The 71,698-nt window shown below is 49.2% G+C and overlaps 1 long non-coding RNA gene across 1 annotated transcript; it reads left to right on the top strand.

Moving 5' to 3' along the window:
* Nucleotides 1-254: 254 nt before the first annotated feature.
* Nucleotides 255-51,199, top strand: LOC149992291 (uncharacterized). The gene is made up of 4 exons (XR_016508302.1): nucleotides 255-422; nucleotides 31,289-31,434; nucleotides 50,380-50,751; nucleotides 51,077-51,199. It is a non-coding gene; the product is annotated as an uncharacterized LOC149992291 (long non-coding RNA).
* The last annotated feature ends 20,499 nt before the right edge of the window (nucleotides 51,200-71,698 follow it).

Consider the following 71,698-nt stretch of genomic DNA (forward strand, 5'->3'; position numbering starts at 1 on the left):
ACTTCAGTCCCTTTCTTAACTAAGTCTGTCACTGAAAACCCCTCCAGCCATCCGTCCACACAGAAAGGACAAATCAGCCCAAGGGGAGGCCCTGCATGGTTTCAGTTTTAACTCCGCACCAATGGGGGAGAAGGCAGGATGCCTGAGCTGGGTGCCGGGGCCAATGGGGTGGCTGTGTGTCTCCCACATGACTGTCTGCCCCTGCCTTTCACATGGGCTGTAATTTAGTTCAATTCAGAACTGCAGATAGTACAGCCCTCACCGGAGCAGCGTGCCCTCGCACCAGGGCTGCGTCCCGGGGACTTGGCCGAGCAGGGCTGTCCCCACCTCCCTCCCGCCCAGCACGGGATCCGCACCTGCGGCGGGGCCGGTCTGGCTGCAGCCCCTGCTCTGCCTCCGGGGACAAGGACCATTTTGAAATGGTGAGTCTACATTGCTTCCCGTCCACTGGGCTGATTCAAATAGTTTGATGTCATCCACTCCAAGTCTTTGAAGATTTCGAGGGCACCCCTTTCTAGGTGTGCTCGGCAGGGGGTCCCGGGGGCCGGGAGACATTTCGGGCACAATTGTTGCATGCTCAGCCGTGTGGGCGGTGGGGCACGAAGGACAAAGTCGGGCATGGCACAGCGTGGCTGCAGGAGCCTGTCTCCCGGAGCGCAGCCCGGCGCTGCTTTGTTCGCAAGGAAGAGCGAAGGCAGACACACATGCCCTCGGCTCCCTCCTTTCCCCTCCTTCCGCCCAGACCGACCGACCTGTCCCCTAGAAAAATAAAAGACAAACTTTGCTGACGCCACCACCGCCCAGAAACCCCTCGAGCTCCCGGCCATCTGACAGTTATTATAATTAGCGAGGACTCGGGGCAAGGAGCTCTTAAATTCTGAACAATGGCTTCAAGCCAGGGCTGGCTTCTTATTTATTTTCGAGGCACCTCTGCCCTGCGCCATCGCGGTGGAGACGGAGCTGGTCGCCGTGTTTCTGCCCCCGAAATGTGAAATCGGGTCCTGAGCAGTGAAGGGCAGGAGCCCGGCGGCCGGCGTGGAGACAGGGAGGAGGCAGCCTTTGCCCAGGCTCCAGCCTTCCATGTAGAAAGATTTTTTTTTTAAAATTCCTAATAGGGTGGAGTGAGGATGTGGGGGTGGGGAGGGAGCATGCGGAAGCTCCTTTCTAGAAGAATGCTTGGAGGATAAAATAATTGGGGATCTCTTCTCACGAGCAGGCAAAAGGTTAGCCTCCAAGTTACATTCACAGTCAGATTTTTTGATGGGGTTTCAAAACAGAAGTGACCTAGAGTGTGGTTTTTTTTTTTTAATTTATAAAATATTTGGAAACAAATGAAGGCGGGGGACTCCTCCCCACTGCTTCTTTTTTACGTCCAGCTAGCGTAATCTAGCAATGCTTATGCCTTTACTTCTGGGGTCGGCCAAAGCCTTCGAAAGTTACCAGCTAAGTCTGGTAAGAAATTAAAAGGCAAATCAGATGGATGCGATTCTGCCTGATGAAGATTTTGAACAACAAAGCTCTGGGAGAAAGAGAGTTGGGCAGGCATTGGTGACCTCCTCGTGTTAAAAAGGAGAATATGAACTCCATCAGTTATTGAAAGGAATTATTCAGAGACTCCAGACATAACTAATTATGGCTTCGGAGGTCTGCCCAGAGCAGAGCTTGTGTGTGCTAATTATAAAAGTCCGAGACGTTTGGGTTCTTTTTTTTCCCCCCAAAGAGGACCCGGACACACATTTGCCCCTAACCTTTGTGAAATACACCATTTTTTTTCTTTGTCTGCTCTCACGGCATCTCAACCCCCCCCCCCCCCCCCGCCACCTCCGCGCGCGGAGACACCTGAAGGCTGGACGGGCTGATCCCCGGAGCTCCGCCGGCGTGGCCTGCAGCCAGGGCCCCCGCCCGCGGTGGCAGCCCCTACCCGGCTCGGCTCTGTGCGGAGGGGATGGGAGTCCAGCGCAGACGGCTGCGGAAAGATGAAAGACAACAATATCCCCTTTCTCCTACCCCAGACAGCCTGGGCTTTTAACCCTTTCACGGCCTTGGAAAGCGAGGCTCCTCCTCCGCTCTCTGGAGGGCAGGTCTCGGGGGGCCCCCCGCACCGCGTGAGACGCACACGCCTCGCTGGGCAGAGGGGTCTCCGCTGCGCAGCCCCGTCCCGGACACTTTCGGGTGGCAGGGTGCCCGCTGAAGAAGCCCCATTCGCTGGTGCGGGGAAGTGCATTCCTGGTGAACTTGGGCTGTCTGAAATCTGCAAAAAGTCCAAGATCCGTGGAAAGGCTTTTGCAAACCTTGCAGAAGGTTGTGCCGTCTCTGGTGGTGCAATTCTTTCAGCACCCCCCTTACACACACACACACACACACACACACCCCCAAGAGGCACACTCAGCCAGGCAATCCTCTCACGGCATCACAGAGAAACCGGGTTTGTGGGTGATGTCATCAGATCCAGCATTTTGCCTTTGTGGGCGCCATGTGCGGTTCTGTCCTCGCCAGGGTCTGCTGGGGCGGCTGCCCGAGGAAGTTCTCGCGTGCGCGGGGTCGCCCGGCTCCCACAGGAAGGGACGGTTTTGTGTGTGGCGACCTCTCTCGAAGGTGTGCTTGCAGGGCAGTCTGGGCACGTGTTTCCCGACGCGGCGCGCCAGGCAGAGTTGGTGGCTCTGGGAGCCTCGTTAACGCGCAGGCGGGCGCGGCCGCGGGCAGGGTGCGCGTCCTGAAATCTCCTGGGGAACAGCAGCTGGGGGACCGATGCCCCGTGTGATGGCTGGTGGTTCCGACGTGTCATTTCAGTGTCTGCAGCCATGAAATCATTTTAACTGCTAACCTGCCGCTTGAGGGGAGGTTCTATACCAATGATTTAAAAGTAACTAACGTTGGTTCCATGGACTCTGTGTTAGGTGAGGGTCGGGCTAAAATGTTATGCGCCGGGACAGTGTTTGTATTTATTTTCAAGTTTGTTTTATGCGTCTTACACTGAACAGTTCTCTGCAAAACAGCTTTCAGGTTTTAATAATATGTACATTTAAGTACATCTCTTTGGTTTTACTTAAATAGAAAAAGTTTAAAATTTTTACCAGAACATATTGCTATATCTGAGATATAAATATCACACACCTGTGTATACCTAACGTCTCCTTTGCACCCATTTTACTATATAATTAAATTACTCGTCATTAATAAAGGCTCGCTGGCTACACCCACTTGCCAGTGCTTACACACCACGCACCGGATACGTGACTTTCTTCACGCTGCGATTTGCTCCACACGCTTCTCTCTCGCGTACCTGCAAGGGGGGCATTCTGAAGGGGTTTAGCAGGCAGATGTGTGGGGACAGCCCTGTCTGTACTTCAGGGCACTGGGCCGTGAGGTCGGTGTTGCCGTCGGGCTGTGCAGCTGTTCTAGCCCAAGTGAAAAGTGCATTGTTCTTTCCTCGCTGACGTGCTCCTATTGTTGAGAAGAGTGGCGAGCTTAAAGCAGGGACACATTTCGTACTTGGGAAAAACAAGCTTCACGAGCTCTGGGACGTTCTGTGGGGCAAGGCCACACTGGGAGCGAAGAAATAACTTCGAGAAATTCTTGGGCCTGATGCAGTTTGTCCATAAACAGCGCTCCCAACGTGCAGTGGCGTTCTTGCCCGGGGATGAAGCAAGTAATTGTTTTATCAAAGGGGAAAAATGAGTGAATAGACTTGAATTTCACCTACTTTCTGAAAACAAAACACGGCCTTGCGCCCACGCTGCTAAAAAGACGCCTTGCCCAGAAAAGGGATAACGGACGTGAGTGAAGTAGCTGAGCTGCGGACGTAGCTCCAGGACAAACGGGTTTTCAGAGCGTGATGGGGAGGGACAATCTGCTGCAGTCCAGCCGACCCCCCTGCACCATAGTGATGGTTTGTGTGAAAAGGCAGAGCAGACAAAGTAAATGCCCGGCAGCAGCCACGGGTCCCTTCCATCGGGGACAGACTCTCGTTTCAGATGCTAGAATACTCTTAATTCAGTTATTTATTTATCTGAAGACTTTAGTTAAAGCTACACTCTATCTTAGCATGTCACCATGGTCGTGTAGTCCTGCACATGCGTGTAGTACATGCAGTATGTACATATGTATATTTGAATATAGTCATAGGCACGAAACAGTTGTTGGTACTGTATTATGACCAGAGTTTTTTAAACGCTCTGGAGTTAGGAGACGAGCACATTTGAACACAATGAAACTTGGGTGCCATTATCTGCTACCTGCCTGCGTGCCGGCAGAGGGCTACGTCCAGAGAGTCGCGAAATCAGCGTAGGGGGGGTGCAGTTACTGTAAATGCCTCGAATCAGAAAAAATCAAGTCACAGCAAAAGACCCGACTCCAAGTTGGCAGAGTATAGAATGTTATTTTAGTTAAAATCTCTCTTTCTTACCAGTATGGAGCTGATTTCTCAAAGCACACCCACACTCACCTTTTCCCTTTATGGAAAGAGAGATTAGGGTTTTTCAGAACTTAGCCTGTGAGCACAGGGCCTGAAATTATCATCTGAGGAGATGCTTCCACCCTGAGCAGGGAGTGGAGGCACCTCCCGTCTCCAAGGGAAAAGAAGGCGAGCTGGTTTGGTTGCTTCCTGCCTCTAATGGATGTCTGTCTCCCAAACCACGCATGGCTGTGAAAACTATCAACATGGTTCCCACCGTCTTCCAAAGACCACGCTCCTGGAGGAACCGGGTTTGAGGAGTTGCCCAGCTGCCTCAAAGTCAGACCAGCTCCTGGGTCCCAGGCTGGGAACGGACTGTGTCTGGCATCGCTGGAGGTTAAAAATGAAACATTGGGGCTATTTTACCGTCAACAGACCTGGGGCTGATTCTGGGCACATCTTTTCAACATCAAGCCTGCAGTTCAGCTGAAGTAACTTCCATGTACAGCTCCTACCAGGTGGCCGCGTGCTCCTTTCTTATTTAGATGAGGCTTTTTCCTTTCAATAACATCTTTCTTCTTGACCTGCTTAAAAATTCCAGCGAATGAAATCAGCACAGGATTTTCAATTCTAATGGGCCCTGTGCAGAGGCGGGGCCGGGGGGAATCAGTGGGGGTGTAGTGAGGCTTGCTGCCTCAGTTCTGCCTTTGTGTCCCCCGCACCCCCATGGGCCAGGCTCCACTCGGGGGGAGCCGTTCATTAGTGTTCATCTCAATAGAGCTGCAAGCGGGGCCCCCAATGCAAATCATCTGAGTTGGCTGTTCCTGCCATATATAATCACAAGTAATTAAAATAAAAAGTTGGGCACTTCCACAGCCTCGCCACCAGATAGTAAGCTATTCATTGGTTAAAAATACATTAGCCCGTTGGCATCATGGTTGAATCGGGATGAAAGGGAGCTGATGCTAACTTTGTTTTCCTGGTCACTTGAATAAATGATCGCGATCGGACTATTTTTATCCTTTTATATAACCCGTGAAAGTATCCTCTACCTGAAATTCTTGGTTCATTATTTGTATAGTCATTATATAAACAAAAATGTTTTTTAATGGATATTTTATTTGGACTGGGATTAGTGAGAAAATATTAAGCATTTAAGACGATGAACATATTTAAATTGGGCATGAAGTGTTTAGATTTTTTTCTATTTTTGACAAGTTCTTGACTCAGATAATTTCCTCCATTGTTTATTACCCTTAGAAAGACGGTCTCTTTTACAAAGTTAACTTAAGAAAGGTGAAAGTGTTAGCTGAAAACAAGTTATCCTTTGGATATCGACATTATTTTTACTAATAAAGATAGAAACATGTACCAAAGCTATTTTAAAAATATATAATAGAGATAAGAAAGAACTTTGAATTATGTTTCAGTGGCGCTGAAACACTGGCCTCACAGCAGCACTGCCTCTGATTTGGAATTCTTCACTCCTTCTTGAGTGAACTTTCAATCTCAATAAAATCCACCGGTTGTCAAAAATAGGATATGCCTCATCAGAGGCCAGGCTGGGGCTGATGTTTGAAAAACGCGTCTCAGGACTAGGCTCCATCGGAATTTCTTTGCACCAAAACTACACAAAAAGTAAAATGTGATTGCCCGTGGCATCCACAACTGTGAGGGCATGTTCTAAGTCACCAACATAGGGTGACATGAAGTCAGTTCTTTATGAACCTTGCAAAATTTAAGTTCCTGATACTGTCATATATGCACATGCATATGTGTATGTACAGGTACACACATGTATATGTCAATTTGTGTCATCAAAATATGAGAGTTCCGATCATGCCATTACGAATGCATTGATGAATTCATTTCATATTTGATGGTGTTCCCACTGAGTTATGAATGATAAAAATCCACTGAAGAACAGGTAGGTGGCGGTGATTCAGTCAATTCTTGTTCTACTGCCCTCACTGAGCAAAACATATTCCTCAAAGAAATCAAAATATAAACAGAGAAGCTAAGCATCCTACCAAGCCTAAGGTCTTCGATTATACATATCTTTAGCTTAGTTTTACTCTTGTAACAGCAGACATCGGCTGGCAGAGTTGAGCGCCGTGTGGAGCTGACAGATCATGGGATCTTGGGGAAAATTGTAAAATGGGATCGGCCTCGTCACGTCAGGCGGTTGCAGCTGAGAAGTTCATAAATAAATAAGGGCGAGGACTGAGCTTCTCCGGCGCCCCTCCCAGGCCTTGGTCCTGCAGGAGCCTAGAGCGTCGCAGATCCGGAGGGAGCTGGATATCTCCATCCGTCCTGGGTCCCGGTGGGGCCCTGCTGCATCTTCCTGTTTGTCACGGTTCCCTCGGTGGCCAGCGCTGGTTGGGGGCGGGGGCGCCTCCCATCCGTGCCCAGTGTCTGCTCCTCCCGGGCCCCTTTCCTGTCCCGTGGGACTGCGGTCGTCAGTTGGAGACTGAGGTCCTTGTCGCCTGCAGGCCCCCTTCACGGCTCTCCGTGCTCCAGCTCCTTCTGAGGGACCCTTACCCCCAACCGAGCCCGCACCTGCTCCTAGAGGCCTCCCGCCCTGTGCTGGGTCCCCGGCCCTTTCTGCTCCGGGGAGGCCTCACCTCGCCCTTAATTACGCAGCTACGGTTCACAGTCGGGAGGTCTTTTTTTTTAATTTTGCATTTTTAAACTGCGAAGGAGGCGGTGCTAACGGGGCCCTGGGGCCCAAGTGGAGGGGCAGGTGGCCTCCTGCAAGCTGCTGACAGGGCAGTGAGGTCATGCTGAACCGGACTAGGCTGGCCAGCCCTCCCTCCGGCCGCAGGACAGAGCCCACCTCGGGGTGGGGCCGACTCTCAGGAGCCACGGAGGGAGGCGGCCTGCCCGCTGCCCGCAGGGAAATTGCTGCTTTAACTGGAAGGGCCTAAGCGCGAGAAGTCAGCTTCTCTGTGGGCAGCCGTGGGCCCAGGGACACAGAACCCGAGTGCCAAGGGAGACGGCGCCCGCGGGGAGACGAGCGTGCGAACCGCATCCAACAGGCCAGGAGGAGGCGGGCGTGTCCCGGGGCTGGTCACAGGCGCTTCCCACATACATGTGCGTGACCTAGAAACCTGTCCGTCCGTGTGCCTTCCGTGTGAGGGGACCCAGACCAAGACAGCAATCCCGTTCGAGGTCTTTGGTTCTCAAGTGCGTGGCTTAGACACTTGCACAGAAGGGACTGAGCTCGCCGACTGGGACAGCAGCCCTGACGCCTGTCACCGTCGGACATCTGTCAGGACATTGTTCAGTGTGTCCCGGGGAAGAAAGAAGCACTCAGCCCCCTTCCCAAGTGCCTCTTGTCCTGCAAGGACTGAAAGACTTAAGCTGACAACAGGGACAGAAAGGGTTAATTTTCAAATCTCTGTCAAGAGGGGTGGGCTCGGCTTGGGGGGAGAAGAGAAAAACCAAAGCCAAGACTCCAAGACTCCACTGCTTTATGGATCTTCCACACCTTGAAAAGGAGACCTCTCAGAGCAGGATGGTGACCAGCAGGGGTCCCGGGGACCCCCCTCTGGTTTTCCAGGTCACTGTGAAAGGACAGAGGGCGCTGAGCTGAAAGTCCAGCGGTTCCGTATGAGGCCCACCTTAGAAAGAAGTTAGGATCTGGAAACGTCCGTCCATTTCCTTTCCTAACTCTAAGTAGGGACGAGAGCGCAGGTATCGCTGCGGCGACTCAAGTGCACGTGACGTGCCGACCAGCTGGGGACAGGGGCTGTTGGGGGCTTTCTGCAGGAGTGGTGGCAATAGTGGCTTCTGTCCGAACAAAGTCTCTTTGACATCGGTTTGGAAAAGCGTGTGTAATGATTTATTCGGAATGGACACACGGGCACTCCTAGTAAGACCCACGATGTCCTCATGTTCTAGCTTTAAAAACTGATTTCACTCTAAAAAAATCACCCTGAAAAGAAAATGCAAAATGCCCTCGTATTTTACCCTGAAATATAGTAAAACTTTGATTTTTTTCGCCCTGCCTTATGTTTTGTTTAGTAATTGTTTAAATTACATACATTTGCTCATTTTAAATATATATTTTTTGAACTCTGAAGAAAATGAAATCTCTAACTTAGGAGGGAAACTAGGGTTTTAAAATTTCACTAAAAGAGGCATCTATAAAGATGTCCTTTTAGCTACAAAGTAGAAAAATTTTATTTGTAGTTTTCAAATATTTCAAACTGCACCAAAAAAGATGCATTGTCCTGCTCCGGGTAGCTCTCTTGGTGGCGGAAATTGAGAAAACAGGCCCCCTCTTATTCAAATCCTTCAGAACTCTTTTAACTGTTACGCATGCTCACACCACGTGGGTAACACGCTTACGTGGTTCTGCTTCGCCATCATGTCCACGGCTCTCCTGTTGTTCGTCCCATCAAAGAGCGTGGGTTCCAGGCAGCTCCCTGCCTGCGCATCAGGGTTCCGATTTTACCCCGTGGCTGCGCCTCGTAAGGATGTTTGTCTCAAAATGTCCTAAGGGGCCAGAAGCGTCCCCTGCGTTTTGAGTGGCCGAGAACGTACCAGCACCAGCGTAGTTAAAGCAACGCGCCCTCACAGTAGGGTTGTTTCTGGCCTCTTCCCGGGGAATCAGATTTCTTTTAAAAGGGAGCAAATGCATGTCTGAAAAGGTATTGAAACCCAGAGCCTGTGTGAGTGCGGTGTTGCTGCGGATTTGCATACACGGTGTGGTCACGCGTGGCAGCCGCAGAGACTGCCCCGCTCCCTGAGGGCAGCAGAGAAGAAACCCGTCCGGGCTCCTCACTGCCATGTGGTACCTTAAACGTAACCTGCAGGGAGAAGACGAGCTTTTCCCCGTGACCCCCTTGCCTGTGATTTGGGCAGCAATATAAAAAGAGCTGCTAACCGTCAATTTAAAACCAAGGCGTCGATGCCTCTCTAAAGGGAACAGATGCAACCAGGTACCTAACTCTGGTGCTGGGGTGGCTGCCCCCTGAACTCTTCCCTACCCACGTTCTGTGGACTGCAGGTTATTTCAAGAGCGGACAGGAGGCGACCACTGGTGAGTATCTGCTCCGGGCAGTATTTAGGGGAACGAAGTCTAAAGATGAAGGTAGACAAGTGTGCAGGAGTCCATCTTTTTTTAGGTTCACACCAGAGTAGAGTGTGCCCTCAATAAACATGACTTCTAGTCTTTTACGTTAGGTACAAATAAAGATGATGCAACAATTCTGAACGCACCATCTCTTAAAGGAATATTTAGGATACAATGTATTTAAATGTGGTTTCTTCTGTACGTGTTGTGTACCAAATCGTTTATCCAAAGACCTCACATTTTCACTCCAAAAACGAACTGATGAGTGTGGAAAGCTGGCCTCTAAGGGCTCTCCTCAAAATAAGGACAGAAGGTCTACAGCCTCAGTCCCTAAATGCTCACGGGCCTCCTTTCTTTCTTTCAGCGGCCCATCTTCATTACGCTCTAAGCCACCAAATTCTTTCCCTCCAGGTCATCACTCCCTGGGGTCATTTCTATTTTTGTTTCTTCAACACTCTTATTAATTCGGTAACTTCCTTTTCAGTATTCTTGTGTCCTATTCCCATCACCGTCCCTCAGCAATTAAAGATTGCACGGGGGAAGGAGTGAGCTGTAGGTGTTACTTAATACCTGGGTGACATTTTTGGACCTCAGGTCCTCTGTCAGCAGGGGAGGGAGTTAGGGCTGGTGGACCTGCAAGGTCCTGGGACCTACCTCTTCAGGGTTCACTGGAATTGAGAGCCGTGGGTCGACATATCCTGAGGTCTCAGGATAGTCCCTGCATTACACATGGTTCCTCCTGGTAGCTCATGGCCACACTGATAAGGATTCCAGACTGTTCCTTTGCAATAGTCAATTTTCCCTTTTTAAATTCCTTTGTATATAAGCCTTGATTCTGTATGTGCCCCCGCCCCTGAGAATATTTCTTACATGAATCTGATTTCCTGCCAAAGTATCTTATGTAAATAATTGTGCAGCTGAAGGAGCTCTTAGATCAGTCTGAGGGTTTGTGTTACTGATGAGCCAAGGAAGGTCAGGAAAAACATGGCCACTCTGGTGAAGGTCCTTTCTGACTCGGATGTTCTGGGCCAACCCTGCAACACTCTGGGGCCATCCCACTGCCAGGAGAAAGGGGATCCACTGCAGGACAGACCAGAACTGTCATTGCTACTGTCACGTGATGAACACGAGGGGTTAGACCCGGGGGTTTCCCAAATGCTGATTTAGAAATTAATTCTAAGAGTTACGAAACAGACAGCCTCGAGATATAACCAGAGTTGCTGTATTTCGAGTTAACACTGGCACTGTTTTTATTATAAGGAAGTAGATCATTGAGAGACTGTTGAGGAATCTTGCCAACATTTTTACCCTGAATTTTAGCAACACAACGTTAGTCAGATTTCTTGTTCATGGACAACCTAGATAAGTCATAAATTCTCTTGTTAATTTGGGCTGTGCCTTCGGCTTACACTGTCGTGTGTGGACTGAGCAACTCACGGGGGTGAGCATGTGACTAGAACTCACAGTTTCCCATGTCAGAAGCAGAGATCATATTAAAAATCCAGAAATCAAGAGTGCAGCTTGAGTAATGGGAGTCCAGGGAGGAAAATGTCATGTCAAGTGAGTTAAATAACAAATATAAAATGAATTATAAAAACACACTTGCTATATGAAGTTATAACTATATTGAGATTTTTTTGCTGCTGAAGTCTACACAAAATATTTAATTTATTCTTTTAAGAAATTGTCAGAAAGTATTCAGGTCATGTCAAGAAGTAGATAATTAGAAACGAGTTTCTTAAACTTATTTGTCTACCAAAATGATCTCTGCCTTTAGAATATAGTGTAAGCACAGAGTAGAACCACACTGGACTGTCCTTGTAGATGCCCACAGCAAACAAAAACAGCCGTGATGTGAAACTGAAGAAATGTCCGTCATTTTCTCCATCCTTCTTTAAAAAATATATCATTTTGTTCAAACAGTCATATAAGCCTAACCCACGAGATGGGGGAAATGAAGAAGAAAAATAAAAGATTTAATAGCAGATCATATTAAATCTAGGAAGTAGTTTCTTCAGTGAAAATGGGAAATCATTTAATGAAAATCATGTAGGCTTTCAGAAATATTTACTTACTTCAGATTTGGATATTGTCTGTCCTTGTGTGAAGCTGTGATACATTATCCCATAGACACACATTAAGCCCGGGGTATTATTCACAATGACACCTGGCCTTCGGAGAAAGAACTTTAATTCCATAAATGCTGTCAATGTTAAATTGAATTTATGCACCTGAATTTTCATTATAATTTTTCTCTTAAGTGGGATGACACACTAAGGAAGAACTGAGCTAGCAAATATGAGGGCCTAAATAAAATGAAACATAAATATATAAATAAAAGGTAACATTTTTTATGATCAAAATGTAAATTCCTTTCCTTTACATTTAAGGTATTTATTGATTAGCGTCACACCTCAGATATCAAGAGTCTGATTATCTAGCGAGTGATATCATATTCTTTTCAGCCAGAAAGGGGCCTGAACATTGACCAGCAGACAAAGAAACCGAGGCCTGAGAAGAGAGGCCAGGATTCCAGAAGCCTGGGGTCACTTATCGGGAATGATACGATGGAGTTCCTTCAGTTGCTCTTTACAAATGGCAGATGAAAGCCCGCAGTGCCTCTGGTTAATCACATTAGTTCTGAGGGAAGTCCGGGGAAAGATAAAACAGAGTCCACTTGTAATAAGAAACATCAAACCTCCTAGGGAAGCACTTAACCCCTGTGGCGCTCAGCGCCCTGGTCTGGCAGCCTGCCGGCACACGCCCCGGGCACCTCCCTGTGCCAGGGGTGCTTATCAGGTGCTCCCCACCAGGAAGTCACGGCCCTGTGCACGCCACACCTGCTTCTCGAAGATTACAATTCCTATGACGTAAGTGCCACTGTTACCTCTATTTTTGGAAAGGAGGGAGCCTAGGAACAGGGTGGTTAAGTAATGAATTCAAGATACCCTGATGCCTATGGGCGGGACCAGACTCTTCCTCTGAGCACCGGATGGCCTTTCTTCCATTAGCGTGCTAAAATATGGAATAAAATGGGCAGGGAGACGTGAATGCAATGAAGCGTTTTATGAATGTAAGACAGTGTTAATTTTAGAAAGGATGCTGGCCGTATCTAACATGATCATGGGTCATCATTTCTTGGATGTGCAGATCAATCTCTCTAATGAGTTCCATTAGAATGAAGATTAAGCTACAACCACGGAGAAGCCCATTTATTTTACTTATTTATTAAAATTTCCGTGCACGGAACTCTCTGGAAAGTCACAGTGGTAAGACAAGACCGTGTGGATAAGAGATCTTCCTTTCCACACCGATTACATTTGTTCTTCGAAATCGGTTAGTTCCTGATGGTTATCACTTCCCTCTTTTCAGCTCCTTTGCATAATCAACAGGCTGTATTCTGCTGTTCCATCTGAACTGAAGCAGTGCCTAAGACAGCAGATCAGTAATGGCCGCATATTTCAAAATTAACCTCATGACGTTTTCGTAAATGCACTGAACTTGACGATACAGCAATTGTATGAGTAGCAAAGAAGTCCAGGCTATAATGGCCTCTGTCCTAACGAATGGAGCCACCAATGTCCCTTGAGAAGGGACAAACTTACCTCTAAGGGCGACATGGTACAGGGCAGCCCTTTCCTAACCGATCTGAGCGTTGACTGAAGGTCAGCTCTGGGGAAGACACTGGACATCAACCTACGTGTGTTCTCACAGTTTAAGAACAAGATCTATAGACGATCAGAATCTTGGATCAGGTCTTTCAAGGATTAATACTATGTACTTAGAAATCCTAAAATCTCGCCTCTCTCAGCTTTTTTCCCTGACATTTTCCAAAACTTCTGTACACAAGTAAAAATTGGTTTAGTTGGAGGCTTGGTTGTACTCACAAGGCTTTCTTGTGACTCTTTAAACAACTGGGCATTTCTAGATGTGAAACTCTTAACTGAAATCGACTTCTTTCTCAGAGAAGAAATGTTAAGTCATTGCCAGAAAATTGTCTTGTTGGTTCTCAGTTTTCTAAAAAAAAAAATAGTTCTTGATTTTATGTCAGAGAGTGAAACTCATGACAGCAACTCATATATTTCACAAACAACAGTAGAATTTTTTAAAATACGCTACCCCTGGAGGAATTCCTACTGTAAAAGTGTGTTTTGGTCACTTGAAAATATCTGCACCCACTACTTAAAAACACTCTCTGGTGTGTCTACGTGCGATCTCAGCCTAGATGGTAAATCTTTCATTAAAGGTTAAGAGCAACATACCAGTAAGCTACTGTGGCTGTTTCCTGCCTGCAGGGTCGCTCTAAAATCTAAGAAATTTTACAATAAATGTGAAATTGTCCTCTAAAGCCATGCTGGCATTGGCTGTCCCGAAGAAGGCCCATTATTTGTCCCTGAAAAAATAAGTTCTCTCATCAACTTTCAGATGTTACTGAACAGTTATTGTAGAAGCCATTAAAGAAACTTTTATTAGGAAGTTCCTGTATTTGAACCCTGGCTCATAATTTACACCCAGTTTCCTCTTCACCCTTCAGAGTCATCAGTGATTTTGGAATCATTCAGCAAAACACTCATGTGTTATCATAGGTTTTTTTAAACCACATATAAAGAGTTCAGTTAAACTAACATGATGTCTCTGAGGGGTAGGAAGCAAAAGAGATGCCGACCAAGTTGCATAGATCATGGTCAAGGTTGAATGACAGAGACTGGACCACTATGCTACTTAATTCTATTTCTATTTACTGAGTTCCTGTTTATCCTGAATACCAGGCTACAGAGGAAGGAGGATATCAAAAATGTGAGAAAAACTCATTTATCCTCAAGGTATTCATAATTAAGTTGATTCAAAATAAATTAGAATTGCTCAAAGTAATTAAGTTTTATTCAAAATGTCGGCTGAAGTTAAAAAATAGAACTAACTTTCTACCTGGGTGTAGAGTTTTATCCTAAAAATCTTAAATTGGAGGGTAGCAACCTACTAAGTATGCACAATCCAAAACCAGCAGACATTTCAGGGAATTACATTTTCAAAATTGTCCTTATTCAGTCATTTTCAAAGATGACTGATCTTCTCAACGAAGACCAGAGAAACACAGAGGTGGACACAGTAGGTCTACAGGTGCGAGTACATGAGACACAGAGTTCATTCTTGTATTATCTATCTATTTCTTTATTAAATATTGTGTTATTAATAACCTACTTTTTCCCACCCCTGTAAATATGCTAAAGTCTCAGAATTATAAAAGTAAACACTGGATTATGTTCAGTATAATTTTGGGATAAGTTTTTTTCTTTGATTCTTAAAGTACGTACAAATGGGAATCCAAGGATTAACCAAAGGGATCGGTTCATTTTCAGAAGAAGACATACCTGTCCTCCTGTTTCTTATTTCATGCAACTCAAAGTGTTTTGCACCAGGTGACGGCCGCTGGAGTCATCACTCACCGACCGCAATGATGTTCTCCCGCGTCCCCGAGCACATGCATGTCCGGGAAGGAACAAGTAGCTTCTGCGGCAGGACTAATGTTTCACTAAACCCACAAGCATGTGGAGGAGCTCAGATACCTTTCAGAGGACACCCGGGACCGTGAAATTCATTTATGTCATCCTGTGCCCAGGGCCCGTCTCTCAGGTTGTAGGTGGCACATACCTGGAGCACGTGAGGACACACGCAGGTCATATGGTCTGTGTGGAGCAACTCAGTCTCGCCTGTGTTTGCCTCCAGCACGCTCATGCCTGGCCTGTTCTTGTGACTTCGGTGCGGTACACCATATAATCTTTTCAGCAGCTCCAAGGACCGAAAAAGAGTGGTCTCAAAATTCATTTCTGAGCAGTGAAATTAATGGGGTGCCCTGAAGCCTGAGGGTCCAGACAGATGGAGGCCAAATGCTCCATCAAACTGTAATTTCTGGAATGATCTAGAGTCTCATAGTAATAGTAGCTCATGGGATTCATTTTAGAGCCACTGGTCCAATTGACAGGTGAGTTCTTGCCACTTGTCACCTTGAAACCGGGGCTTATGTTTCTTAGATGCTTTATTTTACTCTTAGTGATCCCATCCCCTCATCAATATCATCATCATTACCTTTCTTTTCCCTTCTTTGCACAGGGAAAGTGGGAGGGGGCGTCTTTGGGCTTCGGCTCACGCACAGTCAGCCTTAAGGGTATTTGACCCAGGTGACAGGATCGCCCCATCCCGCCAGGAGCTTGAGTCCTTCTGGGGCTGGTCATGGAAGGGTCACTGTCAAACAAAACGGCTGCAGAGAATCAAGTGAGACCGTCGCCCGGAGAACATGGATGGAACTATTCCATAAAGAAAGCCAGGTCTCAGGGGGGAGCAAAGGAACCCTCTGTGAGCCCAGTGGAGGCCGGGGGGCGCTCCTGCCCGCGGGCAGGACGGGGCTGGCCACAGCGTGTCTCTCTCCCTGGCCGCACAGACTGGGGTGCGCTGCGCCCCCTCTACAGGCACCGCGGGGTCACCAAAGGCAGGCCCTGGGACTGTGGAAGTGGCACTTCTGTGTAGGTGGGATTCCGCTCCGATGCCACCTGCGTGCTCCCCCGGGACTCACCTCGCTTCCTGCTCACCCCGTCCTTGCCCCCAGGGAGCCTCTGTGTAGGAATATTGCTCTTTCTTAGCCACTTCGGGCGTGCAGGCTGTGAGCTGCGTGTCATCTCAGGTCGCGTCCTTCAGTGCGCTCCTCTGGCCGTGTGCTCCCCCGACCGCTGGTTCCCAGAGTTTTGACTCCATGGCTGTTGGTTTTGTTGGGTAAACGTTCTGAGTCCAGAGGGGTTCCAGGCTTCGATGACTGGGAACGTTGATGAGAGGGGAGGGTCTTATTTCGCTCTTGAGTATCGTGGTTTTTCTCACGGGGACGAGACGTGGCTTCTGAATGAGGAAACCGTAGTGTGGTGCCGGGGCCGACACTGCCCTCTTCCTGGGCTCCTTCTCGGGTGCCTACAAGTCAGGAGGAGTTCAAGGTTAGAAGTGGCTGCGATGTCAGCTCTGCAAAACCCCGTCCTGGTGGCAAAACTTAGAAAAGGGACGTCGTTAAAGCTGCTTGCGCTGTCCAATTCATATTCCCCAGCGGAGAAAAGGAAGGCATCACCATACCGGGGTTTCCCATCGGAACTCCAAATCTGCATTCACTTGATTTATTATCCTAATTTAGCGACAGATTCTCGTTGGAGCTCAGAGAAGACGAGGCATCAGCACAACTGGACGAAGACACGGGTGTCGGTGGTTTAAAGAGGACAACGAGCGGCCTCACACTGGGCCCCACTCCACACGCAGCTCTGAGTCACAATTAACAAAGAAAGTGGCTTATCACAATCAGCGTCTGAAACATAGATAAAGCGCGTTGGTGTTACTTGGTTCTTGTGCAGAGGACAGATATTTGTGCATTAGGTGGGTGGATTCTTGAGGCGTTCGGTAAAGAGCCCCCTTCTTCCCCACTCAAGTTCTGAAATGAAATAAAGAGTCAGGCAGGCGGAGGCAAGACCACCCGTATTACCTTCTGTCGCTGCGGGTCACTTGGAGCGTGTGGCGTATCCCTCCGAGCGCGGGGGCCGGCAGGGCAGCGGGAAGAGGGCGTCGGGGCTGTGCAGGCAAAGCAGTTGTTCGGCGGGAGACGCAGGAGAAGGAGGGACGGGGGCAACGCAGACACGCCCGGAGAGGGCAGGTGCGAGGTGGGCCAGCTCACGGCCCGTCTCTCCCTCCAGGCTTCCCAAGGAGATGCCCGCCTGCGGCAGGATGAGCCAGGCAGCTAAGACAGCGCCACGAGTGGTCACTACACGGAAAAGCCAGGAGTCGAAGGAGCTTCTCCCCGTAACGCTATGCATAAAAGTCAGCAGAATGTAACGTGAATGAAACGGTGAAAGATCACTCTAAAGTAAAAAAATTTTTTTAAAAATCTCTTCTTTGATTCTTTAAGTGAATATTCGTAAAGAGAGCTAACAACGGAGCTATACAGGCGCGGAGGTGCAGAGAGGGCTCTCTGCAGAGGCGCGTCCCGGGCCAAGGCTGGCGCGACGGCCGGGAGTCTCCACGGAGAACCGTGGGGAAGAACTCTCAGAGGTGCACGCCACAGGCACATGCCCGTCGTCCTCCCACGGCCTAGGGGGAGGGCTCCAAACTGTAAAGGGCAGAGGAAGTCATCCTCCCCCGCAGGCAGCCCCAAGATAATAGCCCCTCGACCTTCCTTCCGCCCGCTGCCGGCCACTCAACCCTGGTTTCGCCATCCAATTACGCCTGTCCTTTAGAAGAAAGGATTCCATTCAGCTTGTCTACAAAGGCTCCTTCTGAAAGGGCCCCCCTGTCCTAAATGCTCACTAACATAAATACGTGCCCCATGTCTAGGAAAATGTTTTGTTGTATGAAGACTTCTCTTGCCTGAGATTCCTAATGGATAGAAGTCTCCCACCAACATCGAAATGTCCTTCAGCATCATCGCAAGGGGAAACACCTCCACCCCAGTCGTCCTGCCAGGTGGAATGAACTCACGTTTTTGCAGAGTAGAAGCAGCTTTGCCCAGCAGGTTGAGGAGGGATGTTCCTCCTTCTCCATCCTCCGTTCTCGGCCGTCCTACTGGATTGACCTTGGAACTTCTCGGGCCGGGATCCTCGGCTCGTAGCTGTGGCATCCAGCCAATTGCCATCACAATCGCCACCTTTCAGCAAAGGCAGTCTAGAGATGGCACAGTGACCACGGGGATGGCCCCGTGTGCGGGGATAATGCTGGTCTGGGCTGGGAGGGGGGAGGGGAGGCGGCACACCCGACAGGCTTCTGCTGCCCTTGTCCCGAGGGAAGAGGTGGTGTGTGAGGATTTACCGCCGAGCTATACAGGGGGACACACGTGAAGAGGCCAGCCGGTATTCCCAGAGACGTTTTTAGTTAAATATATTGGGGTGACATTAAGGAGTAAGATGATCTAGATTTCAAATGTACATTCCTAGGATACATGATCTGGACCTTGACAACGGGCCCCCCACCTCTATCAAGTCTTCCGTCGCCACACATTTGCCTCCTTTACTCTTCACGAGCCCCGCCCTTGCCCTCTGGCAGCACCCCCACTATTGTCTGAGTCTATGAGTTTCAGTTTCGTACCCCACGTATGAATGAAATCACGTGGTTCTTAACTTTTCCCGTCTGACTGACTTCGCTTAGCGTGATATTCTCGGATCCATCCATGTTGTCGCCAAGGGTAGTACTTATCTTTTCTGATGACTGAGTAGCATTCCATGGGAATCTGAAGACACTTAGTCTTCCTGTGTCAGTCAGGATTCTCCATGGAAACAAGCAGCGCGCACGCGCGCGCGTGTGTATGTGTGTAGGGCTAGAGAGAAAGACCAAGATTTATTTTTAGGGATTGCCCGTGTGGTTGAGGAGGGGGGTAAGTCCAAAACCTGCAGGCTGCGCCCACCGGCGGGACAGCCCGAGGAAGAGCACAGCTGGAGGGCGAAGGTCGCCAGCTTCGGGTTCCCAAGGACCTCCTGGGTTTGCAGGGGCGTTGGTGCATGTCATTCTCAATGTGAAGCGCAGCACCCCGCCCCGGAGTCCTGTATCTGGTACCCACGTTCCTAAACACGTGGTTCATGCACCCAACCATCCGCAGCCCTCTGAGAATCGCATACAGACGAGAGGCAGGACCGGGTCTGCATTTCCGAAGGGTCCCGCGGTTCCGCTGCGGGAACGCTGTCGCTGCCAGAAACCGAGCGGTGGGGCGCGCACGAGGTGCGACTTGTATTGCCCCGCGCGCGCTACTCTCCGGACACAGGACCCCGAACCAGCAGGCGTTTGTTTGCTCCTTCCCCGTCCTGTTGACACAGCGGGGCGCACGCGGGCATCGGGCCCTTCCAGGTGGGACGTCGTGTGACGGCTGCCGCGCGCGTGCGGAGGAACCCGAGGTCGCGAATCCGCACGAAGACGTCGCACAGCAGGTGCCCCGTCCCCGAGGGGCGGCTCCCTGCGTCACGGCGGCGCGCCGCTCAAAAGCCGCTCTGCACGGGAACCGTGACATTTTTCATTTGCAACGAACCTGCCTGACGTGAAAGACGCTTCCCGATGCGGAGGCGGAGCGATGCCAACGTTCGGAGCGGCGCGTCCCCTCCGTTCGCCGCTGTTGGCTGGGAACGCCCAGACCGAGGACGTTCTAGTGCCGCCGCGAGTGGCACGTGGAGATCAACGTTGATTCTCAGGAGAAAAACAAAACGCAAGCGCTGTTCTACCCCAGCGGGTCTCGGCACGTCTGCCTTGTGTGCACGCACATGAAACCGTGTCCCTGTGTGCAGGGAGGCACGCACCTCGCCATGTAAGCCAGGACCCGATCACGTCAACCCGCGTAAACCGTGACCAGACGTGAGGGGTACGTGTCCTGATGAAACTGACTATGAAGAAGGTTTTAAAATTTATGTAAGTCCCTCCCCCCCCCTTTCTTTCCCTGCAAGGGCTCAAAGCTAGTACCTGTATGTAGTTATCACTGAGCGACTATCCTGATCTGCCTTGATTATGGAGAATTTCTTTTTCTATGTTATACAACTAGAGAAAGAACAGAAAGTTTTTATTTCTTTAAGTGTATATTACCAGGTGCACATACAAGTGCACTGCCAGCGGGGCCATAGGCATGTTAGCGTGCTCTTATACAGGGAAGTCAAGTGGATCAGCAGTGAGAGCCCAAGGTCCCCATTATTACGTGAACCCATTGTTCTGTTTTCCATATACCTCCCGAGTTTGCCTGCGTTATTTCCTCCTATTGAAATGCTTTTCCCCGCTCTTCTTGGAACGTGCAAATGTAGCTCAGCCCCGACGCTGCCTTCTCCCGCACCCCTCCCCCGTCTGCTCCGGCTGGACCTCGTCCCTTCTCCAGTGACCCCGCTCCGTCCCTTGTGTTACTATTGCCTTTCATCCTTGGGAGCCCAATCCATGAGGGCAGATCCCGGTCACTCAGCAGGTAAACTCCGTCCAATAGGAGCAGAGCGAGCACTTGCTGAAAGGCTGAATGGAGGGGCAAGGACTTGGAAAACCCTGCAGAAACCCAAGAGCCAGTTTTAGCACAAAAATACCTGTAGCAATCTTGGGAGTACTAAGGTTTTTTTTTGTCTACACCACCATAATCAAACAGTCCCACTTTTCTTTATTAAAAAAAAAAAAAAAGCCCTAGGAATTGAGGGAGCGCATATAGGAGTTGCTCAATTTTATTATATAAATTGCATTTCCCCTCATTCCCATGACTTCACAAATCTGTGCTCACTAAATGACCCGTGTTGAAGACAATGATTGCTTTTAAAGATCTTAATGTGAAATATGCCCCTAGTATGAATCACTAATAAGTACAGATAAAGAGCTCATCAAAGAATAAAATGTGAGAAATAAATGAGTTACATAAAACAGAAGTGTCGTTATAAGATGAGGTGAAGAGGCCACTATGGAATACAGAAACATGGAACCCTAAGGGAGTTTAGGGCTTCTCCGCCTCAGGGACTGACTGCTGCCCATTCTTTTATCCCATGAATAGGTACTGAGCACCAGTAGTTAAGTCTAGTGCCCTGAGGGGACAAGGTAAACAGAACTTGATCACAGTAAACACATAACCAGGAAGTGGGCAATAAGCAGAGGAGGGCATGTTATATAAAGCTGTCAGGGAGGGCCTCAGGGTAAGTGGTGTGTGAGCGGAGTGAAAGGGCGGCTGGAACAACGTACATATTCAGAAAAGGGCTTTCCAGACCAGGCACAGCACGTGCAAATGGCCTGGGGTGAGGAGGCTTAGGAGACCGTCAGCGTCAAAGCAGAGTGAACAAGGGGTCAGTGGCAGGGGACACAGAGGGGGTGGGGTGGGGACATCATGTAGGGCCTTTGAAGGACACGGTTGAGACTGGGGTCTTATTCCGAGTGAGATGGGCACCTGGGGAAGAGTTTGGGAGACTCGGTGTGATTTGCTGAGACGTCTGCTCTGTGCCCTGGGCAGCTTCGGCTGGGGGTGGGGTGGGGGTGTGAGCAAGGAGTAAGCATGGGGTCCGTTTAGAGATGCAGGTGCCTTGTGTTAGGGGTCCCCGTGGTGCCACCACAGAGGACGAGGTGACAAGCGGCTGGTTTCTGGCGATAGCTTCAGTTAGAACCAAGGTCAAATTATTTTTTAAGGTGTTTACAAAGTCAGAGTCTACCAGATGTAGATTAAAGACAAGTCCCTTTTCCTAGGGGACTCGGTGATACCGTATTTATAGCGGCAGTTATCCTGACTCTTGCTCTGTGGGGACCCCGTTTTCAGAGAGACCCGGGGACTGAAGTCTAGCCAGATCCCAGAGCTCCAAAGCTGCTGTCCCTGCCGTTGGCTGTCACACGTTCCTCCTGCAATTTTTCTTCCCCACGCCCAGGAGGAGCGTCCGTCTACAAGGCCTTACGTGAAGCACTTTGTCAGGAAAACTTCTGAGTATTGCCTGGATGGTTAGGTAGCGTCATAAAAACGCCATTGGCATGCGCTATTCAAAAGACTCATGCGGTGATTTTTAGCAATTCTTCGAATTTTGTGGGCCCCAAGCAATAATGCAACAATTCATCTTTGAGTAATTTCAGGCGGACGAATATGGAGGAATCCTTACATTCCATTAGTGATATGCTCTGTGTTGCCTGCTTTTAATATGTGTGTTTAACATTTAAGTGTTATTAAAAGCATGCCTAACGATACCTTTTGACAATCTTTCTGAAAGTAAAAACGGTTAGTTTATTGCTAGTCCTGACTGTGCATGTATGTACTTATCCTGGAATATTAGCCAATGACCTTTTTCTTTTTTTAATTCTGAGAAATTTCTAAATTGCCTGTGTGTTTACTCGCAAGCACAAACGAGTGGGCCACCAGGTTTCATTGTAACGATACGGTCGTGTTAGACAACTCTTCACTGGGACTGAGGGTTATAAGAAGGGCTTTCCCTTTCTGTTCTTGAATAACAGTTTTAAGCATTCTTAGAGAGTCTTCTGCTGCTATGTTTAGAATGCTAGGTCATGATGCAAATAGCCGTATTTTAATCAGAAAATAGGGACCTTGGCATCGGAAAGTCTTCTCCCTCACGTACCCGTGAGTCATCTCTTCTCCCCGAGAACCTTTCCTGTTAGGCCACACCTGACATACACAAATGCTCGGCCTCTTGAGTCCAGGGTTCATTTCTTCCTCTTCCCCACCCCCTTCCTCTGGAAATTCAGCGAGTCCACGGCATTGCACATTGACACCTTGGCCCAGACATGGGGAGAACACAGAGCTGGCCAGAGCCTCTGCCTTCTGCAGCCTGACTCCCAACCATCAGTTGAGTTCAGTGACCTCAGGAAGTGCATGCCGCTGGCCTTGACAGGCTAGCTGATCGCTTTCTGGTGACTCCCACTGATCGCTTACTCTCCAAGGAGAAAAATGACCATTTTGTCAAGTGTCCAAAGAGGATGTCACCTTTTCTTCCGTCCCCTCACAGATGAGTTCTGTCATGTCGGCGAAGGTCTTTTCCTCTCGGGCCATTTTTTTCATTCTGTTCCTCGGTGCTGTGCCAATCCTCCGTGACAGGAGGACACACAGGGAGAGGAGGGCAGGACCGAGAAACCTCATCTGTCTCCTAGCCAGAGCCATTCACCCCGTGCATGTTGATGAGACAAAGACCCGGATGCAGAGGAAGGAGCAGGCTCTGCCCTAGTGGGTGGCCAGGGTGTCACTTGACCAAGAGCATTCGAGGGCATGCTCTGCTCGTGGGGACAGCGTCACCGGGTAGATGGGCCTGACGTCTCTTCCAACGGAAGCCTTAGGTTCCCACACAGACGGTAAGGGGAGCAAGAGGCTTCTCCTGTGTTAGAGGGTGCTCTCACGGGTGCACGTGGCTCCCCTAGAGGCGGGGTGCAGGAGGGCGCTGTGTCGGAGTTCCTGATGTGCAGCCCCCTCTTTGCGGAAACCGGATTCAGGGAGGGTCAGGCATGCTGAAACCCAGACCGCGTGTTTTGGATGTTTTCAAGATTATCGAAGAGTAGAAGTTGGCGTGTATTGTCCTTTGTGTCTTCTAGTTAGCTCTGCTTGTTCCATTTTTGGCGAATATACTAAATATACTGAATGGTTATTTGGTGCTTTTGTTAGGTTCCTGGGTCCAAAGTTTTCTAATCCCATTAACAAGAAAAGAACACACTGTCCCTTAAAACCACAAATATCTCAAATATTTAAGTTTATGAGACTAATAATCAGCATTAAAAATATTTTCTTAGAGAGCATTAAGACTATAACCAAATAATTCTGCCTGAAGTCATCCATGAAAATATTGTAACATAATACCAAGAAATAAATTCCCTGCTTATAATGTTTCAACAATACATTTTATACTCTGCACAGTTAACTTAGTAAGAGCTAATTATTAGAAAAAAGAATTTGCTGCATTGCAGGTCATTAAAATTGTGTATGATGTTGTAGGAAAAATAAATGTTGAATGGTTTTGCTTTACAACCATTGTTAATGCAAAAGTTTTTATTATATGAAATTGTAATTTAAACTCATAGCAACTTGGCTTGATTACTGCTTATTGACATAGAATTTACAAGAAAAACTGCAAAACATGTTTTAAAAAAAAGAAAATCTGAGGTTTTCCTATTTAGTAAGCTTTTTCCCAGAGATGTTAATGGCGGTTAACTCCATTCCTATCTGTGAGAAGTGGGAGCCAATGAAGACACAGGATCTTATAAAAAATCTTACTAAACGAGTGTGTGCGCCTATGAAAAGGACACACGCCCTGTTTATAGGAGCAGGAGACACTTATCAAGGGGACAAGGAGTCGCCAGAAACAGGCTGAGCCGACTTGTGTGCGGTGTGTGCGCACAACCCGACCTGCCTGTTCCTTACTCTTCAGTAGGAGGGAGCTGCAGCCTCAGCGACAGGGCATCCCATGCGGGATAAAAACGTGGATTCGAGCGGCATCAGTTCCTAAAAGTTGCGTACTCATCATTCTAGTTTCCTTTCAAGGAGAATTCAGGTCCCGTGTTTTTAAAGTTCCAATAAACCTCTTATCTGGAAGCAAGTAAAATTCAACTAAAATCCATGACGTCTATACTCAGCTTTGCTAAGCGGTCCATAAGCAAATGCAGTTTCTTAAAAAGTTGAGAATTCTTTGGAGCAACATCAGTAACATGTGTTATTTAAATTGAAAATGCAACTTATAGTTTAAAAAACTACTTTATCCTTAAATATGTATAGATTTTGTAAAGCAGAACGAAATCGGTTTCTGAATATAGTAGGGATAAAATATACTCTCCCTCTTAGGCCACCAAAACAAACTTACGCTCTTCCTTTCTGAAATTAAAATTTATAAACATAATTTCCCCTCTAGCAAAGCAAGCTGGGTTTCTTCTGAAGGAGGAGCACGTGGAAGTAGTAGGGAAGGAAGCAGCATAGTTCACTGCTTGGCAGTAACAGTTCACCACTGAGCTCTCACTGGCGGCAACACACACGCGCGCACACACACACACACACACACGCACACACACCGATGACTTTGACCGCTCAGGCTTGCCCTGCTGTACGGGAGGGAGGAGTCAGCATCCCTGCTATTTGCAGACCACGCGCAGGCCCGCCCTGCCGTGCACTCACCGCCGTAAAACCTTCATCCGTGCTGCTGCACGCGCCCCGTCTTGTGCCAGCGTGGATGTGCCCACGCGGCCCCTCCATCCTAACGACCCTGCGGCTGGCGCGCTGTTATCGCAGCAGCAGGTCTCCGCCGCCAGGGCGGGGCTGTGGCGCAGGGGCAGCGCTTGGAGAGGGAGCGTGGACCCGCGTAGAGGGAGATGCGCGCGAACGCGGGACTCGGGGGTCGCCAGGAGCCCCACAGCGGCGGGAAGGGACCCAGAGGCAGAGGCCAGTCTGAGCGTGGGGTCTGAGAATGACACCGGGCGGGCGTGGGTGGGGTGCGGAGTGAAGGGGAGGGGAGGGGCGGGCTGGAACTGCTGGGCTCCGCGTGCGCGTCTCCTGCCGCCCGCGGGCTCCTTGGCTCTCTGGCCGGTGGCGGGCAGTGCCCTGCGCACCCTGGCAGGCGCGGCTGCGGGTCCCGGCCAGGCTCACGCTCGCTGGGTACCAGGCAGAGCGCCCAGGCGGCCCAGGAAGAGCGCTCCCAGCTGCCACTCCTATTCTGGCACTTCATCATCACTTCAAGATACCCCTTAGGGAGAATTTACAAGGGACGAAATAGGTACATGCATACATACATGAATAAAAATACAAAGTAAAATTGATAAATGCATACCTAAGTAAACATTAAAATATAAAAGGCGCAAGTCAGCAGGTGGACTTTCAGTTTTTCCCCAGGTAGTTCCTACAAAGCAAACAGGAACTGGAAGACGGGAGGACAGGGACCCCTCCCAGCACCACGCGTGTGGCGGGAAAGTCACACACGGCGCACACACCGCCGCGTCCACCAGCCGTGCCTGTCCCAAAAGTTACACAGGCCGGCCCGTGACTTCGCTTTCCATGTTTTAACTCTCTGATCAACACGTTGGTCCGTGCCCAGTATTCTACTGAGGTTCGTGGGTATCATGTTTCGGGGGTCCAGGTCCCATGTCGAAGACATGACTTTTCGTTAGTACTTTCCCTCCACGTGAGACGGCGTCCTGACCGTGCAGTCGTGCGCGGAGCCGCAGCTGTTCCAACGCCACGGTCTCCTCATCCGCCTCAGGCAGAGGCCAGCACCTGCTGCCCCGATGGAGCCAGAGAAGGGTGGGGGCGGGGGCATCCTCGCCAGGAATTGGCAATTCCACTCAGCATGCCCGATGTCAGCAATGCACACAGCCACCCTGGGGGCCTCGGGGTCCCTTCACAGGGCAGGGAAGCTCAGAGAACCCACACGCTCCTCTAACGAACCATTTCAAGATCAACTTCAAGTAGCAGGGAATCTGCCTGTGAACATGATGGTTTTTAAGTTGATCGATCTTCACCGTTTCTATAAAAACTTATGTTTCATGCTTAAAAGTGTGTTGGTTATATTTAAAAGTCTTCCAAGAATCCTCACCTAAAATTTTTAGAAAAATACTTTATGCATTCCAAAGCACTAATTCGCAAATAGTATAATTATAATATTACACCGGCTGGGCTTTACTTTTCTTCTCATCGGGATCTTTAAAAAGAGAGCTGTAGTGGCTTTTTTTTTTTTTTAATTTAGGGTTCATGAACGTGTCTTTTTTTGTTTAAACAAAACTACTCTGAGTGATTAGTATAATCCTAATAATCAATATATGGAGTCCACCCTCTCTTTAGCAAAAATCCAGATCAGTACACTTGGAATTTCATCCCTTTCAGTTTTTACCTACTTTTGCTTGTCCACAAACTCACTAAAATTTACACCTTAATGTCTTACTTTCACATGTAATGAACAAGCCTCACACTCATATTTTTTTCTACTTTAATTGTTTTTTTAAATTCATTTGGTGGGTTCCAAATTCCCCAACAAATATAAGCTTCTGGAATTAGAGTGTTTGATGCTTACAGCTCTGCATGTAGGTATGTACAAAACAGGAAGCAATTTACGTATTTTTTTAATTGGACCTCATCCGCTCTGAGTATAACGCCTCTGCCTTAAATTTGTGTCTGCTGCAGATTTCGCTGAAAAAAATAAAAAAGATAAATTTGGCTCTCAGCAACTAGGTCAGTCGTGTGGCTATATATTAGACACGGTCAGAAACCTCCGGTCCTGGGACCAAGGACACGTTTCTTCTCACTTGTCCGGCGTTGAGAGGTCACTTCCTGGGACCTTACCAGGAGAGCCCACAACTCTGGCCAAAGGAGGCTGTTCAGGGTTCTTTTCACGCCCCTGGAATCCTCAAAAGCCACCCTTTCCTTTGCGAGCCAGTGTGTCTTAAATGCATTTCCTGTCCCTTGCCATTGTGCCGGTCCTCCTTTCCGTCTGTAAACATTTGATTAATCTTCATTCTACATTTAACAGCCCTTGGATAATGATCTTTAAAACGTAATAAGAAATTTCACATGAAGGAGCAAGGCATTCATACCTCGAACGTCACTGCAGAGGAAGCAGCAGACGCTGTAAAAACCCTCCAAATTCCAAGCAAGCTGTGCTTCTAGGAGAGAGGGTCAGTCTGCTGCTCCCAGGGTGGGGGCGGGGCAGACAGTCCCCACTCCAGGATGCGATCGGGAGATAAAGACACATTCCTTCCCGGCTGGGGCTTTCAGCACAAGTGGGTCAAGTTGCCTAGTGATCCTTTGTGTCTAATTAATGACTTGCATTTAATTTGCCTAAGGTCTTATGAATATACTTCCCTCCACCCCCACCCCCAAAGCAACAACACACACCAAAACCGTCCTCCGTGGCCTCCTCGTTTCCAGAAGTGTGGAGCAAGGGGAGCCTTCAGAAATCTCATAATCATATTTTAATAAAGAAAAGATTGTCTTTTTTCATGTTCCCTTGGTGGTCTGGAAAATCTGTATTCCAGGAAATAAGGATTTTCTGCCTAAATGTTAAAGCGTATGCATAGCCTGAGATCACTTTCGAGTAGTAACCGGAGGGAGAAATGATTGCATTCTGCAAGCATGTATTTAAATAGGCCGAAATCACCTTGAAATGTGAAATGATCATTTTCCGCGGAGCTGTGTGTGCTGTGCCTACGACGTGGGCTCCAAGCGCCTCTCTGGGACGAGGGTACCATGCTCCTCTGTCCTGCGCCTGCGTCTCTGTGTGTGGCTGTTTCAGTTGTCAGCAAACGTTTGTCTGTGCACCCCGCTTCCTGTTATTAATTATGGGAAACAGGTTTCCTTGAAATGCATGCGAGACTCTTTTAACTCTTGTCCAGACACTTCAAGGCAAGACACGGATGAATCCTTCATGTTTATACAAAGCCGGAAACTGAGTTAAAATACGTTGCTGTCTTGCACAGCTTACAACTTCTTACCTCTCACAGAAAAATAAAAAAATAAAAATTAAAAGACAGAAATGAAAAACCCCGGCAACTTCTACTCCTATTCCTGGACATGGAGGTAACCAAGTTAGAGACTTTCTTCCCTGGACACAACCACTAACCAACAGATCACTCGAGCGGTAAAGTGCTAAAAGCCAGTAAAATATATTCTAGTACGAAGGTGACCCTAACGAGAGAACAGCACCGGCCTGATGACTGGGGCGTTACAAAGCTTTTCCTACAGAAACATCTGGTCAGTTCATCTTGCTCTGTCTTTGAAATAGCAGCAACTCTCCTTGCATGCATGCATTAAAATCATGAAGGAGCCAGAACATCTGGAAGTTTTAGAAGAAAAGCAAAATAGTTACGGGGCAGGGGCGGGGGGAGAGATCCAGATTAAAAAATTCAGATGTTTAATTGGGCTGTCAGTTAGGTTACGAGGAAATGAGGGCAGAAAGAACCAGAAGCCACCGGTGGAAAATTAAACTATTTGCATGGGCCGCTGCCAGGCTAAGAGCAATGAAACCCGTAACATAATATGGAGAGGGGCTTTCTGCACTGAGCTCTGAAAATGTTACCATGTGCAATTTTGTAAATTAGCCATTTCCAAAAAGTCTTTTTCATCAGAGCACAATAGACGTCTCTCAGACTCTGCGCCCTCTCCTTGGTCGTTAACAGGGGGCAGTCCTCAGAGCTCGGCTTTCATCAGGAGCAGCCCCCACCACCACCCCCCTCCCCCCCGCCTCCCGGGCGGCCCCCTTTCTGAGAGCTGGGAATACTGCTGAGTGGCCAGAAACGACAGCAGCAGAAAGGCTTCGAGGGGCTGCCAGGCCCCTCCCCCCCCGTGCCTCGACAGTCCCCGCTCTGCCAGGACTTGCCAGAGAGCAGCGCCCGCAGACAAAGACACAAAGATCCCATTTTTCTGGGGGAAAATGCATTTCGTGTGCACACCACCGGCGCAAGGCGCGGAGGGCTGACGCACACGGGCCGAGCTGCCGGGTGCCCGCCTGTCTGAGGACGCCCGGCGTGGCGTGGGACTGCATCAGAGCCTCACGGGCGCTGAGGAACCTGAAAGTCTGTTCAGTCGGTAAAAAGACATTTGGTGGCGAGATTTTTTTTTTAAGCACTTGGTGACAAAGGAGATCTTGAGCTCAGCAGAGAGATGTTGATTACAGACCACGGTTGCATAAAAATGAACACGGGCCCCCTTCTCAGGGTCTACCTACTGAAGAGGGGAAGTTGAAAGCAACCCTCCTGAGTCAAAGGACTCGGCAAGATAATATTGAATCCTTATGACTATATGGTTCCTATAAAAGAGTCCCCTCCCAGCGGCCCCAGGCTACCGTTCCTGGAGAGGGAGCCAGGCTTTGTTAGAGAGGCGACCCTCGCGTCTCGGCCCTGCCACGCGTGTGGGCTGGAGCCCACGTGTCCACAGCGCTTGGCGTCCACGGTCCCTCCTGGCACCTCCCAGGGAGGACTGTCTGGTCAGCCTCCACACCAGGCCAGGCCCACGGGTGCAAAGGCAGTCCTGGGGACAAAGAAAAGCAATCCAGGGACAAGTGACAGAGGAGGATGAGGCTCAGGTAAATCCGACGACCACCTGAGTGTTTCATTCACGCTCATCCCCACAGCAGCATTCACGCGGGGACCCATTCTGGCTCTCCTTCCCAACCTGATCAAAATATGCTATGGCACTTTAAGCAAGAGATGTCTGATATTAATTAATAAAGTTAATACACCACTCGTGGCATTAAAAATACTCCAAGTGCCCAAGGCATTCACCTAGCTGCCATCAAGAGGGCGCGTGGTGGGGCGCCCGAAGAAACCTTTGGGGCCCCGTTTCCCATGCTGCAGTGAGTCTCTGGGCCTCAGCTTCCCCATCTAACACGAGGCATTTGGCCAATCAGAGGATGCTGCTGGGCGTGGACCTGCAAAGGCCGGGCTGACCCCGGAGGGCTCGCGTACGCGTGGGAGAGAGGAGAGGCGTGCGCACCTCTCAGGGTGTTTTAAAACTTCACATTTTAACCTGGAGAGCAATCCGGTGTCCCTGATAGAGATGGGATGTCCCTGGAGAGATCAATAAAATAATTCAGTCACACGCTACAGGATCATCCCAGCGCAGGCCGGCTGCTTGGGGGGTCTGTGACCTTCGCGGAATGTCTCAGAGTTCTTAGCACGGCGTCTGCGTCTCGGTGATTTCGAGTTTCTTCAAGTGTGTCTGACATATTTATTTACGTTAATCCTTTTTCTCAACAGTGTCTCATACAGCACTTTTTAACAAAATGCCAGGATCCTCTAATTCATTAGTGAAAAAGGAGAGAAACACATTTGCTTGCCTTCATTTAGTCTAATTGAAAGGGAGAAATGTTGCTTCATCACATTCAAGATTTTCTTTTTGAAAATTCAACTACTATCATGGACTAGAATAATGATGTGAAGACAGCTAGTATAATCCAGATATATTAATTAGTCTCTTTAGAGAAATTAAATGACAAAAAGCAAAGCGAATATACTTAATGTGTTTGGGAATGAAATCAAGATTTAGTTAACAAATGCACTAGTATGATTTAATAATTTCAAATCATTTTACGCATGGGAGATACATCCAAGTAAAAACAAATTCTTATAATTAATTAGTATTCTGGAGGTAGCCAAAACTATTTGCTTCATCTTTTCCTTGATCTCGGGTTGTTATTTGACAAGACTTATTTTATGTGGGGTGAACCCAAAAGAATGTTTTCTGGGGCCAAATGTGTAGCCCTAGAAAGGAAAACATTTCGGAGAGGAAAGGTGGGAAGACCTCTGTGGATGGCTGGATTGGCAAACATCTCCATAAGAGGATAAAATTCCGTTTTGGCTCATTTGCTTAGCATGGCCTGAGTTTCACTTAATATCTCTCTTTTTGTTTTGAACAGGGGTGTTGGCAAGATCACCTGCCCATCCATCAAAGAAACCAAAGGCAGTTTCACCTACATCTTTGATGACAGTCCCACAAATGTGAAGAGAGGTGTTTTGTCTCCAAAGAAGAGGGTGCTGTGCCCGAAACGTGGGAAGGACGCAGGTATGTCTGACCCCTCTCTTGGTTCCATTGAAATGCTTGGTTCGCTCCCTCACCATCTCTGCCCCCCCGTCCCTCTCCCTTGTCTTTGTCATGGAGTGTTCGCCATGTCACTGAGGCCAGGCTTCCGGAAGACACGTAAACACACGCTAGAGGACACTGGGAGCCAGGGGTCGTTCCGCCCGCGTCCCCAGGGCCGTTACAATAAGCATCTCCGTGCCACGGAGTGCAGCGCTGTCTCCAGATAATAGCTCTCGTCTCGCGCTCCTTAACTACACAAGGAAACCACGAAGCTCTCTGTCGGGTCCACGCACACAGCCCATGTGTGGGAGGAGGCGCGTCCACCTTGGGAACACCCTTCGGTCAGATCTGCAGATAATCTGAGCAGCTTTTCAAGAAAGACCTGCAGGAAGCGATGGCTGTGAATAACACGCGTGACAGTCTTGACAACAAGACACTTTCCTGTGGCTCTTCGGTGCCATTTCATGGTCTCCGCAGGGCGTTTTTCCTCACTGTGTGTTTCCAGGGACGTCTTAGGTTTCTGCATGTAAAGCATGTGTAAGCGGTCCCCCAAAGCCACACTAATTTTTTTAAGAAAGAAAAGAAACAGTTTCGTGGAGGGGTCAGACAGACTGGAACGGGAGGATTATAGGTAAGAGGGCGGAATTGAAGGGTTGGAAGCTGTAATTTCTCTTTCTGCGCTGGCAGCCGAACCGCGGCTGGACTCGGGCGGGTGCACGTGGGGCTGCTCCGCTGAGCCTGGGCGGAAGGGACCTCAGATTGTACCAGGGGAGCAGGCCACTGTCCTTGCACCCCGTCCCCGTCCATTTGAGCCCACCTGTCTTTGACAGTTCAGTATATTACTCTCCTTCCTCCCACCTATTTTTTTTTGTTTTGACCTGAGTTGCTTGGCTCCTGCCTGCAGGTCCGTGGGGAGGGTTAGTCACTCACCTGAGACTCGCTCCTGTTTGAACACACGGTGGCTGTAGATGGTCAGCAGGCCCCGCCCGGGATGATTTTGAAGAACAGGTGCGCACCTATGGGTGTCAGAAGGCCAGCGTGCGGACGGAGCGATATGAGGACCAATCGCAGTAACAGGACCGCCACTCAAACGATGAGACCCCGGCGCCTGTCCTGCTTGCATAGCTGTCACTGTGACCTGGGGCCCTCGCATTCCAGATCCGGCCTTATCCTTTATTTTCATTGAAACCAGCAGGGTCACCGAGCTGACAGGGAGCGTAGGGATTCCGTAACACAGCTCTCATTGAAATGATGAAAAGGAAGCCCCCCAAATACCCTGTTCTCCGTCTTTCTGCCTGTGGGTGTGTGCTTCTAGTTCTGCATATATTTAGACAAAGAACATATTTTCGCAGAAACTGGTTAGGAATGTTTGAGATGCGATAGAATCGTTAAAAGATATATGCGATAAAATCTAACTATCGTTCCATTGAAATGCCTGGGCCAGGGTTTCTCCACAGAGGCGTGTTGACATTTTGGACCAGAGAATCGGGTGTGGGAGCTTTCCTGTGATTGAACGGCTTTTCCCAGCATCCTCAGCCTCTCTCAACTCACTGCTCCCTGTAGCATCTGCCCCCCTGCCCCTCCCCCCCCCACACACTGCTACCTCCAGACAGTGCCCCTGGCCGAGAAGCCCCCACCCGTCCCGTCGGGTTTTTGTAGTAACTTCAACAGAAGTTTTGCGTTGAGGGCTCATGTACTAAATGAAGAGCAGCTTCATAATGCAAATGTTTCTGCAGGACACACAGTGGGCATTCCTCCCCAAATGTATTCAATGCGGCTTTGAAATACACACGTTTCAAGGGACATCGAATGTGCGCTCACATTTTGTGCCATGTTTGAAACCGTGCAACGTAAACCGGGTAAGTTAAGGCGAACGATGTTTGCCTTTGACTGGGCATGGACAGCTTCCCTGCGGATCGTAGTTAAAGGTATTGACCTGCTTTCAGAGGTAGCATTTGCAGCAGAGAACAACAAGGCCCCACTAGTGACCGTTCACGGAACTAATTATAGCCCCAGAGCAGCCCTAGAGCTTTCCATAAGTTCTGGCTTTACCTGGACACTGACCTCCTGAGATGGTCCACAACATGCTGACGACGGGAGGAAAAAGTCTGCAGGGGACCTGGGAACTCATCCGTAAAGTGGGCTAAAAACCATGCATCTGAAGTACAGACTGGCAACTATTTTTTTGACTAACAATGAGATAATAGAGAAGATACTAGCTTGATGTGTGTGTGTGTGTGTGTGTGTGTGTGTGTGTGTGGATATACTGAAAGGAAGGGAAAAATAATGGCCACATGGAAGTCTAGGAGGCAAGAGAAATATCCAGGAGTGAAGGAATCTTAAGATTTAGACCATAGAAAAAATACTACATGGCTTGAGGCATTATTCTTCTACCCGTGACCGTTGTTAAACCAGGACGTCTTAGCTTTATTTGGCTTTAACAACGACAAACCTACGTGAATGATTCAGACGCATTAAATCGTGAAGACTTTCTTGTCTTGGCACACATGAGCATGCATGGCTTCCCCGCGGGTACCTGGGAAGACCAAGTCCATCTGCCCCTGTTTAAAAAATGCTCATGTGTCATTTTCTTATCCTATCAGTATTTTGTTCATAGGTTTTCTTCATCATCCTTTCTTCACCTGCCAGAAAAGAAAGTAATCTTTCTCCCACCTTGGTGTTCCCCCTCCCAAAGTGTGCAACAGCTCTTGTGCTGAGAGACTTTATGGCTTTTAAATGTACTGCAAGGCCCTACTAGTTCAATTCTTCATTTAAACTTTGGGAAGGTCTTGTGAAATTCAAGATGTCATTAAACCACAGAACATCTAATATACTGAATCAATCATTCAGGATTCTCTATATATGAATGTTCTCAGAGATGTTCAAGTCTGTGACCTGTGGCCATAGAACTGTGCATTGGCCATCTGCTGGTGGCACTGTGGGGACAGATGGTAGTGCGACGGGTACTCTCTGGGATTGTGCAACTGGGTGTTCCTTAGTCTGAAATAAGAGGCTGGGTTTAACAAGGCAGGTGTGACATTCTTGTCCTGACTCCAAAATCTGACAGAATGAGGGAGACGTGGCTTAGAGGCGCACCTGTGATCTGTGGCTAATTAGTGGGCCGCCATTAGCTCAGCCTGAGTCAGTAAACAGTATCGTCCGCTGCTCACGAAGCCCACGGACAGCCTCGTGTTTGAGTGGGATGGGGTTCCCGATGTGAAGGAGAGGAGAGGTCTTCGCGGTTGGGAGGACGAATCCAGAATGGACCTCTTCTCAGACACGATCCTGGTTTGTAGGCGAACCAAGGCACCCGCTGTTCTGTTCACTTACAAAGGACCTTAAACCAAGGCCCTGTACTCAGCGATAAGTAATTGAAAATCCCAGAAAAGCAAAAACTTGTTCCACTGAACTTTTTCAATTAGTCTCAATAACCTGTGAATAAATATTTACTGGTTTTGTCAGGGAAATAGGCCCCAACTGTGTAGTGTTAAAAATCCTCCTATGGAAATATGGCTCCTTGATTCCAGCTTTGGAATGCAAGCTTGTCAAGTTTTTGATACCTCGTCGGCTTTTGGGGGGAGCTGACAGAGAAGCTGTTCTGGGTTTAATATGGGAAGTCAGCCCCCCGTTGGCTGTGCGCAGACACGAACAGGCAGAGACAGCCTCACAGAGAGCTGCCGCTCTGTACATCTGTGACCAAACATTGTGTTTCCTTTTTGTGCCTCAGGCCCGCGACAGGTCTGGAACACGGAGCGTTAAGCCTCATTATCCGGTTCTTGTCTTTGCAAGACCAGCCTTAGCTGATAACGGGTCTCAGCACTCACAGGTGCTGCGCTAAGTCCCAGGAGATTCTCTCCTACGCACCTCAGTACCGTGGCCGATGCTTTCCCACGGAGGCAGCAGGAGACTCCCCATCCCTGCCACGACCTCCCGCTCACGTGTGTGTCCCCCCCCCCCCCCCCCGAAGCGCTGATGTCAGTTCCGGAGCCGTGGAGTTCAGTGGGGAGGGTAATCTTGTGATAACAAAATTGTATCCTTTCCTTCCTGCCTGCAATTGCCTCACAATCCGTGCGGCCCTGACATCTGGAGACTCTGTCACAGGAGCAGCTGTGACGCCTGCCTGTCCTATGGCAGGAAGTTAACGCCACATTCCTCAGAGCCCTGATTGTTGGGAGACTCCTCTGGCAGCTCCCGAGGTGTGGACACTGGAGAGCACAGTGTCCTCGCACAGAAGAATAACTTGTCACAATCGGAGCCACCTGCAGGGATGGCCCTCGGTGGCATCCCTCTGTGCCTCAGGTCACAGTCCCAGTTTCCACGTGTTCAGTGTAGAGTGTGCTCTTCGAGACGTCCCCAGACTCCGTTCCTGCCCAAGCTTCTCTCCATGGTTTATCTACGATCGTTCCTCTGCTCCTCTTCCCAAGAACTCGACAGACAAGAAGCCTCCCCCAAGGACAGGCTCCCACCTAAAGACCGTGAGGAGGATTGGCTGGTTTAAGTTAGAGACGGACTCTCAGGGTCCGGCGAGAGCTGTCCTGCTCTATCTTGGCCCACATCGTGCCTCGTCAGTCAGACTTTCAGATGCTTACCCATTTGCTAAAGACCAGGAGAGCTCCCGAAGAACTGCAGAATTATTCAGTGTGGAGCAAAACCAACTGGATTGTGGGCTCACTGAATACCTAGAACAATTCTGTGTTTTTGAGCTGATAACCTCTATATATTGTTTATTCAGAATTCTTTTATTCTTGAGAGGGAATCAAGGGGCATGAAACTGGATTCATCTGCCTTTGAAATGGCTACAGATACTTTTTATCTTCATCATGAGAGCATTGGTACTTTTCATCCATCAACTGAAGAATGAAACGAACCTTAGTAACACCTATGACTACCTTATTAATCAGAATGATTATCAGTGAGCTGCTCGGAACTAAACCGCTTTGCTGCAGAACAGATTGCAGGTGCTCCGATTCGGAGCCCAACTCTGCAAAAATGCACAGACAGCGTTTTTATTTACTTTACAAATTTTCTAATTATTTCCTCTTTCCGGCACGTCCACCAAGATACGACAATGCTCCCCACTGGATATTTTTATTTGCCTTTCTTGCCAATTTAATTTAAAACTTCTCTTTGTTTAATTATTTCTTCTGTAATTTCACACTCGCAGTGATTAACTCTCTCCCAGAATTTAATAGTTGGTTTTAACTAATTACGTGTGCCCTCCAGTCTGCAGTCTCTGATATCCTCTTCCGACGAGAAATGTTTTTGCACCACTTTTCATATATCTTCAGTGCTGCTGATTCTATCTGCACATGAGCATTGTGTCAGCTTTGTTCAAGCGTTCCTATGATAACCAGAAGATACTTTAAAACTCCAGTGTGCCCTGAGTGTTTTATTAACCGTGAAAGTGGTGTTTGCTTGTGTACTCGCTGGTTTGCTTATCTTCACTGCTCCAGATCTTGTTAGGACACTGGCCTGGGGCTGATCTTTGTAACCATCAGCAATTATGGATTCCAGGGACACGCAGAGGTGAATTTTTAAGAAACAGTTCTGAAAGCAGATACAAAATAGCCAGTGTATCCTCTAGGACTGTCCTTTGCGGCCACGGATGCCCCTTGTCTTTCTTGCAATGTTCACGATCAGTCACTTTTCATCAGTGCGCACTGGATCATGGGAAATTCCGCATCCATCGTGAGTTGTTCCCAGATGTGCGCCGATGGATAGATTCTTTTTAGAACCAGTCGCAGAATTATTTTAATATCGTGGTGGTTTTACATATCATGTATGTTTTGCAGAGGTTTGGGTGAAATGCCAGGCATGTGCTCGTTGTTGGCAAGGGATCCATCCACACAAGAGAGGCACCGCACCTGCCGGCACGTGGGGACCGGCATCACGTGACTCCGCCCTGAGCTCGGGGCAGGGACACGCTCTCAGGGGGCTGCCCCGGGGCCTCCGCTCGCGCGCCGCAGGTGGGTGTCGTTCCACGCTGGGAGCCTCCTCTTTGGTACCCACCTGGGGCCGGGCAGCACGGGACGCCTTTCTGCTGAATGCAAACCTCTCGGGCGTTCAGAACAGGCTTGGGTTTGGCTGTGGCGTGTCTGCCTGGTGGCGGGGGTTTTGGGACAATGCTCAGCGCGTTTCTCAGTCTTAGAAGGTGGACTTTTAGGAACGTGTGATGCCGTGAAATAATAAAATATATCGGGGCAGAAAACAGAAGAAGAGATGGACGAGGTTTGCATAAGGCAGCCTCCCTTTAGCTATTCTAGCTTGGCTTTCGTCGTTCATTCCCAAATTTCCCCACCTGGTAGCATAAATCTGACAATAAAAATGTTATTTCGGGCCCTTAAACATACTGCTTTCAATCATACCAACAAATTTCACCTAGAAGAGAACCCGGAAGTAGTACTTAGGTATAAAGGGACTGAAGAGATAGAAATGAATCTGTAATAGTAGATTCAGTCTTGGCAAAAATATTCCTATTTTTCTTAAAAATTATTTCTCATTTTTAATATTAAAATCAAAATACAGATGCTTAAGACCTAAAGGTGACTTTAATCTGGAAATGTCGTTGGCCCCCTTTGGCCCATAAACAACACACACTGTATGTGTCTGATCAAAATGCCACCAGGTCCCGTGCAAGGAGCCCCCACGGCTGTGCAGGTGACAACAGCTCCTCCTCTCGTCTGGTTTCCGAAGAATAAGACGTGGCGACTCTACTTTGAAAATCTCCTGCACCATAGCTTCCTCTGAAAACGTAACCTATACATTTAAAGTTACAATTAAAAGCCCCAAACTGGGAGCAGCTCAGTGATTTAGCGACGTGCTCCGGCGAGAGGTCACCGGGGTTGTGGTGCCTGTTTTACGGCAGGTGCTGCGCCGCCGAGCTTCCTCCCCGAGGTGCGGGCGTGCGTCTGGCTGCGCCTTGTGAACAAAACACGCGCCTCTTCTTCAAGAAAGAAAAACGCATAAAAAAAGAAGAAAACAACAGTGTTTTACTTCCTAAGCTCCGAGTGCCACGAGGCTTCCCACACGGAGACATTTGAAGTTCCAGGCTCGTCCCTTTGAACCCAGATGTGAGTATTTAGGGCACATTTTTGGAGCACCACATAATCCGAAAGTAACCTAAAATAATAACAATGGAGGAAAACTCCGCTCTGCTGATAAAATATGCTTTACTTTTATGTGGTGTTAACAAAATGATTTAGAGGGAAAACGAGGTCTGTCTTAGCTTAAGATGGGAGCACAAGGACGTCTCCCTTCTGGACAACAGACTTTGGCCTGGCAGGATCAAAGGAACGGTTTTATCTGCATCACAAAGTTTTACAGGATTCCTGTCTCCACGCTGGAGCTTGTGTGTCTGTAACGGCATTTAAATGGTAGCTGTGCGTAGCCAAGCCGTCCAGACAGCACGTTGTCACGGGGACACCCTGTTATAATCTGTCAGGATGGCTTATTTAAAAATTCCTCTTGGCTGTACTTGTCCTCATTTTCCTCCTCGGGTAGAAAAGTTTGAGTAAATGGTTTTTTAAACCTCGTCTTTAAACCAGCTTGACCTAATCAAGCTGGGGGAAAAGGCATGCTTCGGTTTATAGTAACTTAATTAATTTAAGCCAGTTTATAGTGTTCTTCTTCTTTTCTTCTGCAGCGACCCCTGCATGTTTTGTCTGTACTTTTAGGACTGTTGTCTTTCGTACAGGGGACACGGTGCACAGTGCCTTATAGACACGTATTAAATGAGGATCGAGAATGTGGGTCCATTCGAGAATTACAGGCAAAGTACTTTTCTCTCAGAGGGAAGTGTTTTCGCTTCAGCTGATACATAATGGAGTGGTTATGACGTGTAAGTGAACAGTGTTCTCTGATTCTTCTACAGCGCACAATGTAGGTTGTGTTGCAAATGCCGCCGGGGAGAAACGTTTAAATCTGGAGACCGTTTATTAGAATGACTTAGCAATAAAAACTTTCTAAAAGCTAACACTTAACTTACAATATTCCTGCAGGTATGAAAATGAGTTGTTACATTCCTACAGAGGTAGTGGGCTTTTTCTCAAATGCATAAGCAGGAGTATGCAATCCATTGTTTTATGTCTTCACGCTATCAATGTTTTATATATATATATATATATATTAAAAATAATAAATATATATGTTTATTTAAAAAGCAAAACGTGCTTTGCCCAGGAGCATGTTAGATGAGTAACTGATGGATAACTTTGCTTTCATGCTCCACAAATAGAACGTGGGACTTCATGCCTATTTTTCAGGAGATTTAAGTATTTTGAAACTATAATGCATTTTTAAATCATATTAAGATTGAGATGCAAGAGGCTTGTTGAGAATGAGGGATTTTCATGTGCTCAGGGGAGGCATTTCTGTTTCTCTGTTAATTAAGGTGACAACTCCTTTAGTTAAACCAACGGAGCGCGTGTATACTAGGCTGTGTCTGTCTGCTTTGGAAAAAGACCACCACTACAAATAAATTAATTCTTAAATTTCCAGACGACTTGGCCAACTTTGATTCCTCATAGTTTTGTAGGAAAGCCACGCCTTCTAGAGGCTGCGTGTGGAGTAGGAATGAGGGGCTCCGCAGGCATGCAGTAGGTTTGAGGGGTCAGCTCTGTTCCTGGAAGCGCCAGGGGTCCTTTGTGTATTTTCCTTGCCTGCGGGACTGTGGGAGACACTTACTTAGAATGGGGACCCTTTAACATCCCACCTTTCACAGAACCAGGATTAGATGTCTCCACACTCAGTTGACATTTTTAAGAAAACCATGACTGTTCGAATCTGATGTAGCTACATAGGGCCGTATAATGCAATGTTTTGATTTAAGGTATATATCTTTCTTGATTTGGAAGCAAAAAAGGAAAAAGTGATTCTGGGGGCAAAAGAATAGAGTAGATTGAAAACATCTCCATGGGTGGAACACAGTTGGTTTTATACCCCCATTCTCTCCTACCGAAACCCCGGGAACCATTCCTGAACCATTTCTGGGAATCTATTCTGTGACAAATATGGAAGATCAGCAGCTACGCCATGGTCACTTGTTCACTTACCATCCCGTCGAGGACTAGAATGGCACCTAAGGACGCTGCTCCTCCTTCTCCCGCCCCTCCCCCAGGTGTGACTACTAGCAAGGCTGCCACATGCAGGTGTGCGAGGTGAGCACTTCCCAAATTTCAGAGCCGCCTGCCCGCACACCCACCTGGCCTGTCAGAACCATGCCCCTTGGAGTGTGTACTGCATGACCCACGCGTGTCTCACAGTGGCCTTGCGGCTGTCGTGAGCTGCCTAGTGATTACGTTTTCATGTATGTGATCGTTTTCTCCGTGTGACCTTTGCAAAAGTGGTGACGTTTTCTCCAGCATCACCCTAGAAATACCTTTTCTTGCCCACCATTCTGTTCCCAAGCGTCGTCTGCATTGTGGCGTGGAGTCAGGCTTCTTTTCCTCACCGCTGTGAGATCTGGCGGGTGTCTATGTCCTCTCTTTCTGTTTTGTTCTCTCCTTTGATGTCTGGGTTGTTACGGCCTTTGCAGTCACTCGGGCTGTGGCTCCGAAGACCCGCGCAGGCAGGTGTCTTTGGTGCTCAGGGGCAGGCCGTGCTCTGAGGGGTCACCAGGTAGGAAGTGCTGAGTCTGGGTGTCTGTGGCTGGGTGACGGGCAGTCCTGAGAGAAGGGGAACGTGGAGGCTCTAGTGAGCGAATGCAGAGAATGTGGGCTGTGGGCATTCCTTTATAAAGGCCCCGCACTGTGTCCACCCCGCATCCGTGCAAGGGCCGTCTGCGGGCAGCGCTGTGAAGAGCCCGCCTCGCGAAATTGACCGGTCGCTCTCCCCAGTGCCTGAGCTACAAGGGGAAGCGGAGCCAGAGTCCCTTCTGGTCCCCTTCCTACGGATGGAATGCATTGACTTTAAACTTGGGAGATGGGGATGAGAGTGAGAGCATCCAGCCAAAGCAAAAGCAGGACCCATTTTATTCCCCTTCCACACCCACTCAAGTTATTTTCGGGGTTTTGAGAGAGGGCATCGGGGCGCAACACGTCTGCACTGGGGAGCTGGTGTGCGTGTATCCAGCCAGCGTGGCTGGACTGCGAGGCCGGGAGAGGCAAAGGGGGTGTTCGAAGATGCTGCGCCCCTTCCTCCCCGGATGCCTCTGTCCGTTTTCTTCCTGGATCATTTCTACTTGTCTTTTTTAATAGATGAGAATTGCTCAGCGCTTCCCAGACCACTTCCAGGGACGCAAAGGTCAGAGAAAGGAGACTAGGAAAATGGGAGAGGCTGAAGGGCGTGTGTAGCCCAACCTTTCCATTTTGCAGCTGGAGCGGGAACCAAGTGACCTGGCCCCTCTCTGCAAGGGGGGGAGCCACATCAGCTTATAGTCAGATGATCCTAGAATTAACCTTGGGAAGTGTGTTAACCTTTCTGAGACTAAATTTAAAATGGGGACTAAAAATAGGTCATCCAGGGTAGCTCCTTCCTGAGCTTCTTGTCGTGGTCCTTGCGGAGTCGCAGCTCAGCCTTTGGTCACAGGTTGCGTGTTCCCACCTTCAGAGGGAGCAGGGGGGCCCGGGCAGAGCAGAAGGAGGCACGTGGAACGCAGGCGGGGGGTTACGGGCTCTCGCGCGTGCTGTTCAAAACCTGCGCTCACCCCTCACGCCCGCCTGGGCGGGCTACTCCCCTGCCTCCCTTTGCTCATCTGTAAACTGAGAATAATCACCACATTAACTCCCTCAAACGTGCTTAGGCGCGGCCGCCCCGTCTGCACTCTGGGGATTTATCAGGGAACCTGCTCTGGTGCAGGTTCTATCTTCCTGCTGCAGGGGCGGTCGGAGGCTTTTAATTATTTCACGCGTCCAAGGGGCACAGCCAGGGGGCAGCTGTCTGCTGAACGTGACATTAATCCCGTTTGTCCTGAGCCCTCGTTTCTTGCTCCAGGACTTTGAATTCAGGCTGCCCCGATTAAGCGCTTTTTGGTCAACATAATGCGGGCACTTGAACCTGGGCAGGGGCTGCGTGTTGCCCGCCTGTAACCCGCCCCCACCCCAGCCCCCTGCCAAGTAGATGGCCACACTGTCCCATGGCTTCTGTGGGAACAGACCCTCTGTCCCTGGTTCATGTGCTGAGTTCTCCTGGAGGGACATGCCTGGGCAGGGACGGCACAGCCCAGAGGCAGGTGACAATGGGTCTGGGCTCCTGGCCCTGTCTCCTGAGCGCTGTCCCCTCAAGCACACAGACCCCTCGCCGTAATCCCTGGAAGACACAGACCCACCCCCGTCCGTGCCTTCAGGTGACAGCTGCCATCCTGAGCCAGGCCCCTGGGGGAGGTGCGGTCCTCGCAGTCCTCCCCCAGCAGGGCCGAGGGCAGGACGGCTCCTGCCACGTGCGTCTGTGTTCTCCTCCTGCGGAACTGTGCGCTCTGATTCCAGCGGAGGGAGAACTCTTTCCAACTTGGGTTACTGTCCAATGGCAATGAAAAAAATGGGTTCCCTCTGAGCAGTTCCAGCCATTTTCTTTTACTGCAGGTAATAATGCAGGGAAATGGCTTACAATGACTGATGTGTTCAAACAAACAAAAAAAATCCCCAACTGGTGGGTCCCCTAGGCCTTTAGTTCTGGGAAATCTGTTCCCTGCGTCCTCTTGTCACGGGAGTGCGGAGAAAAAGCCAGCACACTGTTTGCTCCCTGATTCTCTGGTGACCGTGGCCGGGGCCCAGGTCTGCTCCCGACATGGACGAAGCACGCAGCCTCTGAAACAGGCTCGTACGTGTGCTAACCAGGCTTTGGAAAAATCTGTTTTTATTTTATTTTATTTTTTCCATTTTCATGGACTTTCCACTTTTCATCGCCCATTTTTCTATACATTTAGAGTAGATTTATATTTAAGAGTCCATGTTATCTATTTGTTGGTTGGGGATAAAAGACAAGAAGGCAAGCTCTAAAGAGCAAAATTCAGACTAGGGTAATAGTGAATTGCCCCGAACACCTCTGGGAATGACAAATGTCGGCGAAGCCCTCCCACAACGTGTTGCTGATTACAGCTCATGTGCGCCCAGCGGAGCTGGAGCTTTTTGGCATTTTTTAGGCTCTCAGGAGTACGGTGGGAAGGTGTGTTAATACGATCTTAAGGGCAGCTGTGTATCTCTGCAGGTAATATGTTTTTTCTGTTTCCAAGTTTTGGTCTGGCCCTCTGAATTTCAAATATTGCAAAGTAACTTAGCTGCTTTTGAAAGAGAAGAAGGAGGAGGAGGAGGGCGGATGATGATGTATCCAGAGGTTTAAGAACTATATAAAAAGTTTTATTTATTGCAAAAATAGAAAGCATTCAACTCCTGGTCCCAGGGAAAAATAACAAAGGAAAAGCTCATTAAGCCTCCCTGCTCTTCAAAGGAAAAATAAATGGAGGTTTATGTGTTATGACATTTTGAGATCAAATGTATTTGCTGGTGGCTTTGGGGACAAGGGAGGGAAGGTCTGGCTGGAGAGACCCGCCGTCCACGGGACACGAGGGCAGTGAGCCTGCCAAATGCTAGGTTCTCAAATGTATTAAAAAAAAAGAGAGATAAAAAATGATCAGAACAGGGGATAAATTATGTCACTAACTCAGTATTATAAAACTGTGTGCATTACCTTTTGCCTGAAACAGCACACACCATAAACTCATAAGATGAACCAAAAATCAAACCAGGGCTGGCGCAACAAGGGTGGTTTTGGACGTTGGGAAGAGAGGTTCAGCTTGACCGTGAACTTCACTGAGCGCCTGAGGAGGAAGTGGCCTGGGAAAGGGCCCCGGTTAGGAGCCCACTGCTGGCTTTGTCTCTGTGTACTTATGAGAACTCAAGGAAACTCGCTTTTAAATTTGGAAAGTATCCATTTCCTCTTTTATGAGACAAAGTGATTCACTTACACTAAGTGAATAAAAAAATCTAAAGAATTGAAACTAAGTACTAATCTATTTTATTAGGAAATATAACCTTAGAATATGCTTTATAATAAAGAAACTAGAATGACCCCAAATAATTGGTCAGCATTTTAAATGAAATCATTATTAATTAATTTAGGAATTACTTCTTCAGATTCCATTTTATGAGAGTGTATGTTTGTGCTTTTAACTAAATGGGAAAGAATTCAAATTTATACTCACTTTCCATTAATAATCTATAACCAAAGAAGTAGAACTGATCCTTTTAAAGTATAACATATGCCCTATTTGGTATCAATTCCTCATTCTGATATTCTTTAAAAATGAAACTATAGGCTTTCATAACTTTGAATCTCATGAAGGAAAACAAAGAGAAAGCAATTTTAGTTTGTTTTCCGTGTTTTTCAAGTGAAACTGCCGTGAGATGGTACCACGCCCGTTTAGACATCTTTCCTTCCCTCCCTCCCTCCGTTTCTTCTCTGTTCCATTGCGCTGAGAAAACAGCTTCAGTAAGGGCAACTCTAGGTGGATGACTCTTTTCTTTCCTTGCGTCTGGGGCTCTGGTGAGCAGTGGCTAAGTTAGTGAGGGGATGGAGTTGGGTTCTCCTGCTCACTTCTAATCCTCAGAACAAACAGATGGTTTCTATTTGGGAACTTGAACTTCAGATTCCGGAAGACTTGCCTTACATTTCCAAGGTTCTGCCACAACCACCTGAATGTATTCTGCTGGGAATACCAAAGCAAAGGATAAAACCGTCGAGCCAGAGAATGACCACAACCTCCCAGTCCAGCCTATTCCTGTAGAAACATAACGGAATCAGCTCCGGGGGAGATTTTTATGGACCCGCCTCTGTGAGTTTCAAGAACATCAAAACCAAGAGCGAGTGATGGGCAAAGGCATGAAAACACGCATCTCAACGCAAATGAACAATCTGTGTTCGCTCAGGCAGTCCATCAGAAAGAACTGCTCTGTTGCACTTTGAGTCACTTGTGTTAGGCAGTTGCAAGGACAGAACTGGGGACAAATGTCTCCGCCGGCCGCCCCCACCATCCCACAGACATACACAAACTGCCCTACAGGAGAAATGCCATGTTATGGAAAAACATACTATTTACAACTATATAAATACACCGAATTTTAGGAGACATCTGTTATGTATTTCTTAGGATGCTGTGTATATTTTTATTTCATTATTTCTCTTAAAGTGTTCCAGGCTCGTGATAATAGACCTACATCTAAATCTAAAATGTTACTATCCATTCCTGTAAGATATTTTTAGTAACCACAGAGGTTTACAAAAGTTGTGCTTCCAATGTGATACTGGTTCTAACCAAAGCCAAAAGTTCTGCTTAAAGGCTCTAGCTCAGGCTGCTGCCCAGATAGGGAAGGAAAGCTGATTGGTTGATACCTCTTGTCTCTAACAGACATTCTTAACCTTTTCATACTGATTGTTTTAAAAACAAAGAAATGATGATATGTGTCTGGAACACCCTCAAATGTCTCCAGCCGAGTATGGGAACTCACAGCGCTCGTTGGAATATCTCGTGGCGCTGATCTTGGTCAGTGGAGTTGCAACCCCATAGCTGGGTCCCCAGGGCGGCGTGCTGTGCTGATCGCCTTTAAATGAGGATAAGTTAGCGACATTCTGTATCGTTCAGGGGATCTTGCAACACACGGCAGCGTGTAGAACTGAGAATGTGGGAGAAACTTTAAAAAAATGAACATTTAGGTCAAAGAACTCCACTTAGTAAGCTATTTTTAGTTACCCCCAAAACAACAGAAAAAGAAAGGAGGGGTCTTCTTTGACCAGTTATTGCCAGGAAATAAAAGCTGAAAATAGACTGAAGCATAACGTGCTTTTCTAGCTCTGGGTCCAGAAGGACAGACCCTGCCTGTAAATCTCCTGATGGGAAACCCGCGCCCGGGGTAAGGATGCGGTGGCGGCGGAAACTCACCGAGCTGCTCCAGTGAATCCATCTGTTGGAAACCATTTGAAGGTGCTCAGCCATGCAGGTAACCAGCGATACGACCTGTCGTTTTCGGGTCAGAATTTCTTGTTTTGAGCCACAGGCAGGGATCCAATGTAACACGGAAAAATGCAGCCTTAGGCGCCGTGCGCGGAACGCGGATGAGCACAGAGTAAGTAAATCAGCATCTGGAGAGGAAGCGGCAGCGAGAGGTGGAACGGGAGTGGATGTGGGGCAATGGGACAGTCACCAACTTTTGAAACAAACAGAATGGAATTAACGCAAAGAGGTGGGGAAAAGAAGGCTCCAGAGTGGAATACAATCACTTACGGTGTTTCTGTGTCACGTCTCGCGTGTGCCTGCGCCCGTTGGACAGGAGACGTCACAGCCTTTGAGGGCGGCCACGTCTGTGACTCAGAATCCAGATTCCGGAGCATCCAGACCCCTGCGGCGCCCACGCGGGGTCCGCAGCTCTCAGCTGGTTCCCCAGAAAGGCAGGTAAGTGACCGCGGGGGCAACGGGCCGTTTCTTGCGGGGCAGCGGGAGCTACATGCGCCAGAGAGTTACGCGCGCGCACACACGGCACCCCTGCCACGTCCAAGGACAGGCGTGAGGCCTTCAGGGCGCGGGGGAGCCTGAAACAATTCCTGACCCTGAGGACCCCCTGCCTCGCAGGGGAAACAGTCTAAGGGAGGCGCAGGTGCAAAGTCCCTTCCCGAAAGGGTTGGTGTATCCCTTTCCATTTTTGAAACTGAGGTGCTGTATCATCCCCACTCCCTCTTAGAGGGCTTTTCACGGGGAAAGCGATACAAATGGGAACTAGCTTCTGCCCCTCTTGGTGCTCGGGGGCTCTCTCCGTTCCACTTCCCTCGTCTCTCCTCGGTGCAAAGCCCAGCAGGCACTGTCAGGTAGCCTTTAAGCTTCAGGGTACATGTCATACCATCTTCTTGGGTAATTTTGGGGAAAAATTAGCTAATAATTTCATCACAAAAAAGGCGTTAAAAATAGAAGCTAGTATCTACTCATCTGTGGGCGGGCACTGGGGTGGCTTCCGTAGCTTGGCCATTGTAAATACGTGGGCGTGGACAGAGGGGCGCGTGTATTCTTTTGAGTGAGTGTGTCAGGTTTCTTCAGATACAGTCCCAGAAGCAGAGTCACTGGGTCAAAAGGCAGTTCCTTGTTAGTTTTTTGAGGAAGTTCCATACTGTTTCGCACCGTAGAGGCCCCAGTCTGCGTTCCCACCAGCAGGGCACGAGGGTTCCCCTCTCTCGCCCTTGTTTGTTGACTTATTGATGGTAGGCATTCTGACAGGTGTGAGGAGATACTCATTGTGGTTTTACTTTGCATTTCTCTGGTGATTAGTGACATTAATCATCTTTTCAAAAGGCTTTGGTACATACATATGATGGAATATTACTTGGCCACGAAATAGTTATATCTTACCCTTTGCAACAGCATGGATGAGCCTAGAGGATGTTATGTTATGGGAAATAAGGGAAATAAGCCAGCCAGAGAAAGGCAAATATATTTCACTTCTATGTGGCATCTAAAGAACAAAACAAACACACAAACAAAACTGAAACCAACTCATAGACACAGAACAGACTGACAGTTGGCAGAAGGGGTGGGTTTGAGGGGCTGTGTGAGAAGATGAAGGGACTGAAGAGTCACGGGGATGCAAGCCACAGCGCGGGGAACAGAGTCACTGATATTGTGATAACTGTCGGGGGGGGGTGGGCCCTGGAAATACTGGGGAGGCCACTTTGCAAATGCATGACTATCTAACCACTAGGTTGTATACATGACGCTAATACAGAATAATACAGTTTATAAACTGTAATTGAAAACAAAAGGAAAAGCAGCCCAAGTCAGGATCTGACTATTTGTGTGGAAGGAAACTTTTGTACAAGAGCTCACTTCTCTCTCTGTCTCTCTCTCTCTGTCTCTCTCTCTATTTCTGGGTTACGTTTTTTGGAGGAGAAACAGCCCTAAGGGATAAAATGAGCAGTGTAAACTTGCTGAAGGATTATTGCTGCGCATTTCATTAGAGCCCCCATAGGTTGGTACAGACATAGCGGCCCCTGAATGAAGCCTTTGTTTTCCCCTCTCCTCAGTGATGACTTCAGTGGGTGAGTGGCCCCACGGTCCCATTGTTCACGGAACAAGCGGATCTATTAATATTTCTTAAAAGAAACCAGCACTGTGAGCTGCTAACTACGTTGTGCTGAGTTTGGGCCTGTTTTGCTAAAATGTAGAATGAAGGCTATATTAATTAGGCCCCATAGAATTATTCCCTTTGATTAAGGAGATTAAAAGTCAAATAAAAACTTTTTAAAAAAATTACAGAACCTCAGGTCTGGAAGACGTCATTAATCAAGATTCAAAATCAATGCGTCAATCCTTAAGACAACCCGTACGTATCACACGGCGGATATTTGATGAAGAACTTGTGCCGAAGGATTACATTTTCCTAAGCTTTATGAAGCAACATACTCCGTAACTGCAATGGTCTCCTGACTCAGCTGTCTGGAGCCCTCTCTGACCCCACCGTCGCCTGCGGAGGGAAGACAGAGGCAAGTCTACTCTAGATTGCGCATTCCTTAAGACTCATCCTCCCAACAGGGACTTTGCTGGAGTAAGCCGGCATCCACGTAATGAGCATCCGAACTCAGTATCAAAAATCCATATAAATGTTCCTATTTTACAACTAGAGTGTTTTACATAATATGGAAGCCATAAGGGGCAAGCTTTCAGTAGCGATGCTGCTGTGTCCTTAAAAATTGTCGTTCTGCTCATTTCCTCTCGTTTAAAATTTCTTTGGAGACGAGAAACCTCGAAAGGTATCATAATTACTTTAATATCATAAATTCTTTTTTAAACTCCTACCAGTTGTACTTGGGAAGACACCTGTCATTTGTTATTTTTCATCCTCCTTCCGCCATCCTAATCATTCCAACATTCATTATATTACAAAGTCAGTGTTTACTAAAAGCTCATGGGAAATAAAACTGTATTATATACATTGTTCCTCACAGGTGGATGCGAAAACCATTTGGTATCCTGTTGATCGAAAGAACAGATGCTGTATGATTTATGAAGCCAGAAATACACTCACAATATCTTCCAAAATAGCAAGGTATGCAAATGACATCATCAGTGGGGGGACGAAGTCAGAAAGCATGGGAGACTCAAGGCTGGAGCCTGAATTTTGAATGGAGCATTGAAAATTTGAAAGATGTTATCAATATTCTAAAAATACGATTGTACACTCAGCCTATAATGGAATGTGATATCATCGCAATGTAATAGTTGATTGTTTTACATGAGAATTAAAAACCCCTAGCATTTGTTTTTCAATTATGCATCTCTGGTCTCCCCCACGGACAAATTTTAAATGGCCTATATAAACAAGAGGTCTGCCATCTTCTCAAAGACTCGTACATTTTTTCCTAGAAAAATGCTTATCTTCTATTATACACACATTACTCTTAATTTTCCAAAATTAATTTACATGATTAATAGTAACAGCAGAATAATGCGAGTTGTGGTGCTGGAATGGCAGTGTTTTCTGGGGGTTAATTTTGAAATTATTTTGAATATCAGCCAACAAGACTCTCGTTTTCAAACTGAGGGATTAATTCAGCATTCCTGCAAAGGCTTAGATTAAGGAGACTGCGTTTCTTCACTAAAAATACACCCTGCTGACCATGGCCCGGCACCATCTGGGGAAGTCACCGTGGTTGTACTAGTGACGTAGTGGTTTTTCAATATTAAAAAAAAAAAATTTTAAACCTAGCTTCAACTCTGACTTCAGTTTTTCATTATATTCACTTCACGCCAAACTTCCCGCTGTCCTTGGGGCCTTTTCTATTAAAAAAAGTTTTTTTTTTCTTTAAAAAAAGACATCTTTATTGTATTGGTTCTTTAAATGATTAATTATTCATAAACAAATAGTTTTGATGGATCAATATAACTTCAAAATAAGCTCCGTGGGTTTTGGAAAAATATAGTAACATATATATTTTATTTTATTTTTATTTTTTCAGGAAGAAGTCTAAGTTTCAGAGCAAAGAAACACTGAAGTATTTTTCTAATAGACCAGCCCGGAAACATTAAAACTATGAAGAAGAGCTGATGGGTGTTTAGAAGCACAATGCCATGCTAGGCTAATGCTACGCAGAGCCAACGACACACTTATTTACTTTAAAATAACCCGTGGCATAAGCTCAGGGACAAGAAGCTATTTTGAAAGATGATCAGGAACAGTCACCCTGAGTCCGCTCGAGTCCCCAAGTCTGCGTCACGGCATCAGGTTAACCCAGGGTTCCTGCGTGTAGGAGGGTTTAAGATGGATTGTGGACATGACACCTGCCTTCCCAAGCTCTCCCTGCCCGGCTGCCGGTCAGGACGCCTACCAGGTAAGACAGGGACAGTGGGGGGCTGGACTCACTGGGAATGTCATGCTGTTTTGTTCTGTTGTTGTTTTTTTAAGATATATTTTGAGGCAATTTAGGAAAGAAATCTAAACCTAGATGTAAGTCTCCGCCCCTTACATCATGAGTATCATGCTATCCTCTGCAGACTCTCTATTACGAAGGATTATTTAGAAAAAGGAATGAACGAGTGTCCGTGGGGATGATTTTAGGACCTACATTTTATGTAGGAAATTAAAGGTGGGCGGGGTACCTAACCCACCCACTGAGTGGCCCCTTCTCTTCTCTGTTCCACTGTTACCCCGAACAGCCCAGGGAAGCTGCGCCTGTGAGGCTGCTGCCGCCCCATACATGGAAAGCCTTCATCCATGTGACACAGTGCACGCATGTGCACTCTCTAGGAAAACAAAGTTTTAATTCAGCCTGCGCTAATAAATCGTTAATATAACAAGAAAGCCAGATGATTCCACTATCGATAATTCCAGGTTCGTACTAAAAGCGACCGTCATGCGGGACCCATGAAGTTTCTTTCCCTCTTTCAAACCTTCTGTGTTCGAATACATTCTAAGTATTTGAGGCACTGCATGGTTTTCCAGCAGACTACACAGAGGTATGATGTCTGTGGACACTTTCAAGAACAAACACCACCAAGGTGGCTAGACCGTAGGTTTCCAAATCTTCCCAGAAAATACAATTTTCTTATAAAACTGTAAGGGCTCAATCTGTGCCAGTTGGACTGACTGGTTTGTGAAAACTATTTTTAAATCCCTCACAGTCTCTTTGGGGATATGTTTGGTATGGATTTTATGTCTAAATCCAGTTAATACGCATATTAAAAATCAGCCAGGTTTTTCCCACTGCCAAAGAGTCCAAAGGCTGCGCTGGAAATGCCTTTCCTCCCCAAAGCAAAGCCCGGAGACCTTTCACGGAGTGAGTCGCATAGAATTATTTCCACGGTGTTTTGGGGAAGGGAACCCAGAAAAGTGTGGGGCCCCTTGCTGCGCACAGGAGTGAGGCTGTCCGTACCCGCGAAGCTGCGGGGAGGCAGAACCGGGGGCTCCGGGTATCCGCCCCTCAGGAGTGGGCAGATCTGGCTTCCGCGGCTGCGTCCTCAGGCCCTGCCTGCTCCGGGAGGGACACGTCCCCCGGTCACCCTGACTCCCCGTGCGGCGGCCAGTGTCTCCTCCCCAGTGTCTGCCCTTCCTGCTGGAGCAGCCGCGGCCGTGACCCAGCACCGGCCTTCCCGCGACGGGCAGGGGAGCCGTGTGAGCTGCAGGGCGAACGCGCCAGCGCTGGAACGTTCCGTGAGATCCTGCGTCCTGAGCCGAGGAAGAAACCCTCCAAGCACGCGGAAAGGGACCCCAGAACGGGGTCTTTAGCCGGTGGGGCCGGCGTCTCACTTCCCGCGGGCGTCGGAGCCAGTGTCGCTGCCCCCGAGGGTGCCGGCCGAGGCTCGTTTCCGAAGGCAGCCTTTTTCGCGACTCCTTTCACGACCCGGTTGCGTGAACAGAGAATAAAACGGGTTACACTGTGCGCCTTGCACGGGTGTGCGCGGCCCGTAGCGTGCGCAAGCTGCCAGCGGCGGGGTGCTCCGTCTGGCCCTCAGCCCACGCGCTGCATGTAGGTCAAGGCGTTGGGGGAGGCAGGGCCCCGAGACGCACCGAGACGCTTCAGCTCCTGCGCTGGCCCTCGGGAGCGCCTGGAGGAGGCGGTCAGTTGCATTACGCACAGGCCGTCAGACCAGACGGAGCGTCCCTTCCTGAAGCAGGCGGCTTGCGCACCGGCCCCCGCAGCGTCCTCCTGCGCCCCGTCAGTTCACATTAGCTCTGCTGCGCTCCAAGGAGCTATTTCCAGCCTTCGGTGACCCTCTTGCTCAAGGCAGAGAAACTGCTTTGGTTCATTTACGACCTGCTAACCGTAAGCAAAACCGGAAAGCCTGATGTGCTCACGGCCGGGGGAGGAGAGATCAAAACTAACATATGAATCTGGCCAGGATGCAAGTTGGTCTTACTCTGCCCACGCACCCCCCCAAAATGATGGGGGCGCCTGGGCAGGTGTTTTTCTGTAAATGGCCCAGTGCTTGCGGCTCTGCTTCTTCAGGGACAGCTGTGCAGGCGTGGGGGTAGCTGCCATCAACACAGGAGCCAGGAACCAGGAACCGCGTGCGCTGCCAACGGCGCTGCGCGCACTCTCGCAGAAAGCGTGGCATCCCGGGGCTGCGGAGCCCCAGTGCTTTCTGGGGTGAGCGCCTTCTAGTCCTGGAGTAGGTCATGAAAACACAGAATTAGAAGATAGGGGGCAACGGTAGGAAGCACACATGGATGAGCAGAGAACCAAGGCGGAACAAGCGTCTTCTAGGAGAGAGGGCCCTCTCGTTTCTTCTTTCTTAAACTGGGGTGCGTTTAAGCAAGAACCCCGGCGGTCCTGTTTCCAGGTGTGGGAAGTGCTTCAACTGCTCAGAGGTGAGGCATTTTTCTTCAGCAGATGACACCCGTGTGAAGCCTGCCTCCCATTTCATCCAAAGGAAGAAGGAAAGGAACAACTGTATGTACTGCTGCGATTTTACACATACAGGACATTTAACATAACTTCTTAATGTCATAAAGGAATCCTTTTACGTGTAAGAACGTTTAGTTACTTATATTTGGCAAAGCACTTCTAGGAAAGTATTTTGGAGAACAAATAAGCTTTGCGTATTAGTAGGCCAAATGCCTATTTTGTGTTAACCCAGCATACACAGGTCCGTCTTACCAGACCACCCCCGTTACGCAGATGTCAGCAGGTGCAGTAGGAGAGCGACAGGCGTGATGGAAGAAAACAGCTATGTGCTGACCTGACGCTAAGGCCCGGAGGCGGGACGTGGGCCCGGAGCGATGCGCCTTCCACCGTGGTTTTCCGTGGGCAGCACACAGAGGGGTCCCGGCCCCGGGGGAATACTCGGCCACAGCCACGTGGAAATGTCTCCTGACAAGGAGTTCCCCTGCGGAGTTTTATTCTGTAAGGGGAAAAAATTGCTTATTTCAAAAGACTTTTAAACACAGCAAAATTCATATTCATCACCGTTTTACATTCTGAGATCACCTGTCATGGATGCCTTAAACCTCTTCCCCCCAAAACATCAGGTTCCGTGTAAACAATTTGTCTAGAAAGCATTAAACAGCGGCTTTAAAATATTCTGAATGAAATATTAGAACGTGTAAAATTTTAGAGTGAAAATGTCCTTTCTACCTCAAGAAGAATTGCCTTCTTTGCACAGACTGTGGTCACCTTCAAATTAGAGTCCCAAATTGTTACAGGTTGTCTGACCCACAGCTCGTTATAAACACATGGGAGGCGGGTTCATTGTATGAAACGGTGACTTCCTATCCAGGTTGGGGTACATCCAAAGTGACCTTTTTAGGATCGGTGATAGAAAATTATTGAAAGTGGTCTAAAATTTCATTCAACCGAGTTGGTAACAATTTCAAAACAATAGACAGGTTACAAGGCACTCTGGGAGAAAGGGGATATGGAGAGAACGGGGGTCAAGGGCAGGGGTTTTCATGTCCAAACACGGGCAAGTGTGTCGTGGAGCACACAGAGATCCCATTGACCTCTCGGAGCGTTCATGAGATCTTCATGCCATGAGCTAAGAAAAATGTGTTCAGCTGGTTCTTCATTTATTATTGTTCGGTAGTTTCTAAAGAAGATTTAGGAAATTATACTCATTTTGTAACCTTCCGTTAGAGAAAAATATAAAATACTAAAGGATAACACTAACATTCATTTGATTTCAGGAAATCTAAGAAAATTCCGTTTAATCCGTATAAGCTAAATACTCCATGTTTACCTATTCTAAGCAGAACGGTATTTAAATTATAAGATATTGTTTTGATTGGATACCTCCAGTGCTTGGAATAACAAATTCTCTCTTTCATTAACGGCGAGATAATTCCATCCCTGGAACTCAGCCAAGACAAGCGTTTTTTTTTTTTTAGTTCCATGAAACAAACCAACTTCTCTCACCATGTGCTAGGAAGGCTGGCCCACTGTTGGCTGGAAGAGTCACGCTTCTTCATTCTTGTTCTTTTTCAAATGACTTAAAACGCATAACGCGTGCGACTGAAGCCACTCTGTCGTCTGCCGCCAGCCCTCTCCCAACACCTGCAGGGCCGGCGACGGCGGCGGAATCCCGAGAACGAGGCCGCTTCGGTGAACATTCAACGCTGTCGGTGAGTTTGGGATTAAAGTCAAAACCACCGACCGTTGATTGTACACTGCGGCTGGCCGTCACCCACCGCCCGGTTCCAGGACGCGCCACAGACGGGAGACCAAAGCGGGACCCGCCGGGACACCCCTCCCCTGCGCAGAGAGGATTTTTTTAAAAGGCCACAATCAACATTCATTGCTGTCGGTGGGTTGGACTCTGTGGAAAAGCTCGCTGGACAATGAATGCAACTGTGGCCCCGCCTTCTGCTGTTGTAGCCGAGACACGTGTGCCTCTGAGCGGTGCCCCGAGGATGGCTGTTGTTCTTCAGCTTTTCAGGGGTATTTACTCGTTGTCTGTCATATGGTCAGAGTCCAATGAGTGTAATCAGGAACGGTATTTCTCTACACTTCTGTGCGTTGTAAGTAGAGAACTTTTGGAGAAAAGCTTAACGTTTTATGCATGGATTCTATCCCATAAACGTCTAAGGTCGTGACCTGCGGGCTGTTGCAGTGGGTGAACGAGAAGACAGGCATGCCCTGGAGGCAAGAACAGTGCCACGTGGAAACAGCATCTTCGGTTAGATTCCCCAGTCAACATGGCGCAGAAGCGCCAGGTGATGGTCCCATTCTGCCGTTCTGGGTGGTGGCTGACTGAAATCATGCTTCCTCTGGCCGCAGAATCAGCGAAGGAGGGAAGAAAATATAGATAAGTAACTATACCTATCAGATCACTTATGAGAGTCAGAGGGTAGGCTGACTTCTCTAATTAAACTCCACTTCAAGGTAAAATTTTACCCGGTTTGTGTTCTGCCTTCTAAGACCCTGGTCTGTATTACTGGACTTATAAGCATGTCCTAGGACCCACCTCATTAGTTACCAAGAATTTTAAAATGTTGGTAAACTTTGAATCAATATTTCTATTTCTGTTTCATGTATGTGTGTACGAGGGAAGTCAAAGCAACGTTATTTTTAAAAATATAATAATAATGGGAGCAAGTACAACGGCGGGGAACGGGCAGTGAATGGTGACAGGAAGACAGCGGGAAATGACCCAAATATGGCACTGCGTGAAGAAGCGGGACGTCTGCTAAGAACTCAGTAGAACTCAGACCCCAAGTTACAAGAGGAGCAGTCCCCGGGGAAGTGAGTTAACCTTCCTAAGGCCCCCGTGTTCTCACCTGCGCAGTCGGGGTCACCTCCCTACTAGGTGGTGGTGTTTGAGGTCGTTCCTCTAGTGGCTGACGCGTCACAGCTGCGTAACAGAGGTAGCAAACGACCCCGGATGTGGGATGCTCCTGTGATGGGAAAGTTATGATGTTTCTTCCGCTCAGTGCTGGGAGGCTGGTCATGTTCCCTTCTTTTGTTTCATTTTTCTTCGGTTCGGTTTGGTTTGGTTTCAGACTGACAACATACACCTGGAGTCCTGGAAGACGCTACGTCTGGGTTCGAGAAGAAGAATCACGCCACAAATTAGGCTTAACTGTTGGTCAACCGTGAACTGAAATTAAGTTAAACAGGAGTATTGTTTATTTCCTAAATTTGCACGATGAGCTAGACAGAGCCTCCTGTCATCCTGACGAGGACCGTCTGAGGGAGGACGTGCCGCTCTGAAGATGGGACAGAGGCCAAGGTACCCGCTTTCACAGGCCCGGTGGAGAGATGGCTGCAGACCCCACAGCCTGGGTCACGTCCCAGTTTTGAGAGTTCAGACTTTAACGATTGCCTGTTTCTAAGAAAAAGAAGAATGGCGTATTCTCCAAACAATAGCTCAGTCCGAATTACCTGTCACCGGAACGATAGGAAAATATAAAGACGGGGTCTGAGAACAAGATACGTACTCCCGGACTCTGTATGGGGAAGGGGGACTATATAATTTAAGCGAATTGAAACCTGTTCTTTTTAGTCAGAGACAATTCCCTGAAAGTTAGAGCTTTTGCCCAGTTCATGTGCTGTCCCAGCCTGGCAGCAAGAGCAACGTCAGATGCACGATTGAGGCTCAGTAAATACATCGAGTCACGGACACTTCTACTCAGCAGGGGTGCCTGTAATGCCCGACTCCTGGGACATAGCACAGCACTTCCCGCCTCACCTGAGTCCAAGCTGAGGCTTGTTTAACATGCGGGGTTTCTGTTGTTTGTTTGTTTATAGTTTCGTTTTTAGAAAACTACATCTGCAACAGTGGCATTGATTTCTAGCTTACTACTCTATTTACTTATACACCTACCATGGGTGAATCCAACTACTGCATTTTTTCCAATCCGCTAGACCAGGAATGGTGAGACTAACCATCCTTGTATGAAGCAGGAAGAAGAGACAGGATGAAAGAAAGACCCCTGCCCGTCGTAAATGTAAAATGCCCTCCATCATAAGGCAGATTTCAATGTCAAAAACGTTGAAATGTAGAAAAGATGCATCTTGGAGTCAGTGACATACAGTGTCTGTCCTCAGAGCTCCACCCCTGAGGGGCTGATTCCTTATGTTAGTTAACAGACACAATTACACCTGGAAAGATAACCCAAGCACGAGAAAAATGACGGAAAGGTTTGGGAGTGACTTTCATTATTTTCTCCCCCATGGACCACAACTAACGAGCGTGGTTTGAACTTTACGAGTGTTTAAAAGACTTTAAGGGGGAAAATGGGACAACTGCAATAGAAAAAAGACTTTCAAGAATTATTTTGGTTGTAAGTAACTTTCATTTTAGATGCTGACTTTAAAATGTAACCTTAAGGTGAGAACAATTCCTCATTATAAACAGATTTTTCTTATTTCCTAAGATTATAAATCGGAGCCAGTAAGAGCAGCTACCATTTATTTAGCAGCCAAATTTGTGTTTTCACTAATCCTTTCTCTTACTTGCCACCATGCCATGGACCATCCAATAGAACTGTCATGGGTCTTAGTCACGGTTTCCAAGCCGCTCCCCACCCTGGAGACAGAGTCACTCATCCTTCCCTCTCTCTAGGAAAGCAGATGGTGAATGCGTTCAGAGCCCTTGAAACTAGCCCTCCCCATGCAAATTTTCCTGAAATATCAACCCCAGGTCATAAGAATAAAAGATTCCACAGTGCTCCCGGCCCGCCAGGGACTACGCCCTGGACAAACAGCTAGGGCCACGTGCGCAGGGCCGGAGCGAGGGTGCCAAATCACGCAGAGCCATTTCTAAGATGCCCGGCCTCGCGCCATCGGAGCTCTTACCTCAGGCAACCCCTCCTGCCGGGTAAGTGCTAACACATGTATTGCAGCTGCAGGAAGGGATATGGTTTTCAGAGTCAAACTGGATGCAGAATTAAATTGCTTGGACACAGCAGAAAAGGCGGGGTGGTGGAGGGGTGCAGAAGGCCGTCTGGGCATGCCAGTACTCACACGCATTTCCAAGACTCGCGTTTCCACGAATTTCCATTGGATTTCTTGGGTTCAGTGCCTGTGTTCATGACTGAGAGTCATGTTCAGAGCAGGAACACCCAGAATCCGCCAGAGAAGATGCAGCCCCGTGAAAACGCATATGGAAAATGTGGAATTTATAGCCACGAGAGGTCTCTGTGTCAAACACCAGAGGCCCCTGTGCAAAGCCAAGAAGGGTCACTTCATGACTAGTGACATTTGTAACTTTTCAGGCGACTATAATAAGAGCCACGAGGTGTCAGGCTTCAGGGTGTAGCGTGATTACTCGTGCCCACGGACACCGCTGCCCAGCTGGCCACGCGCGGGACCACTAACGTCAGAAGCCAGGGGAGCAGACCCCCACCTCCTCCAAAGCATCCATGCCTTCTGCATGGGTAAACACAAGCTAGCACAGCAGCAAAGTGAGAAGCGTCTTCATTAAATTAAAAACTCTCATTGTTGCCCGACAAGCTAAGACCTAAACCGCTGGGATCGGGGGCGGGGAGGGGGGATGAAGTTCACAATGTGCACGCTCTAGGTTTGGAATATAAAGTCATAGAATGAAAAGTGGTTTAGTCTTCCAGCCAACAGGTATACGTTGGGAGCCTATTTATGTATTGGCATTTCATTAAGTGCTGGGGGCACCCGGTGGCCGCTGTCCCCGCCCCCTGGGCACTGGAAGTCAGGTGGCAGAGAAAGATACCTGTCACACAGTTGCATGATTAGAGGTCACTAACGAAAATGGCTAGGGGACAAAAGGAAGACCACCAGAACTTTTAAAAAAGGCAAAAACAACCCAAGCTGAGTCTTGTTCACTTGAAAAGCAAGGGAACCCGTACCAGTGAAGAACTTGGCTGAGTCGTCCCCCAACAGGGACAAGTAGGTTTTAAGTGCTGGACGGGGGTGTTCTTGGTGACGTGCTGCGTGAGGACTGAGAACCAGCTCTGGGTAGAGCGATCGATGCAGCCAAGGTCAGTGCGTGGCTGGCTGAAACTCGGAGTTTATTGGTCCGTGGAGGGTCTTTGGTTACATCCAGGAAGAGTGGAGTGCACTGGGGTCATTCAGAGTTCATGGTCTTGACGAGCTTTAGCTGGTTAGAACCAGTGGTGGGGAAATTCAGTTTTGATATCGTCTAGGAAAGTGTGTGTGCAGTGGAGAATTTTCCATGTACAGATGTCAGGGATCACCGGGGAAGGAGTCGGGGCAGGGGTCAGGAAAAAGGCAAGAGCATTCCGGGTAAAGGGAGTGACATGTCCAGACACCAGAACAGGGGTGGGGTGGGGGGTCTGAGGACAGGAGAGGGGGCAGTGTGACGTGGCTGGAACTCAGGGTCGTGTGAGGACGCGCGAGCTGTGTTGAAAATGTTGGTCTGCCGCTGCAGGAGCGATGGGAACCCACTGCGGGATTTTAAAACAAAAGGCAGGAGTGGGGGCTGGAGGGTAGTCGAGGGTCCGATTTGTGTTTCCACAGAACTAACTCTGGTGGCCGTGTGAGGTCCCGTGGAGGGCCTGCTGGCTGAGCTGCCAACACCCCAGGAGGAGTCAGTGCTGTTCAGGAGAGACAGGGCGGAATGAACAGCAGGGCGGGCCGGGAGCCCGCGAGTCCGGGTGGGCCCAGCCGTGAAGAGAGCGATGGCGCGAGGGGAGGAAATGGCCGGGGCGCCAAGCGACACGCTGCCCGACCGAGCGACGTGCTGACCCCTCCATCCGGCCTCCCCTGTCTTGGACACCGTGGTCGGCAGCCCGCAAAGCGGGCCTCCACGGTCCTCGTCAACGGACATTGACACCCACCTCCTCTCCTGTGCGGGCCGGGCCTGGTGGCTGAGCTCTGACTCATTTCAGTGTGGTTGAGGGGAAGGAGTCACCCCCAAGACCAGGTCACCCAAATGTGTGTTTTCTGTCTCGGTGGGTCTTATGCACTCCTGTGCCACGCGGTGTGGGGAGCACCTGCCCTGTCACACGAGGAACAGCCGTGTGTGAAGGCTCACGTGGACTGGGGCTTCTGCCTGCCAACAGCCCCTCCACGGGCTGCAGGTGGGCGTGGGGCTGCAGGTGGGGGTGGGACTGAGCCACCAACGCCTTGCCTGTGGCCCCTGAGACGCTGAGCCGAGAGCCACCCGGCCGATCCCTGCAGGGGGTGACTCACGTGGAGAGCTTGCCGGCCCAGCTGGTTGCCGTTCTTACGTCATTTTATACAAAGAACGCCTTGGCGCCCTTCACATGTCTGCAGGGAGTAACTCCTTTTCACTCTCCTTACTACATATTTTCTTAAAGTGCTCTTTTTACAGAAACTCAGGTGCAGGTAGACGTCATCGGAAATGCGGGTGGTCTAAGGCTTAGTGGTTGTGAGAACGCCTAAGGCGTGGAGAACAGGGGTGTGATATATTCACCGACGGCACCGTTATCAGGCTCGGAGGCGGTCTGCGTTGGTGAATGCAGGACCCTTTAAAGAACAGATGAACTCAAAGTACTAATAGTGGATTTGTCTTTTCTGTTCTGCTAGTTTTCAGTAAAACGTCTGGTTGTACTTCCTGAAAGCAAAAACTGCCTTCAGATCGCGCTGTGATCACCTAAGAGAGGAGAGAGGCCTTCAGTGTCTCATCTGCAGTATCTGACGGCTACAAACCCAGGAGGGGCTGTGAGCGGATAAAAAACATGAAACCCTCATCTGCTGGGCTCCGGGCTCCAGAGTCCCCTCCCCTCCCCTCCCCTCCCCTCCCCTCCCCCTCTCCAGGTTTTTGTAAGAGGCTTTTAGAGAGCTTGCATCCGGTTCTCCTGCCTGTGGACTCACACGATGCCCAGGTGGCGTGAAGGTGCCTTTAGCAAGGACAGCCCCACACCCCGCCGGCGCAGGTGTCTCCTGGGGACAGAGCCGTTCCTGGGTACCACCAAGCTCTGCCACTGTGGGGGCCTCTGTCCCTGCAGTTCTGACTCAAGCTGCTGAGACGCTTCCTTTGATTTTTCAGTGTGATGCCGGCCAACGGCACCGAAGAACTGCATTTCCCCCACATCGTAGGAAGCTGGAACAGAGTGGTTCTTTCTGTTTATTCAGAGGATCCAGTGTAAGTCTCTAAGGTGAAGCCAGCGGCCTCATCCGCGTGTCAGGCACCTTCCTAACAAAATTCGGAGCCGCCCCTCACGTTAAGGCTAAGGTTCTCTAATTGGGCCAAGCCTAAAAATCCTTCTCTTAAAACAAACATGCAAAAAGGAAAAACCAAAAACTTTTTACCCTCTGCTCTGAAACTTGTTATTTCTGTGAGCCTCTGGGATACGTCACATGATTCCAGTAACAATATGTTCTCTCTGCCTCCCGCGGTCAGCACCCGCTAGGAAGGTTCTGGTGTCGGTCCCAGTGGCGCCAAAGCTACAAACGACTTGCCTCTGAACTTGACAAATTGGTGCTAAACAGAAGCCATATGGTTCTCAGGAGTGCTGGGGTGGGGGCTGCCCGCTTTCCCCGCCTCCCGCACACATAGCTCAAGGTTTCAGAGTGAAAAGGGAATTCCTTCGGCCTCTGCCTGCGGTCTTTCTCCCCAGGAAGCCCAGGGAGAATCCCGGGGCCTGGCAGGTGCAGCGCGCCGGTTGCCCATCGCTTCCAACCTGCAGGGTGGCCACAGGGAGGCCGTCCGTCAGGCTCAGAATTGGAGTCGTATAAATCCGTGACAGCTGATTGGCTGAGAGTCAGAGTCGTGTAAATCCATGACAGCTGATCGGCTAAGAGTCGGAGTCGTATAGATCCATGGCCGCTCCGACTGAAATCCTACCATCAAGAGTGCGGGCAGGACCGTTTTCCAGAAGGAAGGCGGGAGGAGGCGCGTTAGGGCCCAGCAGACAGGAGGGTTGCTGCCATGCAACGCAGGGTGCGTTCAGCAGACACGAGCTGAGTGGTTTATCCGTTACGTTTCAGGATGCGCAGAGATGCTTTGGGTAGCAGAGATGTCTGTTCAGATGGCGGAAGTTGAGATCAGCAAAGTAAGAACTAGATTCGTTCTCCACCTGCTGAGGAGCCTAAACTTCCTACAGCTATTTAGGGTCCGGTTTAGGGAACGGCCCTTCAATGTAAGGAGAGGTGAGCGCAAAGTTGGGGAGTTCCAAGCTGCCCCATAGTAAGTGGTGAGTGACTTCCCCCCTAAGTTTCTGAAATCAGCTCCGTGGTCAAGGAAGGGCTCAGACGGAATGAGGTGGGAAGAAGAGTATCCAGGTGCCAGCGTGGGGGCTGCGTGCCTGGGGGAAACGCCGGACGGAGCACAAGGTCCTATGACGATGAAGACCATGGTCCTTAGAAAGAAGGACGCCAGGACACAGGGGGTGTGTGGTTCCCCCCGCCCCACCCTGCACACAGCGGTGTGACATCATCCTTTGGACTTTGAGCATCGACTTCGAGTTCCCGTGAATTCTTGCAAGCCCTTCACTCTGGCTTAGCTTCCTCACTGCTGAGCTCCGGGCGGTTCTCCCGCCAGCCTCCTGGGGTGGGGGTGGGGGGCACTCAAATCCAGGATATCAAGCGTAAACCCAGAGCCTAACAGGGAAGGAGACTCGGGAAAGGTGGTTGGTCGCGGCAGAGGCGTCTGAGGCCCTCAGCAGCAGTGACGGAGAGCTGACGGCAGGAGGAGGTTCGGGAGTCCGAGAGCACTGGGGTGGTGTTGGTCCTGGGGACGCCGGCGTCGGCCCACGCCCTCTGGGCCCCAGAGCCTCACTCCCAGGCTCGAAGGTGGAACTTTGAGGTTTCTGCCACGCTGTGGGGGTGATGCCTGATTAGACAGTATAATGCAAAGTCAGTTTCCTGTAAGTGAAATACTTTCTCCCCTGAGTTTACTCAGTAGCTGCTTCTAATAAAATCTAAACATGGCTGTGAGAACCTTGTTTTGTTCCTTCCCTACGTTTAAAGCTTCTTAAAACATATTCTTAAAGGCATGTCTCAATGGATTTTAAATAGAATATCAGTGAGGCTCTCTCACGACATGATTTCAGAGCATGACAGAGCGCAGATGTGTTCATGTTCAGAATCTCCAATGGGTCATCCTCAAAGATCCACGAATTGCTCTTGCTTTTCTGACCTAGAGTTGGGCTAAGTTTCCGTGGCAGACTTGAAGGCGCTTTTCTCGGGTAACTCAGGTTTGCAGCTTTTGTTTTACAGCCGTGACCACCACAGCTTACAGTCTAAGCTTGCCGGCTGGGAGGGAACAGCCTGGGCTTGACGTCAAAGAGCTGGTTTTAATCCAGTTTCTACTAATGGTTAATTTTGTATTAAGCTGCTGTGGACCTGGAAGAGCATGTGAGTTTCAGGTGTACGCCATGTGTGTGTCTTAGGAAGTGCTCACCGCGGGCAGTCTCGTCACCGCCTGTCACTGTACGAAGTCCCTCTGCTGTGATCGATGGCGTTTCCCACTTTACACATTACAGCCCCGTGACTGACTTATTTTGTAACTGGAGGTTTGTAGCTCTTAGTCCGCTTCACCCCTTTTTGTCCGCCCCCCCAGCCTCCCTCCCTTGGGCAGCCAGCGGTCTGTTTTTTGTGTCTGGGAGTCTGTTTCTGTTTTGCTTTGTTTTGTTACACTTGTGTATAAAGTTACCTTCTGACTATAGAGCTGCCATTTTCTGTTTGGATGTATAAGGCCCACCATTGGCACTGAAAAGTCCCCTGGCCGAGAAAACTCAGCGCCGTATCTGTGAGGACAGCTGTGACGGAACGTGATTTGTTTTCTCCACCGTGAGGCGGATGCACATCCCTGCTCCTCTTGCCTGGACCCCCTAAGCTGCTGCCTGAAGTTGATCGCATGGTAGACATTTCCTGGAGGTCAAACGGTAGAGCCAGAAGCTTAGATCACCCTGTCCTGCCTTTCAGGCCTGTGACTTAATGCAGGTTTTTACCATCTTACACTTCAGTTCCCTCTGCTGTAGGGTAGAGCTGGCAATGGCCCTCACGCCATCGGACGGTTATCATGATGAACTGAATCATCACTGAAAATTACTATGATGGTTATTAACCATCCTTTAAAACTTTGAAAATAGAAATTAGATGTTAAAGATTTTCCAGTGGTTATTATATTCCAAGATACATGACGGAACTGAGGTATAAACACGCCATGTGATGCATGGCTTTCCCCTGCCTTTCCCTAGCCTAGGAGACTGGCCCCCCTGACTTTCCGTTTCTCCCAATAAAACATTCATGGGAGTTCATAGAAGTGCCATTCTGATTTCTAAGAAGCATTTTGCTAACTCTCCTAAGTCAATAACTTCCGGTATAGCACTTCGGAATTTCTTGTCGTGTTTTTATTCACCCTCCTTTCCATTTACAGAGATGCTCCGAGGTTAGGAGGCCGAGTCTGCCCACCTGTATTTACAAGAGGGGAAAGTGGGTTGGAAGGGGAAGGGGTTAGCAGAAGGAAGAATAGAAACTCTCTCTTCTGTCCTAGTCTCGTGTGTCTTCTTCTGGGCCGGTCTAGAAGGAGAGAAAAATGCTTTGTTTGCCAGTAAACTGGAGTGTCCCCTGTCCCCCAGCCCAGGGGAACATTTTCCCTGATGAAGAGAACGCAGGAAGAAAGAATGAATCCCCTTGAAAAGTTCTGGAACTTTTCTCTCTCATGTTAAAGGCTCCTCAGAGCTTCTCGGGCAAACACAGAATTGATGATAAAAATGAGATCCAAATTAATGAACTCTGGGTAAGTTCTTTTCTCATCCGAGTCCTCATTCAGCGCTCCTTCCCTCGCCAACCAAAGATTGTAGGAGAAGCCAAGACTCCCAAAGAGTCCTGCGACCAAGCTTCCCTAGCAGCGTCGGTCCAGGGTTGCCTTACCTTGCGTGTTTCCTCTCTGCCTCGTGAGCCGGTGTCCAGATGAAAAGTTAAAACCCTGTAGAGTGGAATGATTTGGGCAGGTTGCTAGTCTGAGCGACTGCTGCAGAGTCTGGATGTTAAAGGACAATGTGTTGAGCTTCAAAAACAAAAACGAAAACAAAGATGTAAACAAACACAACACACAAGAACAACAGCAAAGAACCAAAACACACAAATGCTACCAATCCCCAGGTGTTCCCACTTCCCAGGAAGCTAAAGGAAACACTGCGTTCCTGTTAATTAAGACCTGCCAATGAAGGTACAGGCAGCCGCGGCCGGTGTGGCTCAGCGGGCTGAGCTCCAGCCTGTGAACCCAAGGATCGTGGGCTGGGTTCCCGGTCAGGGCACAGGCCTGGGTTGCAGGCCAGGTCCCCACTGGGGGTGTGCGAGAGGCAGCCACACATTGGTGTTTCTCCCCCTCTCTTTCTCCCTTCCTTCCCCTCTCTCTAAAAATAAATCAGATCTTTAAGATACAAGCAGAAGAGCCTGGTGGGCTCAGCTGGATGCCTTTTCACAGGGACCTGGCCTGCATGCCTCTGCCTTCTCTTCCTGCTCAGCTGATGGGATGCAGAGGGACACAGAGGGAGGAGGAGGGACGCAGAGGGATGCCACGGAAGTGCAGAAACCCAAGGACATAAACCCAAGGACGACGATGAGGCCCTGCATCGCCTCCAAGGGCCTGCCTCTCAATTTCTTACTCTCACAAAATAAATGAAAGAGTGAATTCTATTTGCCTCGCTGGGTCACTGGGCTACTGCAGAATCAAGTTAAAATATACCCTACACCTAATGCTAAGGTGCAGGTAAAAGCGTGGTGGCAGTTTTAGACGGTGGGATTTCCTCCCTTCCAGTGCAGGGTGTTCACGTGACCTCTCCTGCGCGATGTGAGATCACAAGGCTCAGACGTGGGCCTCTTGCAGGACATGGTGGGAACTGAAATCGCTTGGCTGGGGGGACGGTCCCCCGTGGCACCACAAGGGGCCCCAAGCCAGATGCGGAGCTCTGCAGAAAATCGCTACACCAAACGTGCATTTCAGCGGCTACCCTGTCCCGGCATTTTGCCATCCCCCGCAGGGTGGCACCAGATGCTACGAGCCAGGGTGAGGTTCTGCTGGGTGCAGCGTTTGGCCAGAGGCTCCTGGACACAATAAGACCTGCAGGGCGGATGGGGAAGCTGAGGGAAGAACCGATCCAGCTGAAGGCCGTGAGGTGGGGAGGCCCCAGGCAACAGAGAACACAGCCGGTCTGGAGGGCGGAGAGGAGCCAGGGTGGCCGCAGCGCCGCAGCGGGAGGGACAGTGAGGCTGCGGGCTGGGGAGGAGGCTCGTGAAGGGTCCATGGAGACCGCCTGGGAGGCTTGACCCCCACGTCCAGGGAGATCGATGGCTTCTCCGGACATGATGGGAGTTCCACCCCCCAGAGCTGCGTCTGCGGGGCAGGGATGGATTGGGAGAGGCACGGGCCAGTGTGGTTAGGAGGTCACGTCCCGAGTCAGCAGGAGAAATGGCAGTGACGCCAGCGTGTCAGGCCAGTGCGTGTTCAGAACAAGGAAGAGTCTCAGCTCCTCGGAGGTGGACGCTGCCAGCCTGGGGCCCATCCAGAGAACGCTGATCTGCACCAGTTCGGGTCGCCGGGCGGTGGAGACATCACAGGCTGCGAGAATCAGGACAGGCCGGTGGCGTCCCTGACAGGCTGGGGTCTGTGGCTCGGCTCAAGGGATGGGACAGATGCTTCCGGGAGAGCATGTGGGTTATATGACATCCTAGGTGCCCGAGCCGGCCGGGGTTCAGCGGTACCCACTTAGACGTGGTTTTATCTGCCTGGTGGCTTCTATACTGGACTGGAATGACATGGGTCGCGCGTTGGGTAATGAAACGAGGCCTGTGTTACCTGTAAAATCTGAGCTGTGCCCTCAGGAGGCGCAGGCTGACGACAGAGAAGCAGAAGCCACGTCATCGAAGAGCAAGCGAAGGTCAGGGACAGAGGCAGTCTGCAGGGTTTTTTATATATAATATTAGCTCATCTGCGAAGAGTTTTACTTTTTCCTTTCCAATCTGGATGCCTTTTCTTTCTTTTTCTTTTCTAGTTGCTCTGGTCAGACATCCAATACTCTGTTGAATAAACTGGTGAGAGGGGACATCCTTGTTTTACTTCCAGTCTTAGCGGAGAAGCCTTCAGCTTCTCACCGCTGAGCCTGATGGTAGCGGTGGGCTCGTCACTCATGGCCTTTATTTATGTTGAGGTGTGTGCCCTTTATACCCGCTTTTCTGAGTTTTTATCATGAGTGGATGTTGAATTTTGTCAAATGCTTTTTCTTCACTCCTTGAGATGATCATTTAATTTTCATTCCTTTCTTTTGTTACCGTGATGTGTCGTTTGACTGATCTGCAGAGGTTGAACCGTCCTTGCCCCCCTGGGACAAACCCCACCTGGGTGTGGCACAGACCCTTTTATCAGAGGGCTGAACTCCGTCTGCTGATGTTTTCTTGAGACCTTTTACATCTGTTTATCAGAAACACTGGCCTGTAATTTTCTATGTTTGTGTGGAATCCTCGTCTGGTTTTGGTGTCAGGATAATTTTGGCCCCGTAAAAAGAATTCGGGAGACCCCCCCCCCCACACACACACATCTTCTGGAAGAGTTTGAGGAGGATCAGTATTAATTCTTTTCTGAATATCTGGCAAAATTCACCCGGGAAGCCATCTGGCCCTGGATTTTGTTTGTTGGGAGGCTTTTGATCTCTTGTTTTGATTCTCTGGAAAGAGGCACAGGATTTTAGGGCCGTTCCATGTCATTTTATGAGGAATGAGGGAGGAGGGAAGAGCTGCAGGAATAACAGTGTCAACACACTGATCGTTCACAGTCCGACGGTGCCGTCCAGTTTTCCTGAGGGGAGAGAAGCTAGAGCGCGGCCCCTGTGGTGCATTGACGCCCCTCGTTCTCAGTGGGGTGGGGAAACACCTGCGCAGAGGGGTCCCACCGCAGCCCTCCTGTCTGACCCGGCGGGGGCAGGTGTCTCCTCGTCGCCCTTGGAAGCAGACCGAGACGTCATCACTGCGTTTCCTAAAGGCGTCAAGCCTGTTCCCTGCTGGGTCTGTGACATATGTGGGTCACTTTCCAAACGACTGAAGGAAGACATGTTGTGTCAGGGCTCATCGCAGCACCGTGAAATCCCCCGAAGAGGCCGGGGCGCCTGGTGGAAACCAAGCCAGAGCAGGAACCTTGCCGTCAGCTTTCCAGTTCGACGCCGTCCCTTTCTGGAGGCAGGCACTTGGCCGAGCCGGCCTGGGCGTCGGGGCGGCAGCTTGCGGGCCTGCGTGGAATGAGGATATCAGAGTCGATGACCTCGAATCATGTTCTTGTGGCTTTGGGGGATGTGTGAGGACCCCTGTTTAACTCCGTCAGATATGCTCGGCGGCTCTCGCTCCAGAAAGAAACTGAGGGGGGAGGAGGGCCCAGGAGGAGGGACAGAGCAAGGACGAGACAGGGCTCGGTCCCTGTGTGCAGACGGAACGAAGAAAAGGGCGACGTTCTTTTATCCCTGGGACCCTGAGTCTCGTGCGGACACGGCGCGGCCTTAAACCAGGTGGACCAGCTGCGAGGGCCGCCGGAACACAGGGGGCCCGGCTCCGCCGGCGGGAGTGTATTTTCTCACGGCTCTGGAGCCTCAGCATCCAAAGGACAGTGTGGCGACGCTGGCGTCTCCTTGGCCTCCCTCCTTGGCGCGTGGACGGCCGCCCTCTCCCTGTGTCCTCCCATGGCCCCTTCGCTGTGTGAGTCTGTGTCCTGCTCGCCTCTTCCTATGAGGACACTAGTCGGATGGGATCAGGACTGGCCCCAGCGACCTGATGCTAAACTTCGCCACCTCTGAAGAGGCCCTGTCTCCAAACACAGTCACAGTTGGGGGTCCCGGGGGTTAGGAGCCCACCATAGGAATTGAGGGGACCCAGCACATAATACCAGTCCTTTATGTGAGAGCCACACAAAGACCCAGACTCCAGCCACCGAGCGTATTTCTTTTCCGCAAAAGCGTGTTTTGCCCACGTGGCAGGGGGCATGAGTGTGCAAATATTCAGTAAAACGAAGACGAACATAGGTCTCTCTCTGTATTGTTTTCCTTTAAAGATAAGAGACAGAAAGGCCTGGGATGGGAGATTTTAAAAATCAAGGTCAAAATCTAAAAATGTAGCAGAAAAAAAAACTATAAAGTGAAAGAAAGTAAGAAAAGAGGGTGAAAGGAAAGGAACTTATCGTGCGTGTTAAGATGGTGTTTTTACAGGGAACCCTGTGTAACACCCAGAAGCAGGCTGCAAGGTGGCAGCAATTTAGGAGGAACGGGAACTCCGACCTAAACACTTTCCGTCTTTCTCTGCGATTAATTCAAAACCGCACTCGGTACTTGAGAATCCCAGGTAAGTAATTCTTCTTTTAGTTATGAAGATCTGAAACAGCCTGAAAGAGCCGGTGACATTTATGGTTTTTACATCTTACGGACAGCGAGTGGGGACAGAGCGAACGAGGGACGGGACGCGCTGCCCCGGGGCTGATGCAGAGCCCCGGCTGCGCGCCCCGACCGTGACCGAGCGCGTGGACTGCCCGATGGGACCTCGGCCGGGTCCTGGGGCTCTAAGCGGGGCTTCAGCCTTGATCCCTGAGCTTCATAAGCAGCCGGCCCCCATCACCGCCCCCCGCCCCCCATCTCACGGAACTACTTATACCCTATAAATCTGCGGTCTGTTTGACGCCCAGAAAACAAGGCAGTCAGGCCTTCCTGACTTCACCAGTGTAATCTTAGAATAGCTAAGCTACTCCACAGCCCGTGTATCTTTATGTTAAAAAAAAGCCCAGCCCGAGCTGTTATTACAGACATGTGTTCCGGGCTGTGTCAGAAATTGCTCGTCTCTCTGGAAGAACATGGAACTACGCATTAATGAACATGGCTAAGGAAGGACTGGGCGCCACAATTGCCACTGTCCTCTGTGGTGTGACATCTTTGGGATCCCGAACATCAGGAAAATGACCAGTCAGGAGAGTCAAGAATCTGTCAACAACGCGGGAGAGTGAGCACACGTAAGTGCGTCCGAGGTAGTCGTTACCCCTGTCCCCGCGAGCCTCCGTTCTGCTCATCTAAACTGGAGAAGTCGGAAAACGGTAGGTGCTGACCACGGGCTGGATCCCAGAGTATCTGTGGACGCGTATCTTTGCACCTTCCAGGCACATGGGGGCCATTGTCGTATACCGTTGCAAGGAGGTGGGGCGCTACAAAGAAGCACCGTTCACCATAAGGAAGAACACCCCATCGCGGGTCTTCCTCTTCCTGGTACCAGGAAACCCTGCTCTGCTCTGTGGGGGAGGAGCAGGGACGTGATAACAGTGGCTGCCCGGCTGCAGTGGCTTCTGATCACACGAACTATGACATCTGATCCCTACACCCGCCCTGTGAGCGGAGTGTGGCCACCATTCCCGTCTGAAACGAGAGCGGAAGGTTAAAGAACTTCCCGACCTTGGACGTGCACGCGGGCGTTTAGCACCAGGGCATCAGGATCAAACACTAGGTTGCCCAGCAGTTTGGGGCATGAGCCTTTGGCTCCTGGGGACCTTGGCCTCAGAGAGAAAGCGCTGAGCAGAGATTGAACTGTTCCCCCGGCCCACTCTCCACACATCATGCCGAGCAGGACAAAGGGAGGTGTTTTTGTAGGAGAAATAACAACAGGCCTGATCCACGTGGGACCTTTGAACACGGATGAGGGTTAAGGGCCAGGCAACCCTGGCTGGAACGGGAGCTCTGTCTCCCACGCCCTGTGGGACACGGAGCAGCGTCTGCCCTTCCTCTCAGCCTCCGTTTATTCACTATTTACTGATGGTATTTGTCCCTCTGAACAATAACAAGACTTCCTCATTTCATCCTCCCAACACTAGACCAGTGGGGCTAACACGTGTCCATCATTAAGTCCAGGTGACAGGCCAGGAAGTGAGGAGGTGACCTTCCATTCAACTCAGTCCTCTCTGAGCTCCAGAGCCTGCTTTCCCTCCTACACTGGGGAGCTCACCAGACAGCATGTTTTCTCAGTTCCTTCAAACTTCAAGGGATGGTTAGGTAAAAATGAGTTCACGGTCCGCGGGGGACGTTTATATGTGGACTGGGGACCATCAGACAAGGAGCAGCATTGAGGTGACATAGGAGGTTCATCGGTCTCTTCTGAGCCTGACGTCGTGGCCACCCGAGATCCGGCCGTCCACAGTTCTGACTCCTTAGAAGGCTTCAGGTTCTGCCATCAAAGTCCGTGTGTGGAAGCAGAGACCAGGTGTTCGGGCATCTTGCTGATGAACGTCGCTGGTCATTTCAGCGTCATCACACGGAACTATTGCATTCAGGAGAATATATGTATTACACGGTGAGCCAGTGACTCTAGGCTAACTCCTTAAACTCATCCAGATCCCTTGAAATGTAAGGGTGGGTAAATTAATTCCACTTCAGATTCTGGGAGAAAGAGGAAGACGCTGTGACCTCCTCTGCAGACCTGGTTC

This window comes from Furipterus horrens, unplaced genomic scaffold (assembly GCF_987537825.1).
Source record: "Furipterus horrens unplaced genomic scaffold, mFurHor1.1.pri manual_scaffold_15, whole genome shotgun sequence".
In the NCBI taxonomy this organism is placed as follows: domain Eukaryota; kingdom Metazoa; phylum Chordata; class Mammalia; order Chiroptera; family Furipteridae; genus Furipterus; species Furipterus horrens.